This window comes from Mandrillus leucophaeus, unplaced genomic scaffold (genome assembly GCF_000951045.1).
Source record: "Mandrillus leucophaeus isolate KB7577 unplaced genomic scaffold, Mleu.le_1.0 Scaffold231, whole genome shotgun sequence".
Classification (NCBI taxonomy): Eukaryota; Metazoa; Chordata; class Mammalia; order Primates; family Cercopithecidae; genus Mandrillus; species Mandrillus leucophaeus.
In genome coordinates, this window is record NW_012102377.1 from 2,070,525 (window position 1) to 2,142,252 (window position 71,728).

Below are 71,728 nucleotides of genomic sequence, written 5' to 3' on the forward strand. Positions count from 1 at the left end.
CGCCCGTCTCGGCCTCCCAAAGCGCTGGGATTACAGGCTTGAGCCACCGCGCCTGGCCTAAGATTCTTCTTTATATTGACTCATGAGAAATAATCATTTTGGTGGGTAGAGAGAAAAATATAGTATTTGTTTTATGAATCTGATACCTTTTTTCCCCCAGATCTTTCAGGGATGAAGAAGCTGATAACCTTTTAGCTTTGACAAAAATGTATTCATTGTATTGAGAAAAATCATATTGAGAAAATCTTTACACACAAAGAAACTGTAAGGGCATTTACAGCTTTGGAACATCACAAACAAAAATTAGGTTACCTACTTTTAAATAATGTTTTTAAACAGATTGTATCAAAATCACAAACATCAAGGATGCTGTAGCAAAATAATGAAAGGATTAGGGAACTTGTCGCAAGCCTAAGAAATACCCAGGAACCCATTTCCAAGATTTAGCTCTATCTTGCGTCTCCTATGTTTTCTCTTCCCCAAGTGGCTTCTTGCTGTAAATTTTTTTTTTTTTTAGACAGAGTCTTGCTGTGTCGGCTAGGCTGGAGTGCAGCGGCGAGATCCTGGCTCACTGCAACCTCCATCTCCTGGGCTCAAGCAATTCTCCTGCCTCAGCCTCCCAAGTAGCTGGGATTACAGGCGTGTGCCACCACGCCTGGCTAATTTTTGTATTTTTAATGGAGACGGGGTTTCACTATGTTGGCCAGGCTGGTCTTGAACTGATCGCAGGTGATCCACCTGCCTCAGCCTCCGAAAGTGCTGGGACTACAGGCGTAAGTCACCCTGCCCGGCCCTTGCTGGGACTTTTCTACTCTAGGTTACTAAAGCTGAGGAAGCACTGCTTCCAGTGGTCAAAAGAAAAGAAAGTTGCAAGATGAGGCTGGAGGAAGAGGTTGTGAGGTGGGCTGGATAATGGAGGTCCCGGTAGACTACTAAGATTTATATCTAAGTGCAAGATGCAACTGAAAACAAAAGATCACGTGATCTGATTTACCTTCTAAGACATTCACTTCTACCACTCGGTGGAGAATGGAGGGGACATGATAATTAGAGGGATGGCTACCAATTAGGCATCATAATAGGGAAGGAATATTGTATCAGGATTACTGGTTACAAGTGATAAGAAACAATGCCAGCTGATTTGAGCAGAATTTTTTTTTTTTTAAAGAACACTGGGTAGTTGAAAGCCTGCAGGGAGAGGGGAGAACCAGGCTTGGAAAACAAGCATAGAAGGAAGCTTAATAGCTAGAGTCACACCACAAAGCTCAGTGAAGTCACCGCCACTGCCAAACCCTGGACACCACAGGATGTCACACAGCTGCCACTGGTAGCAGACAAGAAACTTGACCATTCTAGCTAGAACTACCCTTCTTCATCGCTCCCCCCAATGTTGCTGCCATTTCTGAGACATCCTTATCATCCACTTAAACACATTTTCCATTGTTCCTACTTCTTGAGAGTCACTAATTACTGATTTAGTTTAGATGCACCTGATTGACCAAGCCTAGGTCCTATACACATGCATATGCTGTAGATGCAAGAGCCTGGGTGCACAAGCATTTGGGATTTTCAGCATTTGTGGTGTTAAAGTGGGCTCTGCCTCCCATCAAGACTCACTCAATGGATAACTTTCTAAAGGCAGTCTTAATGCCAGGGAGCTGAGCAGCAGAAAAAATGACACATGTTCAGTATCAGCATGGAAAGCTTGGTGTGGGGGATTATCGATTCCTTTCTATGCCCTTTGCCACTAATTTTGCTATCTCCCCAAGTAAAATTAGGGATTTCCTCATTCCTTGTTTTTTTTTTTGATAGGAGTCTGACTCTGTTGTCCAGGCTGGAGTGCAATGGTGCAATCTCGGCTCACTGCAACATCTGCCTCCTGGGTTGAAGCCATTCTTCCACTTTAGCCTCCCAAGTAGCTGGGATTACAGGCACCTGCCATCATGCCCGGCGAACTTTTGTAGAGATGGGTTTTCACCATGTTGGCCAGGCTGGTCTTGAACCCCTGACTTCAGGTGATCCGTCTGCCTTGGCCTCCCAAAGTGCTGGGATTACAGGCGTAAGCCACCACACCCAGCTGATTTCCTCATTCCTTGACTTTTGCCTTGGCCATGTAGATTTGCCTTGGGAAATTAGTAGACGTAACACAAGCATTTGAAATGAATCTGGGCGAACTTGTTTCTGCCATCACCATTAGAGGAACTCGTGGTGGCTTGCCCACTTGTCCAAAGAGGCTGAGACATGTGGAGCAGACCCACACACCTGCAGGGTGAAGATGTTTCTGTCACTGCAGCCTAGTTTAGCCAATACCCTTGCTGCCATGCAGATGAGTTGACAGCCTGGCTAAGATCAGCACAGCCAGAGGTCAGTGAGCTAAACAAATGCTTATTATTGTATGCCTAAGATTTTACAATTAGTTATTATGCAGCAACAGCTGACTAAACACACTTGAAGAATATTCCAAGGAGCTCCATAAAGGTGATAGAAAGGTTGGCAAATAAGCATACAAAAGCTTTAATTAAGGCAACAAGGAGTGTTCCAGAATATAATTTTTTTTTCTCCCACCTCAGCCCAAGTAACTGGGACTACAGGTGAGCCACTGTGCCCAGCTAATTTATTTATTTTCTAAATGCAGGGTTTCACCATGCTATCCAAGCTGGTCTTGAACTCCTGAGCTTGTAATCCACCTGCCTTGGCCTTGCAAAGTGCTAGGATTACAATGAGCCACTGCACTTGGCGATACTGTATTGGGGGAGATAAGCAAAAATGAATGTGATGTGGCCAGGCGCGGTGGCTCAGGCCTGCAATCACAGCACTTTGGGAGGCCGCGGGAGGCGAATCACCTGATATCAGGAGTTTAAGACCAGCCTGGCCAACATGGCAAAACCGTCTCTACTCAAAACACAAAAATTAGCCAGGCGTGGTGGCAGGTGTCTGTAATCCCAGCTACTCAGGAAGCTGAGGCAGGAGAATTGCTTCAACCGCTGGGAGGTGAAGGTTGCAGTGAGACATGGTGCCACTGCACTCCAGCCTAGGTGACAAGAGCTCAACTTTGTATCACAAAAAACAAACAAACAAAAAAACAGCAATGAATGGGATGAATGGAAGACAACTATGCCCTATTCACCGTTGTTACTTGCCTTGAGATGGAGTGAATAAAAGCAAACTTTAAAAGGCACAGGCAAAGTTAGAAGCATATGTCCTTTCACATGATAGTCCAGATATTTCCAAACTTGAACAAAGTGCTTTTATCGATCAACTTTGTGTTAAGACTAAGGATTCAAGGCACTTTCATACAGTTTCTGGTAGGTTAATTAGTACAGCCCTGGAAAATAATTTAGTGATGCGTATTGGTACATTCAAGAACTTTAAAAATGTTCATACACCTTACGATTCAGTTAATTCTAATTTAGGATTTAAAAATAGAGAACCTGGCCAGATGCGGTGGCTCACGCCTGTAATCCCAACATTTTACAGAGGCCAAGGTGGGAGGACTGAGATCAGCCTGGGCAACATAATGCGACCCCTCTCTCTTAAATAGCTGAACTTGGGCCAGGAGACAGTGGCTCACGCGGTCAGTAGTTTGAGATGAGCTTGGCAACACTGTGAAACCCCGTCTCTACTAAAAATACAAAAATTAGCGTGGTGGCAGGCACCTGTAATCCCAGCTACTAGGGTGGCCGAGGCAGGAGAATCGCTTGAACCCGAGACAGGTTGCAGTGAGCTGAGATCATATCACTGCACTCGAGCCTGGGTAACAAAGCACGCTTCCCTCTCAAAAAAAACAAACACAAAAAATAACTGGACCTGTAGTTCCCTACTTTGGAAACTGAAATGGGAGGATCACTTGAGCCCAGTTCAAGCCTGCAGTTCAGCTGCGATCACACTACTGTACTCCAGCCTGGGGTACACAGTGAGACCCTCTCTCAAAATCAATACAAACAGTATGTATAGTTGGTATCAACTGTATAGAAATGGTTTTCTCCAGTGAACTCTGGTACAGAAGCCAAGTCACATAGTACAATACAGGTATGGATATAAGGTCCCATAAAGGAATGACAAGAAACCAAATCCAGAATGTTAGTTTCAGTGAAAATTACTGTCCCCCCTTCACAGGAAAACTTAATATTGCAGTTATTTCCATCAAAGTGTGTTTCACATTATTGCCAGTGCTGGCAATAATGTTTAAACTTGAGTGGATATCCATGCCTTTGCTTTGTTACCAATCTATCCTGCTGCTCAAACCCTTTAACCACAAAGACGGTTAAGATATTGATCTGTTCAGAAGATACCTGTAAACTCATGCCTATTTCTCCAGATGAAGACAACGAGCAAGGTTTTTTCTTGAGGTCCTAGTCTTTGTTCTCATGTAATCCTCTGTACCTAGCTGCGCACAACCTTTGATTCCCCCTGAACAGTCTGTTGGTCAGAAGTTTTACCAATAACCTATGTAACACAAAACTTGTGTATATATTGTGTATCTGTTCTTATAATCCTTATTTTCTACATCAAAGTGGATCAGAAGTCTTCATCCTCCATCATCTTCAAATTGAGTAGGCTGAGGGAGTGGGGGTGCCGGTCTTGCTGCCTCAAGGGTGGCAGAGGCAGAAGAAAATTCCTGTAAGGAGACCCACACAGTTCAAACCCATGATGTTGGTCAACTATCATTTCTGGTTAAGTTTGAGTATTTATCTTTCTACAACATAGTTCAATAGTTGCAGGTGTCTTTGGCAAAAGACTAGTGTGTTTTTATTTCTGTGAATGTAATACCTAGTTTTTTTGGGATGGAGTATCACTCTTGTTGCCCAGGCTGGAGAGCAATGGCACAATCTCAGCCTCCCAGGTTCAAGCGATTCTCCTGCCTCACCCTCCCAAGTAGCTGAGATTACAGGCATCTGCCACCACATCAGGCTAATTTTTGTATTTCTAGTAGAGATGGGGTTTCGCCATGTTGGCCAGGCTGGTCTCGAACTCCTGACCTCAGGTGATCCACCCGCCTTGGCCTCCCAAAGTATTGGGATTACAGGCATGAGCCACTGCGCCCAGCCTGAACCTAGTATCTAGTTAACTACAGCTTGAAATTCCTGCCAGGTCCTTTCACACACTAATCGTATCTTGCTCCTTTTAATTATTAACCCTGCCAACTTCAGTTTCTAGGGGTTAACAGTGATTACCTGGTCTTGGCTGGGTGTGGGTGGCTCATGCCTGTAACCTCAGCACTTTGGGAGGCCGAGGTGGGTGGATCACCCTAGGTCAGGAGTTTGAGACCAGCCTGACCAATGTGGTGAAATCGTCTCTCTAAAAATACAAAAAATAGCCGGGCGTGGTGGTGCGTGTCTGTAATCCCAGCTACTTGGGAGGCTGAGGCAGGAGAATCACTTGAACCTGGGAGGTAGAGGTTGCAGTGAGCTGAAATCCCGCCATTGTACTCCAACCTGGGTAAAAGTGAAACTATGTCTCAAAACACACACACACACATACACACAAACCAACCAACCAAACCAAACCCCCCACACAGCAAAAAAGTGATTACCTGGTCTCTACAAACGTGGAATCCCATTTCAGTTCATCTCCTCTTGCCAGGGCAGTATAACTCTTGAAACAGTTTTCTTAACTTCATCAACTGATTACTCATGGAAAAAAAGGATTATTTTGGGTCTTGTAAGGGGCAGAATGAGTGGAATAGAACCAATCCAGTATTCTTGTCACTTTCAAGTCTTTACATTATATATAAAAGATTATATATAATCCTTTATACTGTATACAATAACCCCTTACAAAGCATTAAGTCCAATCCTACAAGAGTCAATCACATAAAAACCACTGAGATGGCATGCTGAAGGAATACCGGTGGTGTGTCCACTGCTAATAACAAACCCAGCCTAATCCATCTTTAAAATTTCCATCGAATTTACAGAAATTTTGATAATAATGCAAACCAAATCCTTTTATTTCTTCTGGGTGAAACTTCTAATTCTCAATTTCTCCTCCTGGGCCTTGCAGAATTGGAATCCTAGTCAATGGAATAAGAGGGCTAAGAGCTATTAGTTTCATCCTAAGGCATATATTCCTTATGTAGGGGCAACAGTGTAAACATTGTAGAGCTTGAGCATTCTCTAACATGTAGTTAGATTTCCATAAGGAAATGCGCAACCTAGATCCCTCACATGCGCACTTCACAATAGGGTTCTTGCTATGAAAATCTACTGCTGTTGCTGATCTGACAGGAGGCGGAGCTCAGGCAATTCATGGCCAGGAGGTTGGAAACCCCTGCTCCCAGGTCTACAAATCTTTTGACACAGCCTTGTTTACATTGTTGGGACTCTGTTTATTTCCTGAGAAGTTTCACAAGGGCCTTACAGTATGAAACTATTTAACTGAGCAATCTTCCAAATGAACTTTGCATTTGGTTTTAGTAGTCTCAGCCCTACAGCTATAAGCAATGGATTGTTTGTACTGGCATATAAAAGCCTCCAAGTCCCTTTGCCTTGAGGCAAGAACTTTAAGACTCAAATTTATCCTTTCCCATAGTTTTTTTGGTCTGATTCAACTGCTGCCTTTCATGAAACTGGTGACTAGCATTACAGCACATCAAAAGACTACCACTTTGTGTAGTGCCACTACTACTACTTTTCAGTCTGTCCCAACCTGGTAAAATTCCAAGTTTTCCTCAAGGTCTTTTGCCTGTTAACACTCTTCATGGCCATGTCAAATACTTAAAATTCTTTAAAAGCCAGAAAAATAACTCAGACTAGCCTAAAAAAGGAAACTTTTAACCAGCAGGATAAAGGACAGCTACACGACGAAAGGGCTAAAACTCAGGCTTTAAGACAGAAACTGAGGGTTATGTTGGAGATTATCAACACCCTGGACAGTAAGTTTTACAAATTAAGACCTGCCAATACTGCCTATGCTCCATTACTGGTATTTTCCATCACCCAGCTACCCAAATTTGAGGCTGAATGACATCACGATTAACAGAACTATGGACTAACATCACCTAGGTTCAGATCGTGGCATTGCCACCTAAACAGCTATTTGAACTAAGGTAAGTTACATCATTTCATTGCTAAAGATTGTATATAAAGTGCTTCTCAAAGTACCTGAAATGTACCAGTATCTAAATGCGATAAAGGTTAGCAAGGTAACAAAAGAATCTACATATAGCAACATCTCTGCAATGGTCATGAAAATTACTTAAATACAAAAGAAAACTAAGAACATGTATTTCAAGTACCCTCAGTCTAGTTATTTACTATAACTCCATCCCCAAATGGATATCCCTCTGAATTTTTCAGGAACAGAAACAGAAATTCATCTCCCCCTCCCCAAAATAGCAAAGATACATCTCAGTTCAAGGAACACACTGCCCTAACAATTAACTACAGAAGAACTCTAATAGAACAAGAACACTTCTTTGTAAACAGCTGCACCAGCATTTTTCTTTCCATTTGCGTTTATTTAAACACAGTTCTCAAAACATTTGAGTGAAATTGGGCCTCCTTTGGTAAGCAAAGGACCTGAAAATAATATTTAAAAAATGAACAGGCAAAGTCTTCAGTTCATCCATGACACAGGTGTAGTGTTCCCTTCTCTTATCATGTACTCTGAAGCACCCAGTTTTTTCATATAGTCTAAAAGCTAGAAGAACAAGAGTATATTTGTGGTGGAATGTATTGTCACTTGCTGATAACTAGTTGAAATACCATTATCCCCTTGTAACAGCTTTTTAAGAAACAGCCTTTTAAGGCATACACTGTGTAACTCTTCGTTTCTTATTTCCTGCTATACATATTACAGATTACATAAAAGCTGACAAATCCACATTTATATAAGCATTAAGCGCTGGCTGTATTTTAAGGTTTTTAGTTCTAATACTAGCAGTACAGAGTTACAGAGCATAATTTTTAACATTTAGTTGCAGTTATATAAGTATGGTATGTTTCATGGACTGGAGGAAAATGGGCATTTGTCTTTAAATTTACTACTGACAACTTAATCTGAATAGTTCTGCTAAGCATTGATATGTTAGAAAGAAAAGTAAAAATCAAACTGTTTATTGTTGCTTTTTGCCATTTGGTAGCATTTTACACAGGCTTCGATCTTCAGAATACCCTGGATTCAGCAGAAAATCCTTTTAAATGAAGTTTTGTACAATAGAAACTTCTCAGCAGTCAAAATTTAGACTGTAAAAAAATACATGCAAAACATACTTTTCTGAAAACACTTAACTTTGAACAAAGCACCGAACTACACAAATGCAGAATGAAAACAGCATTTCAACTCCACCAAAAGTAGTCATCATAAAAGGTGTAAAAGTCACCTAACTTCACTAGGCACTGTTCACTTTTTAAACAAGAGACAATAAAAAATATTGTCCACAAACAATATCCCAGCTCTAGGGCAGGTTTCAGAAAGTCTTCATGCTTTAATAGCGACCTAGGAAGAGAAGAATGAACATGCTTTAACATTAAGTGAACTAATTATCAAATATACTTTAATGCTGAGAATTTCAGAATATTCTGCCATTAAGAAATTCCTATGTACCAGACCCCTCCACCCCCAAACAGAGAAAGACTTCCATGTATTACACTAGAAATGAGATAGCAATGTTGCATAACAGAAATTGCTGGGAAGTATAACTCAATCTGAGAGCTAAAAGTAATCCATGTTTCTGTGCTGTCCAAAAATTTTTAAGGACTCTTGAAAAGCTACTAAAGTTACTATTTCAGTTAGAAACAACAGGAGTCTCTGAGCCTACTCTGGCTCAGGAGGCTCTCCAATTTTTCCTTCTTAAAAAATAATAGGATTCTAAGGGTTGTTTCCATAAACTTTCTTGAACCAAAAAACCATTCAGGGTGTGTGCAGAATCATAGGTATAGATAAAACTACCTGAAAGCAATCCATTATCTGCAAAAGGGAATAGTTACTTGGTGTATTTTGTCACCAGAGCAAGCCATACTACAACAATATAAACAATCATTAAGATAAAAACTTACGAGGTGAATATGATCGAGATCTGGAACGTGATCTGTATCCTCCACGACTATAGTAAGGAGAAGGTGACCGCCTTCTATAAACAAATGTCAAGATTGTCTAAGTCTCAATAATTAGACTAAACATATAAATTTACGACTATAAATACTGCCCTTTTATCAGTTTCCAAAAAAGGAAACGCTGCATGAACCTTCGATGTCTGTTTAAGTCTTGAGAATGAAGTACATTATCAGGCCCAAGTACCAAATAACTTTCAGGTCAAATAATCCTTGCTATATTTTAATCTGCTTATCTCTTAAATTTTGTGAAGTATGATTAAGAGAGGTAACAGAAAAATTCCTGGCTGGGTGCGTGGCTCACGCCTGTAATCCCAGCACTTTGGGAGGCCAAGGCAGGAGGATCACTTGAGGCCAGGAGTTTGACCAGCCTGGCCAACATGGTGAAAACCTGTCTCTACTACAATACAAAAAAATTAGCTATGTGTGTGTGGTGGTGCACACTTGTAATCCCAGCTACTTGGGAGGCAGAGACTGCAGTGAGCTGAAATTGCTCCACTGTACTCCAGCCTAGGCAACAGTGTTGCTCTGTCTCCAAAAATTAAAAATAAAAATGAGAGAAAATTCCCATACCATTCAATAATTCCAACAGCACCCTCATGAATACCCAAAACTAATTCCACAAGTACTTCAGGATTTAGCTTTGTGTAAAAAAAGCTGTTCATGTGCTATTAGATGCTTACAAAAAGCAAATAAAATGTAATACAAGAACACAATGACAAAAAAATGAGTTATCAGTGACTTTAACTTCACCTTAAAGTTAAAGTCACTTTAACATCACTGTACCTCATCAAGGTATAAAATGGTACCACTAAATAATAACCCATTGTAAACCCAATTAATTTTTATAAATATACAAAGATTTTACGTAGTCATTTAGTTTCCGTTAGAATATTTTCATGAGCTTCAAACAGTATGATTTTGGGTATTCCACTTATAATTTACCAAAACATTAGTAGGCAAACATCTTTATGTGAAACTTTCTACAGTTGTACAGATGCTAAGTCCTCTCCTGGCGTACCTATAAATCTGATCCCTGTCTTGAGCAGCTCTCCATCCTCCTCCTCCGCCACCTCCTCCTCTGTGAAGACAGAAAGGCAACAGGCATTCCGTTTGTAAGTTTTAAAAAATGATGTCATTCATTTAGTAAAATAAAGACTTTCATACAGCATGAATGAGATGTTTCTTGCAGGTCAAGTGATTTGCCACTCTTTTTAGAAACCTGCATAGGGTTCTCTCTGGTGGCTGAAACGAGTAGTATTAGAACACAGAACATTCCTAAGTAAATGCTCTTCAAAAAAAAAAAAAAAAAAAAAAAAAAAAAAACACACAAAAAAACAAAACCAAACAAACAGCCTAATCTCAGTCTCAACAAATCAGTACCTTTAGTACCATTCAACAGAGTGATGCTTTAAATAAAAAAGGGTTTTCATGGGTGATAAAATGCTGAACAAGAATACACTTACAGACTCACTTTCAGACAATGATTAACAACTGTTAACTTCTTAAACATTACCAAATAATCCACAAAAAAGACATCCATACCTCAATACCATTATCAATGACAACAGTGGTCAATACTAACTGTATTATTTGACTTGTCAAATTACACACTTTGACAAAGCAAGGGAGGACCAAAATGTCACGATTTTCCTTCATTCTTATCTTTGGAAGTATTCTCAAAGGTATCTTTATTTTTAAAATATGATTGACATTTCCCTACCCAAACCCCGAAATACCAAATTTTTGGCAACAATAAAAAGCGACTTACCCTTGTCATACTAAATTAATGTCGTAAAATTATTCTCTGGACTCTTTCAAGGCATCAGTTTTACCTGCCCTCTAAGTGTACGATGCATGCATTAGAGATTCCAAGAAACTGCCTGAAAAGTGGTGGCTTTCCAAAATGGCTTATGAAATTTGCTTTTACAAGACTAAGACAGAGGCTATAATTTTTTTTTTTTTTTTTTTTAAATTTTTAAGGTGGGGTCTTGCTCTGGTGGGAGGAGACTCAGATGGGAGTGTACCGGGCTCACTGCAGCTTCAATCTCCCCAGATTCCTGCCTCAATTTTTTACAGATGGGGTCTCCCCATGCTGCCCAGGTCAGTCTCAAATTCCGGGGCTCAAGCAATCCCCCCGTCTCAGCCTATAATTCTGCTTTCATTATTATTATTATTAATTTTTTTTTGGAGAGAGTCTCGCTCTGTTGCCCAGAGTGGAGTGCAGTGGTGCAATTCCAATTCACTGTAACCTGTCTCCCGGGTTCTAGCAATTCATCTGCCTCAGCCTTCCAAGTAGCTGGGACTACAGGCATGCACCACCATGCCCGGCTAATTTTTCTATTTTTAGTAGAGACAGGGTTCACCATGTTGGCCAGGCTGGACCTCAGGTTATCTGCCTGCCTTGGCCTCCCAAAGTATTGGGATTACAGGTGTGAGCCACTGTGCCCAGCCTCATTCAATGTTTAAAAAGAATACATTTTATTATTAACATTATAAGTTATCATCTAAATCCCATTTATATTCTAGAATATTTGAACAGAAATCCAATTACACATTAAATTGATTAAAAGACACAGAACCTTAAAATCTGATTTATGCTTCTGCTCTGCATTTCTAGAGTAAAAGTACTAAAGCAAAGCTTTTACCAAGGGCTAAAACTTAAGCATAGTGCTGCTCTGTACACTACTGAGATTCAGACGTTGACCTTTCTACCTCATAACTTACCTGTATGATCTGCTATAGTAGTCCCGATCATCATAGCCCCGATCATATCCTCTGTCATAATAATCCCGACGGCGAGAGCTGCCACTATAAAGAAAAAAATAGCAGGTGACCTCCCTTATCTTTCTGGACATGACTTTTTATATCTACTAGTAGGTCTTTTCTGACACATTAACTGGAAAATAAACATTATTCCTGTTAAAATTCTCACCTATATTGAACAAACATTGCCCTTTCCCCTGTTTCTACATAAACCTATTTTTAAAAATCTTTGGTTAAGGAGGCACACAGATCCTGCCAGATGTCAATTTGCATATCCCACATATTTCCAAGAGAAAAGAAAAAACAGTATCACTTTGCTCTATTTAAGAAAATTTAGGCTGGGCGCAGTGACTCACACCTATAATCCCAGCACTTTGGGAGGCCGAGGAGGGCAGATCACAAGGTCAGGAGATTGAGAACATCCTGGCTAACATGGTGAAAACCCGTCTCTACTAAAAATACAAAAAATTAGCAGGGCATGGTGACAGGTGCCTGTAGTCCCAGCTACTCGGGAGGTTGAGGCAGGAGAACCACTTGGATCCGGGAGGCGAAGGCTGCAGTGAACCGAGATTGCGCCACTGCACTCCAGCCTGGGCAACAGAGCGAGACTCCGTCTCAAAACGAAACAAAAACTAAATCAAACAACAACAACAAAAACAAAAAAGAAAATTTAAAAGTGCACTTGACTAAGGTTTACAGTTTTACCTGTAATAGTTAAACTTAAAATCAATCAACAGTCAAGTTTATGGCACAAATCTAAGTGCTGAAGACTTTCCACTAATGTGTTTCTTTGATAAGTGAACAATTACCAATTATATTTATTTTGAAAATAAACTTACTAAGTAGGTCTCCCCATGTAAATTCCTGGTGTTGGTGTATGGGGTCTTTTTGTTATAGAGAAATCAACTCTGATCCTACGCCCATCAAGTTCCATTCCATTGGCACGTTCTTTAGCCTTCAAAAGATAAATAAATTGTTATATACATCCTGAACAAAGCCACTAATTATCCCATGGCTGAGTAAGGTCCCACTGCACACCTCAGTTAGGTGCATTAAGTTATCTTAATGTTAGCCAAAACATAAGGTCTACAACTTACAATGTGTTGTTCCCTCCACTAAATGTTCATTTGTAAAAGCTACTCATAAAAACGTGAAGCAATTATTTTACCTAACTATAATCCTGACAGTATTTCCAGCTTCAAAGCAGCACACAATTGGCAAATTACAGCCTGTAGGTCAAATCTGGCCAGCTGGCTGTCTCTGTATAACCCATAAGCTAAGAATTTAAATAACTAGGGGGAAAAAATAGTATTTCACGACAAGTGAAGAAACACACGAATTCCAAATTCCAGTGCCCCAAAATAATCTTTTATTGGAATAGGGCCCCACTCATTTATCTGGCTGCTGTTGGGTTAAAACAGCAGAGTTAAATAGTTGTGACTGAGATCCTATGATTCATGAAACCTGAACATATTATTTAACCCTTGAAGTTTTCTTAGCCCTTCTCTGGAAGCCAAAAGCTAAGACTGAAGCAAAGTCTTAAGTACATACAGTTCCTTTTCCCAGAGTCCGCATTAACAGCATACATTTAAAAAATAAAAATAACCCATTTCGAACACATTAAAGTTTATTCATAATTTGAGGAAACATCCTTTTACCTAAATAGAATTAAAATTTCTAATTCCAATACTATGCTATCTTCCAGTTCAGATGTTCAAGCTACTGTTTATGCCCCAGACAGTTTCTGGCACTAGAAATTAAGATAAAATTTATGCTATTTTCTGAGAGCTGTGACCCTATTGCAAAAATTTAATTAGGAAATGGGTGAACTCAAGCGAATCCTACTTACACCTTTGGCATCTCAATTTTTCCTAAAATGAAGCTGTGTATCTTAAGAGGTCTCTTCAAATCTTACAATTCCACAAAGTTACTCATTGTAACTAGCTGCATTCAGCTTTTAATTGTTCCATTAGTAGGTTACCCCTTTAAAAATTTATCGTTTTAAAAATTTTTAATTTCCACAAAGACCTACTTAAAGTGATTTTACCTGGAGCTCAATTCCTAATTTCAACATTGACTATCAGAGAGCTTGTCATTAAGTGTTTCTCAGTTTTTCCTCTTCTCTATACTGGGAGACGACTTGAGCTACCATCCTTTCTGTACCTGAAGTCTGAATTTCTTAAATGGGATCTAGCCTCACATATCTTGACTCCTATATTCTGCCTCAAGTCAAAATCCAAATATGACATCATTCACTTGCCAAAAAAGGAACATAACTTTACTTTTGGTTATTTTCGACTCCAGAATGTAAACTCAATGTAAACACTGACTACATATCCTGGTGGAATTGGGGTATAGTTGACCCCAGTAGGTGGCAACTAATAAAGTAGGTGGTAGGACCAACTTTCCCAAGTTATACAAAATTTTCTGTTATTGTGCAGGTATCTCAGTCTCCACAAGAGGCTGGAGAAAAAGTTCAAAGTATTACTGACTTGTCCTTGTCCCTATCCTAGCAACTGGTCACTGGTACTTGGTGTTAACAATAGAACTGGTGGTTTACAAAGGAACAGGTCGACTTTTACTTACTTCCTTGGCATCATCTACATTTTCAAAATATACAAAGGCAAATCCTCTTGAACGCCTAGACTGCTGGTCATATACAATAGACACATCGGCAATGGGACCATATTTAGAGAACACTTCTCTTAGATCTCTTTCTGTGGTATACAAGCTCAGCCCAAATACTCCAAGACAACAGTTAGGATCAGGATTTGCCTAGGGAAAAAAAAAATTTTTTTAACTTTGGAAAGTTGTCATAAAATCAAAGTTTTTAAAAAAGGGAGCTATATACTAGCCAAAATGTCACTAACAAGAAAATTACATAATAATTAGACCAAATACCACTTGGAAATTACAAAATTACAGCAAGTACTATAAGCATTTTTGGGAATGGGTAGGAAAAATGCAAAAGAAAAAATTTCAACCTTAGAATTAAATGGGGAAACAATCACTCGTGCTGGTGACAAGCAACCTGCATCTTTCCCCTTCTATGAATTTACTCTGAGAAAAATCCACATATTCGTAACATGACACACAAGGATAACTGGAACCACAGAGTCCATCAGCTAGAAAAAATTTTAATGTTGACACACTTTCCATTCAATAAAATGCTCTGAATTGATGAGCATGTATGGGTTGATTTTTCAAGAAACACAATGCACAAGTGTATGTACATAAATGAAGCCCAAGGGGGATGTGTACCAAACCATTTTACAGGTCATAAACAGCTTGCAATCATAAGAAACAAGAGTTGGCCAGGTGCAGTGGCTCATGCTTGTAATCCAAACACTTTGGGAGGCCAAGACTGGTGGACTGCTTGATGCTCAGGAGAGTTTTGAGACTAGCCTGGGCAACACAGAGACCCCACGTCTATAAAAATACAAGAAGTAACTGGGTATGATGGTGCATGCCTGTAGTCCTAGCTACTCAGGAGGCTGAGGTGAGCGGATCGCTTAAGCCTGGAAGGTAGGATGCAGTAAGCTGAAATTGCACCACTGCACTCCAGACTGGGTGACAGAGTGAGGTCCTGTCTCAAAAAACGATGACAGAGGAAAGAATAAAGAGTGAACCATATGTTGCTAACATTCCAGATGCTGTGATGAATTTACCTAAAGATTCCATTTATTTCATAAACTAACAATTTACTAGGGAAAAATTCTACTCTACTGTAAAAACATTAAGTCCCCCCGCATCCTCCTCCTAAACCACTTGGATTATACAATGAAATCACAATAAATATCTCATTTGAAGTCTTTCATGAAATGTAAAAAACACCTTAACAACACCAAAAAGAAATTAGCTTCAAATTAAATGAGAAAGTTAGGAGAGCATCTAATTGGGTTTATGCAGCCTGGAAAAAAAGAGTAACGTTAGCATACAACTATATGTTGAAATAATGTGCTAATACTATAGTACAGTATAGTAATGCACAGTGGGAAGTTTCTTTTGATGGGCTAAGGAGTTACATCATCACTGTGTCAGTATTATGCTTAAATGACAGGTAGGCCAAACGCAGACCCCTTCATGAAGATTAACTTAAAAGACAGTCTCAAAACACTAAAAAGTTCACTCAGGCACCCACTGCTAAAGCTCTATTGTCAAAATCAGCTCTAACTTTAAGAAAAAGTAAATTTAGGCAATTCACTGCTTCAAAACCAGTTTTTTGCCTTACCCGATTCCCAACATGACGCCTGCGAGTAGACATGGGAGAATGGCTGTGGCTGTGCCGTCTACGATAATCTCGACTGTAAGACCTGCTACGTGATCTTCTATGGGAGCGGGAGCGAGACCGTGACCGGGTATAATGCCTTCGGGAGCTTCTTCTGGATCTAGACCTGCAAGACAAAGACACCTCCCTAAGGTTACGATTGACAACAACTTCTTTAAGTTTATTACTCTATTCTAAAGTTAAACTCCAAAAGAGAGAACAATCCAGGAATATGCTAACATGGTTACCAACTTAATAGGATCAATACTTTTCTTCTCTATTAAGTCATTTCAACTTTGCTAGGAAGCGTTCTAAAAACCACAAGCTCTCCTCCAGTATTTCTTCCAATTAAAGACACATTACTTATCTTTTGCAAATCAAGGCATGCAGTATTTTACTAAGTTGGCTTGTGCCCATCTTTCCCCCTCAGAAAACCATTTCTCTACTTTTCTGTCTCCCATTATGCCCATCATTAACTTAATACAGTAACAAAATCACAAGTATTCCCCAGCAGTTAAAAACAAAAACAAAAAAATCGAGTGGCTCTTGACTAACTAGAGTGACTCTAAGTTGTCATCGAAACCAGGACACATTTAAGAAAAGGGGTGCTGTTAATTATGCCTGACCACAGGCATAAACTGGTATTGTCCCAGGCAAACCAGGATGTGTATATATATAGCCTACTCTTCACCAACATTAAAAAAAAAAAAAAAGCGCACCACGTATATACTTATTTAATCCAGAATTGCAATTACTGAAAGCCAATGTTCTGCAGTCTATTTGCCATACTAATAAGCAATTTACTTACATTCAGTAAATCCTCACAACCACCCTGAACTGGTACTGTATTTCTAATTTGCCTTTTATAAAGAAGCTAATGCTGAAAGGTTATATAATCTGCCCAAACCAACAAAAATAGAGAACCCTGACTCCAAAAGCCCAGGCTCTTAACCGCTTTTAGTCTTGCCTCCCAGAACTTAAGTTCACTTCTAGTGCCAATATTTAATAGGCCAACAAATAATCTAACCTTCTCTAACTTCCTGGTTTACAAAACACGCACCAATTTCAGAGCTAAGAGTAACGAGGAAATCTCAAGACAGTCTTTCTTACCTAGATTCAGATCTGGACCTGGACTTTGATCTGGAACGCCTGGAATCTTCCTTGGAGCGAGACCTTGCAGGGGTATGCCTTGCAGATTTCCCCGATCCGTGAGCACTTCCACTTCTGGAAGCAGAACGGGATTCCTACACGTAGATGTTAAAAGTTTAATTTGCACACTTTCTGGGCAACTTTAAAAACAAATAAGCTGCTGTGAGATAAATGGCGAGGGACAGCAATCCCCTTCCAAGATAAGAAAATATAGGTAAGGGCAGGAACTGAGTATACCTGGTGTTAATAGTTTCATTGCTCCAAATGACATAAGTCAATTAACTTGTCCTTTCTTCCACCTTTTTGGAGCAGGGATAAGAATTATTTGACCCCACTTCCTTCAGAAAGGGGTGCCAAAGTCAAGCAGTTAAGGGAACTGTCCAAGGACTGTGTTTCAGAATGTTACTCCATAAAGACTAGGGTGAGACGGAACCTTATTAACTATGACACCTATACTTTATACCTATTTCAATCAAGTTGCAATCAATAAAACAAACCCTATAAAATTTATATAATTTACTTAAAAAAATAGACCTTGACCTTTCAAGTTATTATTTATAATTCAGTGATAAAAGAGATAAAGATGATGATCTCAGTTTCAAATCCTAGAGAAAGGTAGAAACCTAGTGGAAAGCAAAGGCTAGCGTGAAAGACACTAAACCCTGTAAAACCCTATTGCATCTAACCATGGTGGGAGGCCCCCTAAAAAACTGAAAGCAACCAGATGGAGCTATAACAGAACAGCGAACTACACACAAATAAGAGTAGAGAAGATATCAGAGATCCTTCACAGTTTCTCCAGCTAAATGGAGATGAGCCAGGGCAAACTTATGGGAAAACAGGAATTAACCTAACTTACCTAGTTAACTTAAGCACACATTAAAACCAGGGCAGCTAAATCAGGAGCTCCTAATCTAGGGCCCAGGAAGTGAAAGAGGATAGAAACTACACACAAAAGCCAAAGCTTTCCCAATCAAAATTGGGATCGGCTGGCATGTTAAGGGGTGGGGGTGGGGGATCTGTAATGAAAAATAGCAAAGGAATGGCTAACCAGGACAACTAGGTCATCAACGAGTTAAAGACACATAGTCAGAATTAATCAACAAAAGGTATATTAAGTAATGAAACGAAGGAAAAGTTCTGCCAAGGCACCAAAACAGCAGATGAGGAAGGGACAGAACCTACTTACTCCTCATCAGTCTGATAGGTAAAATTATCAAATAAGACAACCTTTATTTTAGGCTATCCAACTTAGACAAAGTAAAGCCTGGTGAGCCTTTCTACTCAAGAGAGCAGAAATAGCAAGACTCAAAAGGAAGCAGTATTACGATAAGTCACTATATGGCATGAATCAAAGGTGAAGCTTCCACATAAAATTTAATCACAGGAGATTTCCTTGTGTGAAACATCTTCAGAGTATTCTGGACATTCTTGAAAGGACAGAAGATAGAGGATTATTTTAAATTACACCTCAAAACACTTTAGAAGATAGTTTTGTGGTTTACAGCATAACGGAGAAAATTTGGATGATCCTTTGATGCTCAGGGAAAAAATGTATAATGTAACACAGAAGAGACAAATTAAGGTTTCAGGTTTAACAGAGAAGGAAAGGCTAACTCATGCAGTAAAATGAGTTCAGGTCTCTAGGCCCAGACGACTCTAGAAACGTTCAAATGACTTCAAGGCCATTATAAAACATTGGTGAGGTGACATGAAATGTGACAGCCTTTCCCCTCTACCTCCCTCCATGAGTGACTGTAAAGAGATTAAAAGAAAAATATGATACCCTTCTTTATTAGTGAGGACAGTTGCCTTTAACATCAAGAAATGGTTAAAGGATGTAGTGATGCTCTGGGGATTCCAATAAATAACAATCCCTTGGAGTTCCCTATCAAGTATTCTGAAGACTCAAAAATGAGGGTGTAGTTTTTGCTACTTTTACCACAAGCAAAAATTAATACAGGTGAGAAAATAGAAATGGGGAACCCAAAAGTTGCTAAATGCCTATTTACTCCAACACTAGAGAGATTACCTCAATGGAAGTGAAAGCAGAATATGGATGTTTCACATTAACAGTTAGAAGACTACCAATAAAGTAACTGTAGTTAACAGAAATCAGTCGGCCCAGGAATCTGAGTATAAAGGAAGAATGGGTCAAGTCAAGGTCCTCTTTAATAAGCTCCTGGCTTTATTTAACAGAAAAGCTTTTATTCTAAGCTAAGATGCTTCAGCAGTCTGTCCACTGAGGGAAGAGATACTACTCCTAACCTAAAAAATAAGACTTAATGAAGTTTTCTCCTTAAATTCCAGCAGATCACAGATATAATATTTGGGAAACCACAGTTTTCACTCAGCCTCCAAAACTAACGGACTACGCAGATACATTTTGTAAGCAATCATTTCTTAGGCCAGGAATAACGGAAATACCAGAATGCAAAGGCTTCCTTTTCTATACTGACACGTGTTTGGGACAGCACCTAAACGTCTCCACCTTTATCAGGGATATTTTCTTAAAAAAGTTAAAGCCTTCTGAAGTTATTTTGGCCATTTAACTGGCTGGGAAATACATATGCAAGGGAATAAATAAAGCTTGTCTACAAAAAATAAGACCTAAAATTAGCACCCAAATCGAAAGCATAATGTTAACTTTAAATATTAATGCAGACAGGCAAATCTGTAAAACCAGTTGGGGAAGCTCCTAAATCTAAGGATACTTCAAATTCCACTGTTAGGGCTGACACGGTCAACACATTAAAACCACACCAAGAGACAGAACTGGACACCACTGCCTCACAAAAAGGGACCATGAACCGAAAATTAGCATGAATAAAGCCAAAATTTCCCTGAAAAATGCTCAGGGAATCAATCAAGCTCTCACAGACTGGATCTCAGCCACATCCTAACACAAAACCTGCAGGGAATACATCAAGTAAAAATACAGCACACACTTAGCCTTCCAACAAAATAATCTACATCTCCCTACTCTGAGAACAGCAACCACCTTACAAAAACGTATTTGAAAGAAGGAATCACCATCCAATCCCTGTATTATTTTAAAAACTGAATATAGTTTATTAGATTTAAAACAGTGGCTCATAAACACAGGTATGCACTAAACGTCTACAGCATTTTCAAATACAAGAACTCTGAGCTGGAGTCTGTTTTTAGGTGGCCTGGAATTGGGCATCTGCATCTCTTAAAACACTGTGTTTATCATACTAGTTAAGTCTGACTTACTTGACTTAGTCAACTTCAGAAGTTACATGCTTCCTACTGATGATTTTTTTCTCTTGGCAAAGGTTACCTTCCTGAAACGCTGTCATCCCGACTTCCTTGCTTTGACTCCCCCTAGCATTAATCAGACCTCTGATTAAGGTGGTCTTTCACACACTGCCTGTTCTTAGGAACAGAAGCCGGCCTCCTCTTCATCTTCCCTATGGTCCGAGGAGGAGATACACTGGGACCCACAGATGCTTTGGTCAAGGGGGAAAACAAAAACAAATGGACACAACGGTCCACTAGCAATGTTTTCTCACCTTAAGTCTATCCAGCTTGGGTCATAACCGGATTCCAAATTGCTTTCTTTCCTTTAGTGGGCTGGGGGTTAAGAGGTATTTTCCTCTTTTGCACCCCAAGGACCTGTCAGGTTTCTTCATAAAAGAATCCATGGGCTTGGAATTAAAATGTAATATTCGTTCACATCACTTTTACCTCAGCTTCCTGCCTGCTCTTTGAGTAATTTGGAACATAAAAGTAACATTTATGTTATCATTAGTTTATCTATGGCAAGAAATTTGACAAAGGAACGCAAAACTCCTTATGAGAAAATTTTCTTCTGCTTGCAAGATACAGAAATAAACAGGCCTGAAAGCATCAGAAAATGGATTCTCTAAGAAATGCCATTTAAGTCACTTTCTCCAAGAGCATGAAGATCTGACAACTCTCAGAGAAAGTTTATTTCAGGAAGAACTGTATGAGATGATACCCTTGGCATTCTCAATTGGGTAGAAAACTGTTGGCTGGCTACTATTGGATATTATTTTGATATGTGTACTTGTCTCATCCAACTGAGAGTAACAACATTACAACAATCACTTGACCCTTCTACTCAGCTAAAATAAAACACACAGAAAAGGAAGAGACAGCTTTTTGGTTGAATTTCTCAGTAAGTGGTAGGGATGGGTAACCAGAATAAAGCTACTTTGTAACCTGTACCTCTAATATCACAGTAACTAAATGTTGATAGCAGAAAAGAAGAAATAGGAATGAAAGCATCTGCCACTACTGCAATTTGTATTAATTAGCTATCCTGTTCACTCACGTGACCCACCTCTTCTAAGGGGAAGCTACTGTATTTTATCAGTAACCCTAGTCAATCAGCTGGAATAGGCATTAAACAGAAACAGAATTTGAAAAACCATCCCTGTGTATTTAGCAAATATGCATCTTAAATTTAGGGCCCAAATGCTCATAGATTTCCACTACTGCCATATGGAAAAAACTAACACACTAATGCCAAAGGGAACTATTTTATTCAATGCTTTGTTTGGATTTTGGGGGTTTGGTTCCATAACCATCTTGGTGACATTCTTTTGAAAATCGTTTAACAGAAAATATTCTACTACACATTGCTCAGTACTGAAGGAAAGGGATCAGTGCAATCTAAGAGTCCAGGGAGGTGGCAAAGACCACTAGTTCCAACCCTGGAGGTATTCACTCATGCCCCAGGACCAGCAACATTAGATAGGTAAAAAGTTTATCTAGAGAGGACAACATGAAGCCCACTGTTACCCAAGCTGGAGAGCTCATTGCTGCCTGGTGCTTGACTACTAAATATTGTTTTTTAAAAATTGCATTTCAATCATTTGACTAAGCAGTTAAAATCAGAATTACCTAATTTAAACGTTTCCCCTGGAAGGCACTTCTTTACCCTGTATATATTTTCTTCTATTAAACAAATAATGCATGCATGTTTAGCAAAATATACAGGGACACATAAACAGACTAGTAATTACTTAGCGTAGTGCTTTCTGATTCCAGATTACTTCTTATCTTAACTTCATTTTTATTTCTTTTCTTCATTCTTCCGTTTCAAATTCTGACTTCTTTCATCTTCCCCACTTCACACAAATTGCTCAATATTCTACAAGTGGGACTTCTGGTCTGATAATTAGCATGCATTCTTTCTTTTATTTTTTCAAATTTCAGCTTCACTTATTCCTGAGCTTCAAATACTCATTTATAAAACTTGTCAAATGACGACTTCCGCATTTTCCTTCTTCAACATTAACCTTAATAGAAAAAGAACAGGATGAAGAATATTTTAAAACTCCAGGATAAAATCCAGTGCCAAAACTGAAACTAGAAAAAAAAATCCCTTTGTTGATTTGGATTAAAAAAGAAACTAGAATATGCAGCTCAAAAAACTGAAACTACATAGTTTTCTGCTGGTTCTAAAATATATGGTAATCAATCTCATTTCTCTACTCCAAATAGATTTATCATGCTTAAGTTGAATGTGAAGTGCGCCACTGAACATTTACTGTTCATTTAACATTTTAAGAACTATTACATTTCACACTTCTTATTATATTCAATAGAAAATAGGTTAAGTGTCAAAAGCACACCTCTAGTCAAAAAGTGACACATTAATACATAAGTGCAAGAAAGGAAAGCACGGACAATTCATTTGTACGATGACAAAGGCTCAGGGTTGAAGAGGTTTACAGTATTGTGACTTGTCTAGGTAGGATAAAGAAACGTATTTAGCGTCACACACTTTTGTTCTGTATTTGAGTTCTGTAGAAAGACGGTGTCAAGGAACCTGACAATTTGGAACTGAAGTGTAACCCACCCCCTGGAAAAGCTGCTCTAGTGATATTTTATAGTATGAATCACAAAAAGACAAAATCAAGTCAACCACCTACAATATGCCAGTAGCTATGAAGGAAAGCAGAACAAACTTGAATCCAACACTGGTATTTTCAAAGAGTTTTGTTGTACATTTTCCCCCTCAATGAAGAAAATATTAAGTCTTCTGGGTGTCCAAAGGAGAAATACTACTTTAAAAGGTGGCACTATTAAAATTATAGCTCACCTCAAATAATTAAAAAGATTGAATTTAGCTGATCTCTAAATGTCTGAACACGATAAACAAAATAAAATAAATACTGCCTCCATAAAACATTCTAGTTTTTCTTGTTATCCTACATTTCACCTTGATGATCTTTCATTTGTCAATTAGTTCCTCTCCTAGTTTTTCCTCCTGAAAAAAATGTAAGGCTTTGTTAAAAAAATTGCAAGTCTTTATACCTATCTGGGCATAAAGACAACCATTGTTAATCTGGCAAGTGCTGGGATGTCTTTCCTAACAAAAGGATAATTTCCAGTCTAGTTTTAAAGTCAATTATTGTTTAATCCAAAAATTTTAAAATACATTTTTATTTAAGGGAGTTACAGTAATTGGTTTTCTTTAAATATCCATCACTAAAATGCAATGGGAAATGTTTTCTGGCAGCACAAATGTAATCGTGGAATCAGAATGCCCAAGCAGGTTTCCTTAGGGCCTCCTAAAAGTTCGATACAAATAGGGCACTTAGATGCAGAAGATACAGGAATAGAGGCCATAGTTGTAGCTATCACAACTCTTTCCAATATGGATACCTTCCCGCTGTTATTTCATTGCCCCTTCCTAACATGATTCCTTCTCTTATAGTCTAAAAACAAAACCATTACTAAATTAATATAAATATTAGATTTATTTCAACTCAGCTAAGTTCGAGTGGCTACTTTATAAAACCAGAAGACCAACTATCGGGCTAATGTTATGTACATTTAGTTAAGAGATCCTAGTTAGAAATAAACAGAAACTTGTCCTATCAACACATTTTAAAAAAAAAATGTTTCTAGGGGATACAACTGGAATCCATTTAACATTAAACATGCACAAACTCATTAAGTTAAGCGACAAGGCAATATTTTAAAAATTGGGAGGGATGGGGCAAAGAAAAACTAATTAATCCTGTTATGGAAAGGTCAATGCTCATATCAATATAGTAAGGACAAAATGTCTACCAGAAGGGTGAATGGATAGGTAAAATCCTCAAAAACTGGAGAATAGTGTCTGGAAAAAACCATCACCTGAAATTAGTTGTAGGCCCGTGCTTACAAAAACTCTCTTGCAAATATAGCACAGACTCTTAAATTTACATTCATAAAACATTCAGTACTCCCCAACAAAAGTATTAAGTATCTTTTGACTTTTCAGAAGACTGCCTTTTAACCTAATTTCTAACCACAAAAATTAAAGAGAAAAAGGGGCCCCTCATCCAAACTGTCACATAACAATCTACGTTGATAACATCAATCTCAGTGTAACCTCCAAAACCCAATTCAAAGCAGAGATTTTGGGGGAATTTCAAGACTGTAATTTGCTATGGTGAGGAACTTGCTTTGGCTTGCAGTTTAAAAACAATACTAAGTGATTTCAATATCTAATTCTACATATCCCACACCCCCAAATACTAACATGGGTCAAAACACTTAAAATTCCTAAACATCAGTCACCATGCCTTGTTAACAGTCGCATATGTAAAAACACTAATCAACATAAAACATAACGCTAAGGCTCAATAAATATACACAACTGTAGCTCTGTCCTAGTCCTGGGCAAAATAACTATGAAAGCATTAATGTTTACCACCTAGATTTGAGTTTTATTGTAGAGAAAGAAGGAAAAAAGGCTGTGCAAGGCAAATCCCATTAACACTTCCCCCACCACCTAAATTCCTCTTCAACCTTTTGGCAAAACCAGTGGTACTTACCTTATAAAATCACTTGTAATGTCAGCTTGAAAATGTCACGTTCTAGTTCCAGACAATATCCACAATATTAAAGCATTCTTGTTTAAAACCAAGAAAAAAAAATATTTCAACCTGGTTTCAAGAGACTGATAAACCTAACCAAACTCACAACAATACAATTTCCTATTTGACAATTCAATCCTTTAAAGGAATTTGGTGAGATGGCTACAATTCTTTAGAAAGAAGTAGATTCAGAGATGTTTTGAAAATTAGAATTTAGAGTTCAGGAGCTAAAACCAAGGAATACAAAAAGACATCCCAAGATTAAGCAGAAGAAGAGAAAAACTGCAGAATTTGAAAGGCAGTTTGATGGGTTGGTGTCCAGATGCTGCTATTCATCTCTAATGATAAAGATAATGTGCCTATGTTGCAAACACATCGGTTCTACAAAAATTAACAGCCAGTATTCTATCAGAGTATCTGCTGGGTCAAAACATTTTCTTTAACATCTAGTGCATATATCAGTATCTCCTTAGTTTTTGGATTCCTTTAGTAAACACTCACTTATAGAAACTCGTTACAATGTTGAGGGGGTCAGAACATTACACCGAGTGCCAGACCAACATACAAATCTCACACACCCTACACGCTGTGACCACTATTGGGCTCTAAAGATTACCCTGCACTTCTAAACTTGCTATCAACTTTTTATTCAAGTTCTTGTAATTGTGACTTAACGGCTAGGAGTGCCTCTTTTTGCAAAGAAAGGGTGCTAGTCAACCCCTTTACAAAATGCAAGCAATTTGGGGGGAAGAGGCTTGAATCTGGAAATGAAAATGAGATCTTACTTTTGAAAGTGGTTTGGCCACATCAGGTTAAGTCTGCTAATTAGACCCCTATAGACAGATTTTAGTGTAAATCTATTACCTTTGAGATGGGGGAATAAATCCCACAGACCAACAAGGGATGAGGGACACACCAGTTCTTTAAATGTTATTATATCCACCCAAATGTATTCTACTAAGTGACCAAACTGAGAATAATTTATCCCACACACCCAACCTTATAGGGGAGGGACACAACAACAAACTCCTAGTCACTGGAAAAGGTGGGGCACAGAGGGGTGGTACTGTCTTGGATTAGAGACAGATAAATAAGGGAGAATCTCACTGATTTGAAGAGATTAGTGATTTACATTAAGACCCAGTCCAGAAGCCTGGAGTTGAATGACACTCATTTTTTCTGGCTCCAGAGAAGCATCATACAGGCATGTCTAAGATTAAACTGTTCCACGGAGCTTTATGGTTTTCCCAAGCTTGCTTTGGAAGCCTAGACACGTGTTTGATTCAGGTGTATTCCAACCCTTAAAGGTTCCAATTGGAACACAAACACACAAACACCAAACACAACAATATGGAAGTACTTCACAACTTTTAAGTTTAGAGATCTCGGCCAGAAAGCGAAGACTCACGTAATAAAATAATTTGAATTTTTATCACATTAAGTTAACCTCCCTCTCACAATTCAAAGACTGTGAAAAACACAATGTACTTTTACTAGTAAAAAGATAAACAATCAGAAAATTTCAAATTTTCTTGACTCGAGTCTCAAACTGGAACCCAGTTTCAATTGTTTCCTTTCCCATGTAAAATATACTAATGAACTCTTTGGGCAATTTTCCATTCTCAAGCTTTCTTCACGTGTATTCAACCGAGAGCTCCTTTAGTCAGAAGCCAGTCATTTTGTATTTCCGAAGGAGTACAAAGATACTCAGCAATTGTTCTGTCTAATAACAAAAGACTTTACGACTAGTTTTAACAGATTCAACTGCCAAAGAACAGAAGTCATGACTTTTTAACAACTTTTGAGCTCAATCCCAACTTTGTTACCCAAAAAAGCAAGAACTTAAAAAAAAAAATCTATAACACTCGTGACGTTGCAGTCAGCTTAGGGAAAAACATCAAAAACTAAAAACTATGCTCTTCCGAATATGTAAACGCAAGGCTTGATTAGCTCAAACCAAATTAAGCAGTTTGGGCTCCAAAATTACACAGGAAACTCACGCTTCATCACTGAAAGTTTCTTCCTAAAATAACGAGTCATCTAAAATCTTAATCAAAAGTTTGCTAAGACATTTAATAATCTTATTTACCTGATAAATCATATTCAGATCTTAAGGTAGCTCTACCAACAAGGGGAAACTTAGGTAACAATTTTTTTTTAAAGCACAAATTATTCCCGTAACAGCCTCAAAAATCAATTTCTATGGTGCTTTTCTATTACCCTTCTAACCGATTTCTCTTAATTGTAGCAAGCCTCGTATCTTCGCACCATTCAATGCTTTCCGAATCTAATACCCAGAGCCTCACAGACCAGCTACGTATGCTGCTTAAATCCTAGAACTGTCTTGTTCCTGCAATTCAATCAACCCTCACTAAACACCTTTAAAACGTGGAAACTTAAGGGACGGAAAAGTGTACCCAACACACGCTGTGGTTCTAAGTATTAGAACGCCTCAAAACAAAGGAAATAACGGCGCCGTAAATTGTTGCCCGCCAATTTCTCCTTCACAATCCCGTGGAAAAGCGATGTCCACAAAATAATCTTAGCGATTTTGTGGTCTGTCCTAACAGAATACTGATACAGACTTTTGCCTGGGAAGCCCTTTATCAGAGAAAAGCGCTTCATTTAGGCCAAACACAAAGCCCTCACGCAATCCCCTCCACCTAACGGGCCCAAACTTAGTCGGCCTCAGATTAGTTTTCATCTTAAGAGGCCCCAAGGACATCCCAGATTCCGTCCTTTCCGTGGAGGCAAAGATGGTCCTTCGTTAACCTAAACACCGGCCCAAAGACCCCAAAGAACGTCGTCCGTCTCATTCCACCCCACCATGCGACCTTATGAAGCGCGGCCCGCGGCGGGTCGAGCCCGCGTTGCCGCGCGGCTCCTCCGCCATTTTGTGCCTCTGGCAGCGCGCCCAGCCCGCCAGCCCAAGATGGCTGCGGCGGACCTTCGCAGGAGAGCAACGCCGAAATAAGATATCGTTCCCCTCCCCCAACACCGCGGGGACGCAGCGGCCATTTTCATCTTCCCCCGCTTATAACGGGAAAAACGGCCGTCTCGGGCAGAAGCCACATAAACCCGCCGGTGGCCTCCCTCCTTCACGACCAAAGGCACTAAGGCACTATCCACAAGGGCTTTTTTTGGTTAAAAGCTGTCTCCCTTGCCTGCCCTCCCGGCTTCAGACTTCGGAGCCTAAAACGCCTCTGCCTCCTGACCCAAGGCTGATGGGCCTAGAAAAAGATGCAAGGAACTAGGACCACACAGCCGCCCCCTACAGCAGCTCTACGTACCCGCTCGCCGTAGTTCTGCTCGCCGCTGTCGCTCATGACTCCTGGCTGCTGTCGCCGGTCGATGTGCTTCAATCGAAGCTGCCAACCTCTTGCACCTTCTTTAAGGAGGCTCCGCCGCAGCCCCGCACGACGCGCCGGTCGCCCAGCAGCTCAGAGCCGAACCGCTCCGCACCGCCTCCGCACGGGCTCTAACTCTACCGGATGTGACGCGTCCCTCCTTAGCCAGGCTCCTCCCCTCCCAGAAACGCGCGCTTTCTTGGCCTCGCCCCTCCTCGCTCTGCCTTTCCTCTCCAGCAGTAGCGCGTCCCGCACAGGAAGTGACGTGACCCCGCCCCTCGCAGGGCCCCACCCCCGTTCCCGGGCCTCTATGAGGCGGGAAAGCTGGCGTGTCAGTTGGCCGCTGTGGTGGGCGCCACGGGGCCACGGTGATGTCACCAGTCACTTCTGAATCCCTTCTAGAACTTTCCAGGGAACCTGTCGACATTGCAGGGAGGGAGGAGATGCTGTTTTCCCCAATCTCAATACCTTTCTCCGCCTTATTAGTTTCTCGTTTTGTGTCTTTTCTTTGTTAGAGAAGTGAATGTTCGTACACTGGGTTCTTCATTTTGTCTTACTTGTAGATATTTCCTTCCTGCATACGTCTTCGTTTAAAAAAGGTCAGATCGGCCGGGCGTGGTGGCTCACGCCTGTAATCCCAGCACTTTGAGAGGCCTAGGTGGGCGGATCACAAGGTCAGGAGTGCCAGACCAGCCTGGCCAATATGGGGAAACCCCGTCTCTACTAAAGATACAAAAAAAATTAGCCAGGAGTGGCGGCGCATGACTGTAATCCCAGCCACTTGGGAGGCTGAGGCAGGAGAATCGCTTGAACCCGGGAGGCGGAGGTTGCAGTGAACCGAAATCGCGCCACTGCACTGCAGCCTGGGCGACAGAGCGAGACTCCAGTTAAAAAAATAAATAAAAATTTAAAAAGGTAAGATCTTGATACACAGGAATCAGACACAATATCTATTCTGAAGTTAGGAAATAATATGCTAGAACCGTTAAACACAATTACAAACTGTAAGTGCTAGAGGCATGTACAACTACAGGGGTGTCACAAGGAGGGAACATTAATTCTGCCATTATGTAAGAGAATATGTTGGATTATAGTGAGAAGAGCCAAAGCCCAAGTTGGATACTTTTTTTTTTGAGACGGAGTCTCGCTTTGTCGCTCAGACTGGAGTGCAACGGCACGATCTCGGCTCACCGCAACATCCGCCTCCCGGGTTCAAGTGATTCTCCTGCCTCAACCTCTGGAGCAGCTGGAATAACAGGCACCCGCCACCACACCAGGCTAATTTCTTGTATTTTTTATAGAGACGGAGTTTCACCATATTGGCCAGGCTAGTCTCAAACTCCTGGACTCAAGCCATCCTCCCACCTCGGCCTCGCAAAATGTTGGGATTTACAGGCGTGAGCCACTGCCCCCAACCCCCAAGTCGGATACTTAATTCCTCTACACTTCAGTCTCCTCATCCATTGAAAAGGTAGTACCTGGCTGATGAGGCACTTTGATACTGGTAAAGGGCCATTTTATTTTATTATTTATTTATTTATTTATTTATTTATTTATTTTTGAGACAGTCTCGCTCTATCGCCCAGGCTAGAGTGCCCTGGCTCATTGCAATCTCCGCCTGCCTCCCAATCTCAAGTGATCCTCCTGCCTCAACCCCATATCCCCAACTCCTGTTTTTTTTTCTGTTTTTTTGTTTTTTGTTTTTTTTAAAACAGCTTTATTGAGCTATAACTCACCTAGTATGCAATTCCCTTATTTAAAGTGTACAATTCAAATGGCTTTTATTCACAGAATTGTGCAACCATCACCACAATTTTAGAACAGTCTTGTCACATTAAGAAAAGAAACACTCATTAATAATCATTTTGCATCCCTCCTCCTCTCCACTCCTCACAACCCTCCCAGTCTTAGGCAATCACAAATCTTTCTTTCTCAATAGATTAACCTATTCAGGATATTTTATATGAATGGAATCATATAATACGTATCTTTTGTAACTGGCTTCCTTAGCATACCTTTTCACGGTTCAACCATGTTGCAGAATGTACTACTATTTCATTCTTTTTCATTGTGAAGTTATATTCAATTGTATGGATATATCACATTTTATTTATCCATCATTTAATAGACATTTGGATGGTTTCCATTTTTTAACTTATGAATAATCCTGCTGTAAACATTCATGTGCAAATTTTTGTACGAGCACATGTTTTTAATTCTCTTAGGTATATACCTAGGAATGGAATTGCTGAATTGTATAGTAACCCTACGGTTAATCTGGGGGGAAACTGCCAAACTGTTTTCCACGGTGGCTGCATTCATTTTACATTTCACACTGCCACCAGCAGTGTATGTGGCTTCTAATTTCTCCACATCCTCACCAATACTTGTTATATTGCATTAAAAAAAAATATAACCACTCTAGTGGGTGTAAAGTGGTATCTCAGTGTGGTTTTGATTTGCATTTCCCTAGCGATAATGATAATGCTTTCATGTGTTTATTGGTGATTTGTAGATCTTTGGAGAAACGAATATTCTGATGATTTGCCCATTTTTAATTGAGTTATTTATCTTTTTATTATTGAGTTATAAGGGCTTGCAATTTGGCTCTTGGTTGGTGTAAAATAGTCACCGGGAACAGAATTAGTATTTGAGGTACCTGAGACCCAGAGATTTGGTGATGACTCAAGTGTTAAGTGACTAAATAACTTTTTTTTTGTTGAGACGGAGTCTCGCTCTGTGGCCCAGGCTGGAGTGCGGCGGCGCCATCTCGGCTCACTGCAAGCTCCGCCTCCCGGATTCACGCCATTCTCCTGCCTGAGCCTCCCGAGTAGCTGGAACTACAGGCGCCCGCCACCGCACACGGCTAATTTTTTGTATTTTTAGTAGCGACGGGGTTTCACGGTGGTCTCGATCTCCTGACCTCGTGATCCGCCCGCCTCCGCCTCCCAAAGTGCTGGGATTACAGGCGCGAACCGCCGCTCCGCTAACTAAGTAACTTTTGAATGAGCTGTGCCCTTTTCCTGAGTGAGAACACCTGTAATCCCAACACACACCTAAACCTGGACTTCTACTCAGATCTCTGGCCTTATCTTGCTTTTTGGTTTAGATTAGATCTCTTGTTTATACATTCTTGTGGCACCCCTTGACATTCATATTACAACTATCATTAAACAATAATAATTATATAATTATTCTATTTTCATTATTATTTCTTTGCGTTTTTTTTTTTTTTTTTTTTTTTTGAGATGGATTCTCTCTCTGGTGCCCAGGCTGGAGTGCAGTGATGCTATCTTGGCTCACTGCAAACTCTGCCTCCTGGGTTCAAGCAATTCTCCTGCCTCAGCCCCCTGAGTAGCTGGGACTACAGGCGCCCGCCACCACGCCCGGCTAATTTTTGTGTTTTTAGTAGAGACAGGGTTTCACCGTGTTAGCCAGGATGGTCTTGATCTCCTGACCTCATGATCCATCCGCCTCAGCCTCTGCACTCCAGCCTGGGCCACAGAGCGAGACTCCGTCTCAACGACAAAAAAAGTTATTTAGTCACTTAACACTTGAGTCATCACCAAATCTCTGGGTCTCAGGTACCTGAAATACTAATTCTGTTCCGGACGACTATTTTACACCAACCAAGAGCCAAATTGCAAGCCCTTATAACTCAATAATAAAATCCCAAAGTGTTAGGATTACAGGCGTGAGCCACTGCGCTCAGCCCTATTTTCATTATTGCTGTGATTATGGCTTTTATGTCTGTCTTCCCCACTAGATAGTAAGTTCCTTAAGGGTAGGGCCGGTGCCTGTTTTGACCACTGCCTTATACGTGGTTTGCCTGGCACACAGTAAGCCTTTAGTAGTACTTGTTGAGTGATTAAAATAAAGCAACGTATGAATTTAGAATTGATTGGGTAGGCATCAGGGTGCCTTTAGAAGTCCCTGAGCAGGAGACTAACTTGCTAAAAGTAGGCAAGATTGTCCCAGCAAAGGTAGGGAGGTCAGGCTGGAGGTCTTGTGTCATTCATGTCTGTGTCTCCAGCATCTAGCACAGGGCCATGCTGTTGAATGAGTGGCCATGTAGGATATGCATCCAGTATTGTAAATATGAGGCAGTGAGGATTAGATTCCCAAGGCAGCAAGAATGAGGGCTAAGGAGGGAGTAAAGAGACTGTGAAAGGGTGGGCTTGACTGGCCAATGTGATAGGAATATGGGGAAAGGGATAGTCAGAAATGACTGTAAAATCTTTGAGCCCTAGGCTGGGTGAGGTGGCTCACATCTGTAATCCCAGCACTTTGGGAGGCTGAGGCAGGTGGATCACCTGAGGTCAGGAGTTCGAGACCAGCCTGGCCAACATGGTGAAACCCCGTCTCTACTAAAAATACAAAAATTAGCTGGGCGTGGTGGCGGGCACCTGTAATCCCAGCTACTCAGGAGGCTGAGGCAGGATAATCGCTTGAACTTGGGTGGTGGAGGTTGCAGTGAGCCGAGATCACACCACTGCACTCCAGCCTAGGTGACAGAGTGAGACTCCATCTCAAAGAACAAAAACAACAACCAAAATTTCTAGTCCTGGTAGGGGAGATATATACAGGAGAAAATAATGCACCCAATTGGGAATGCTGTCTAACAGACTTACTCCTGTAGCTCAGAGCCAAGCCAGAGGCTGCACTCAAATTTGTTGTTGTCTCCCTCCAGAGTCATAGACTCTCTCCTCCAACATCTCTTGTTTAATTTTCAGCTTCTGCCCTGGAATTAACTAGTGCATTCTGTCTTTAGTGGGGTTTTGTTGTCGTTGTTTTGTTTTGCCTTCTCTCCTTTAGTCATTCAACATACTGGATAACAGGCAAGGAGCAAGATGACCATGTATGCCTAGCTAAGGAGTTCAGATTTTATTTAATGGGCAGTAGAGAAGTATTGAGGGGTGTTGAAAAGGTGAATTATACTTTCAATTTCAAGTTCAAGAAAAGTGGTAGCAGTGTGGTGCATGGGCTTGAGGAGGATTTGGGCAGGGAAGATTGGAGACTGGGAGCAGGTGAGGAGCCAGGCTTCTGTTCTGAGCTGTGCCAGGTGTACCTAGCAAGGGTCAATAAGAACTGAGAGCCAGGCATTGTGCTCTGTACACCCAAAGGAAGGGCCTCCTTTTTCACATTCGCATATCATTCTTTGGGCCAGTGGCAGCCAGGCCGGGAGCCCAGTTCCTGGACTCTTTCAACAGTCCAGACAAGGAATAAAAAGAGCAAGCAAGTGAGTGAACCTGACCTAAGGCAGTGGCCAATGAGGTTAGAGAGGATGGAGATGATTTGCTACGCGAGTTGCTCCCAATTCATACTTTTTGCCTGCTCTGTGAAAACAGATCTGGAATCTTTCAATATTTTTCTTTGCCAGATGGCACAGAAGCTTTGTCAGAATTGGACAGGCATTACAGGAGGAAAGATTTTACTTTCTGATTCCTGTGTGTGTGCCACAGGCTCCTGCAGCACATGAGGCTTCCCCAGGGACCAGCTCCTGCAGGGCATAGCTCTTTCCAGCACTGAGCTTCTGTAGTATGCTGACAGTGTCTCTAGTTTCCCGGCTCCTGAAGTGGCTGGCAGCCAGTAGCACCTAGTAGCCAGCAGCTGCCTCTAGAGCACCCGTTCCCACTTCTGGCCAGGTTTCGTAACAGCATTTGCAGCTTCTTCAGTGTCTGGCTCTTGCAGTGTGTAGCTCCCAGAAGCAACCAGCAGAGGGCAGCCTCTCCTAGAGCCACATCAGGTAGTTGTAGGTGAGATGCCCCCCATAAACAACTGTCCCTGGCACCTTAAAGGTTTTTGGAAAATCCCAGGGGTGGGTTTTCATCAAGTTCTGCCAATGTGGTGTCACAGAAACTTTTCTGTGTTCCAGAGAGCCATTACTGTGCCCTCTCCAAAGTCTGAATCTCAGCTCTTGAGGGAAAAGGAGGTTCTTCTTGGGCACTCTATCTCAGACCTAGAGCTAGGGCTCCTCCTTATATCTGCTATTCCCGTATTCTTAACAGCTCTGTTTACTTCTTACTAGTTAATCCCTCATTACCCCTATCCTCACTCACCTTAGTAATTACATATATGTAGCTTCTCCTATTCAAATTACTGTGTATTTGATCTCTCCTGATTGGAGATATCAGAATTCAGAATGGACAGACTCAGAATTTTTGCCAGGAGTGGTCTCTCAAAATACTACTGAGATGTGGAGGTGAAGGAGAGAGGGAAGCTAGAGTAACTTCTCATCATTTTACCCCTCCTCATTTTTCTTCCTAGTTAATTGTATCAATGGCACCATCTCCAAATGGAGACATCAAGTGAGTACTGGTTACAGCAGCCTGGGGCTCAGGGGATAGCTGGGTGGAACATACAGAATTGAAATTACTAGTATGGAGATAGTCAAAGAAACCTTACTTTAAGTAAGTGAGATCTTCAAGGGAGGGGCGTAGGAGTGCTCTCAGAGAACTAATGGCACTGCATCTCTGTATATAAAGTGACTGAACACCCACTCACTACATGGAAAGTCTCAAATAACTTTGAGACTTAATTAAGGCAGGTCTTCATGAACCAGCTTAGGACTGAGTGGAGATTAAGAACAACATTGAGTTACTATGCTGACTATGGCTACATATTGTAGATAATTGAGTTGAAACAACCAATCACTTTCAATGTTCTGAACACTAAAAAGGTGGATCACCTAAGGTCAGGAGTTCGAGACCAGCCTGGCTAACATTGTGAAACCCTGCCTTTACTAAAAAATACAAAAATTAGCTGGACGTGGTGGTGGATGTCTGTAATCCCAGCTACTCGGGAGGCCGAGGCATGAGAATCGCTTGAACCCGGGAGGCAGAGGTTGCAGTGAGCAGAGATGGCAGAGATGGCAGAGATGGCGCCATTGCACTTCACCCTCAGCGACAAGAGCGAAACTGTCTCAAAAAAAAAAAAAAAAAAAAAGAGGGAAGAATTAAATAAAAGACTTTCTCCAGATACTTAAGAGAAATCTGGGAAAGAGAGGAAGAGAATAAAAACTAGAATACCCAAATAACAAAATTTAGAGCTCAAACGTTAAACATGTGAAGAAAATATTTTGTCTTAGAATTACTATTATGTTACTAATATAGGGTAGGGATAAAAATTCAGACAACAAGAAATGTGCAAACTGAAAAATGCAAATCCTATTTTCTATCTTCTCTTTCCCAGTCTCGTTCCTCAGAGGTCACCCTAGTTAAAAAATGTAGTGTGTAACCTTCTAGACCTTAAATAGATAAATTTGAAAATTTTCTTTTTACAAACAAATTGAATCATGCTATACATATTTTTAATTTTTTTATTTTTATTTATTTAGTTTTGAGTCAGAGTCTCACTCTGTTGCTCAGGCTGTTGTCTCAAACTCCCGACTTCAGGTGACCCACCCGCCTCAGCCTCCCAAAGTGCTGGGAATGCAGGCATGAGCCACCATGCCTGGCTCATATTTTTAAATTTTAACATGGTATTCTGTAACTTGCTTTTTTCACTTAGTAATCTAAAATATACTAAATATTGTTCCACGTCAGTACACATAGATTTATCTCATATTTTAAAACAGCTGTACAGTATTCCGTTGCAAATATATGCCATAACCTATCTTACCATTCCCTATTTATGGAGACCTGGAGGGTGAGAAGCCAGCCATTTAAAGAGCAGAGAAAACTGTGTTCTTGGGAAGGGATTAGCAAAGTCACAAAGGCACTGGGGTGAGGATGTTTGTCGGGTTCCAGGAACAGAGAGACCAAACCGTGGGATCCCAGTGGGTCCATCTGAGGACCAGAGAGAGACTGTGGTGCAGAGAGCAGGGCTTGGACTTCCTGGGGTTGTTTCCCGCCTCCACAGTAGCTATCTGAGAGACCCTGGGCAAGTGTAACCTCTATGCCTCTGTGGCTTCATCTGTAAAATAGGAATGATAATAATACCTACTTCCTAGGCTTGTTGTCAGGATCCAAAGAATTACTATACATAAAGCCCTTAGAACAATGTCTAACCCATAATAAGTCAGCAGTGATTATGCAGCATGGAAAGGATGTCAGATGTTATTTAAGTGCAGTGGGGGCTGGGGACGGTGGTTCCAGCACTTTGGGAGGCCAAGGCAGGTGGATGGATCACTTGAGGTCAGGAGTTCGAGACCAGCCTGGCCAACAAGGTGAAACCCCATCTCCACTAAAAAAAATACAAAAATTAGCCAGGCGTGGTGGCAGGCACCTGTAATCCCAGCTACTTGGAGAGCTGAGGCAGGAGAATCTCTTGAACCTGGGAGGCAGGGGTTGCAGTTAGCCAAGATCATGCCACTGTACTCCAGCATGGGCAATGGAGTGACACTTTGCCTCAAAAATAAATAAATAAATAAATAAATAAATAAATAAATAAAATGCAACGGGAAGCTATTGAAATGTTTTAATCAGGGGACTGCCTTGACTCAGTTTTTTATTTTTATAAGATTACATTCCCCATTGGATGGAAAATGGGTTGGAAGGAGTTAAAAGCTAGGAGACCAGTTGTGAAGCTATTGCATTTGTCCAGGTAAGAGACCATTGCAACACAGTAATAGCAAAGGAGATAGAGACAAAAGGGCAGTGGTAAATCTATTTTGGGGCCAGAATTGAGTGGACTTGTAATAGGGTAAGGGGATGGAGATGTCAAGAACTCAAGAGGGGCTATGGTGCCCCAGACAGAGATGGGGAAGCTCTGGGGAAGCTTGAGGAAGAAGGAGTTTGGGCAGGGCTAAAGGGACAAGAGTTTCATTTTGAATTAAGTTTGAGATGCTTTGAAACATCAGAGTGGAAGTTGTCAAGTAGGCAGTTGAATATACAAATATAAAATTGGATATTATTATACATTTGGAAGTTATAAATCATATTTGCTTTCATCCATGAATTTTTATTTAACATGGAGTAATTAAGTGACTAATTATACACTGAACACTGAATTTTTTTTGTTGGTAATGGAATGTTGTAATTGGCTTTTTTGTCCTGATTATGAAAGTGATGTTATATCTTGCATGTATAATACTGGCTGCATAATATTCTACCATATGGCTGTACATAATTTATTTAATCATTTTCTTTGTTTTTTTCTAGTTTTTCAACGTTTTAAATAACAAAATTGAATATTTTTATATATACATTTATATCTGAGTTTTAAACTTTTTTGCTTAAGATAGATTCCTAAAAGAAGAATACTTAGAGAAAATACTTTGTCAACAAGTATGATCTTTTTTAGGACTTTTGAAACATATTGTCAACTTACTTTCCAGAAAAGTTGCATTAATTTACACTCCTAGTAGCAATGACTGTTCACTACACCATTGCCATGATAACTAAAAACTTTTTTAATAGGTGAAAAATGGCATCTTGTAGTTTTAATTTGCATTTCTTTTACAAGTGACATGGATTATCACTGCTAATCTCTTACTGCTTTTACCATGAAATGATGGCTGTGGTTCTCCCTGCCTGCTGTGCTCTCTCCACCCACACTATCTCCTTCATCTGGTTATTTTCTACCCATTCTTCATCTTTCATCTCCAGTGACACCCCTCAGTATTCACTGCCCTCCTCTTGCCTCCAATAATATGTCTGATTTTTTTGACAGATGTTCTCATAGACTCGTGTTCTTCTCCTGAGCCACTTATTTCTACTTGAAATTACGTTTACTAATGGAATTGTTCAATTAATGCTTATTCCCCCAAAACTGTAAGCTTCAGGAAGGTAAGAATCTTTTGCTCATCGTTGAATTTCCATTCAATAAATGGTTGTGGAATGAATGAATGCATGAAAAAAATGAATAGGAAGTAGGAAGGGAAAGGTACTATGATTGGCTAACCTGGGTCGTGTGTCTACCCCTCTTCCTTGGAGGCAGGTCTATTACTGGAAGAAAGAGTGACATAAATATAGTTAGTAGGAAATCATTGTGAGCTGAGCAGCTATTTCAATTTGTGTCAGTCACAAGAAGTTTTACATTTTTCTGTACTCAGACCTACAAATATTCTTTGTTAAAAGTTTATTACATTTAAGCTTAGAATGTCTTTTCTCACTCTGAGATGACATGTATCCTTACATTTTCCTCTAGGTTTTAAAAAGTGATTTCTTTTAAATGTTTGACAGCAGTTGTGAAGTTCTCACTTTGAAAACACTGGAGAAATGACAGAAAACAAGGTTCAGTGAAGGAACGAATTTTCTGAACTGAACAGAAGAGAAAGAGGATGACAAATTTGATATGAGAGATCGTCTTTTACTGATTTTCTATGGGCAAATGGCATGTCTTAATGTTAATATTGTCCTCACCAGAACTTTTTTGCTTAAGATAGATTCCTTAAGCGACTTTTTTTCTAAGATAGAATATTTATGGGGCCAACACCATTAAAAGAAGACCCAAAGAGTGGACTGAGTTTTTAAAAAAATGTAACAAAGGCCGGGCACAGTGGTTCATGCCTGTAATCCCAGCACTTTGAGTGACCAGAGATGGAGGATCACTTGAGCCCAGGAGTTCAAGACCAGCCTGGACAACAGAGGGAAACCCCATCTCTACATTAAAAAAAAAGAAAGGCCAGGCGCAGCGGCTGTAATCCCAGTACTTTGGGAGGCCAAGGCAGGCAGACTGCCTGAGGTCAGGAGTTTGAGACCAGCCTGACCAACATGGTGAAACCCTATCTCTACTAAAATTACAAAAATTAGCTGGGCGCGGTGGCACACGCCTGTAATCCCAGTTACACGGGAGGCTGAGGCAGGAGAATTGCTTAAACTCGGGAGACGGAGGTTACAGTGAGCCAAGATCGTGTCACTGCACTCTAGCCTGGCTGACAGAGTGAGACTCTGTCTCAAAAAAAAAAAAAGTAACACAAATATTCACAGACAACAGCAGTATGACAAGGTGAAAGGTCACATGACCAGTTATAAAAAAAACTGACCAGTCAGTTTCGATGCTGACTAGTTAAAACCCTGCCTCCCATACCCAGTCAGCCCCAACCCTTCCTGATTAGTCTAGGGAGTCCCTCGGGAGGTGCTTGCTTTCTCCTTTTGGCATTTCTCTACTACTCCCTGCCAGGACCCTGGGAATTGGGGACTCTAATTCAGACTGCGTGGCTTACTTCTAAGTGTCTTAACGGAGACTCTGCTGATATAGTTCTTCTATTTGATACCTTCTCTATTAAGCCTTTTTTGTTGTTGTTGTTTTTAAGGTACTTTTGTTGTAGCACCTCTCTATTAAGTCTTAAACTGTTTACCAGTGTACTAGGAACTTTGGTATAAGATATAGATCGTATTATTTTTCTCCATATAGATATCACCAGTTTTCCCAACATTGGGTATGAAATAACTTGTCCTTGTCTCCTCTGTGATGCTACTTTTATTGCATATTTCCATATATGCACATGTCTATTTCTAAGCTATCTACTCTGTTCCATTTGTCTACTTGACTGTGCCTGCAACAACATTGCTTAAAACATTTTATTACTAAGGCTTTATGGGTGTGTCATTAAAACTGGTAAGACAAGACTCCCTTTGCAATCATCTTTTTGATGTGTCAGCTTGGTTAGTTGTTCAATGAAAATGAATCTAGGTGTTGCCAGGAAGGTATTTTGTAGATGTGATTAAAATCCATTACTCTGTTAACTTGTAAGTGAGAGAAATTATCCCAGATAAACTGGGTGTGCCTAATTCCATCAGTTTAAAGGTCTAAAGAGCAGAGGTGGGGCTTCCCTAAGAAAGAAAAAATTAATCCTATGGAATACAGAGTCCTGTCCCTGAGAATCCCAGCCTGCCTTTCCTGACATCCTGCTGTGTGGATTTCAGACTTGTTGGGGGCAACACACATAAATCCTGTGAGCCAATCTCTTGAAATAATTCTCTTAATATATATCTCCCATATAGGGAGGATTCTGTTTTTCTGTCTTAACCCTGATATACTTTCTTTATAATTTTTTTTAAAAAGATTGACTTAGTTATTTATGAAACTTTATTCTTTTAAATAAATTGTAGAGATGTTTATTGAGTTCCTCAAAAAAATGTAAAATTTTGATTTTCTTTCTTTTTTATTGATATATAATAGTTGTACATATTTTTGGGATCATATGATATTTTGATAACTTCATACAATGTATAATGATCAAATTAGTGCAATTGGGATAGCCATCACCTCGAGCACTTATCTTTCCTTTGTGCTGGGAACATTTCACATCTCTTCTAGCTATTTTGAAATATACAATAAATTATTATCAACTATAATTTTCCTACTGTACTATATTGAATGCTAGAACTTACTCCTTTTATCTAACTATATATATTTTTATCCCTTAACCAACTTGTCTTCAGCCTGCTCATCTCTACCTCACCTGTAATAACCAGCACTCTCTCTCTACCTTCATGAGAATAACTTTTTTTTTTTCTTGAACATGGTCTCACTCTTTCACCTAGACTGGAGTTCAGTGGCGTGATCTCAGCTCACTGCAACCTCTGTCTCCCAGGTGCAAGCGATTCCCCTGCCTCAGCCTCCTGAATAGCTGGGATTACAGGCATGCACCACTACCACCCAGCTAATTTTTGTATTTTTAGTGGAGATGAGGTTTCACCATATTGACCAGGCTGGTCTCAAACTTCTGACCTCAAATGATCCACCTGCTTCAGCCTTCAAAGTGCTGGGATTACAGACGTGAGCCACTGTGCCCAGCTGTGATCAACTTTTTTAGCTACTGTATATGAGTAAGAACATGCAATATTTGTCTTGCTATGCCTGGCTTATTTCACTTAATATAAGGACTGGATCTCCAGTTCCATTCATGTTGCTGCAAATGACATGATTTTATTATTCTTTATGACTGAATAGTATTCCATTGTGTATATATACCACATTAAAAAAAAGTCTATTCATCCACTGATGGATGCATAGGTTGTGGCCCTCTTGGATCTTGTCTTCACTTAGAATTGTGATTTTTTTTTTTTTTTTTTTGAGACAAGGTCTTGCACTGTTGCCCAGGCTGAGTACAGTGTATGATCATGGCTCATTGCAACCTCAACCTCCCAGGCTCAAGCGTTTCTCCCACCTAGCCTCCAAAGTAGGTGGTGACACAGGCAGGAGACAAGGAAATACTGGGTAGAAGAGGGCGGCTCCCTGGCAAAGGCCCTACTCTCAAGCCTGAATACCTGCAGCCCTAAATGAGCACAGGTATTTCTGTTTTCGTGCCTCAAAATTTGCCTTTTAGCCTGCCAGGCCCCCTATCCTGCCCCAACAGAAACCCCAAACCTCAGGCTCCAGAGGAAACCAGCAGACCAGCAATGGTGGAACAACACGGCAGAGAAAGGGAGAAGAGGAGGGACATCTGGATGCCGAGGGGAGTTTGGCCAGGGGCAGTTGGAGAAGAGGCCAGCTGCTGGGCAGCCCAACTCCAGGGAAGATCACTTTCCCCCTCCATCCCCGCTTTCAGCTCCCCACTCAACTTGATGAGAGCCACCTCCACCACTCAATTAAACCTTGCACTCAGCTGGTGCAGTGACTCATGCCTGTAATCTCAGCACTTTGGGAGGCCGAGGTGGGCAGATCACCTGAGATCAGGAGTTTGAGACCAGGCTGGCCAACATGGTGAAACCCTGTCTCTACTAAAAATACAAAAATCAGCCAGGCTTGGTGGCAGGCACCTGTAATCTCAGCTACTTGGGAGGCTGAGGCAGGAGAATCACTTGAACCCGGGTAGCAGAGGTTGCAGTGAGCGGAGATCACGCCACTGCACTCCAGCCTGAGTGACAGAGTGAGGTGGACCTCAAACAAACACACACACAAACAAACAAAACCTTGCACTCATCCTTGGAGCCTGTGTGTGATTCGATTCTTCTGGAGCACTGGGCAAGAACTCGGGATATGGAAGGCTGTTACACTGGCCCTCTGCCCTTGTGATAAGACCTGATTAACATTCAAGCCGTCTGCAGATAGCAAAGCTGAAAGAACTTGGTAACTTGGGAGTTGCAGGCACCCACCCCTAGACACTACTGCAGGGCTGAGAGCCCAAAGCACTTGCCCTGGCCTCCGTACCTGTCTGTTTGCATGCTCCCCCTAGGGATTTGAGCATGATGGAACAGGCGAGTTGCACCCCTGTCGCACGTCCTTCAAGGGGAAATCAGGGAACTATCCCTCTTCCCTGGGACTATAGGTGCATGCCACCACACCTGGCTAATTTTTCTGTATTTTTTTTGTAGAGATAGGATTTCATCATATTTCCCAGGCTGGTCTCGAACTCCTGGGCTCAAGCAGTCTGCCCGCCTCAGCCTCCCAAAGTGCTGGGGTTACAGGTGAGAGCCGCCACGCCTGGCCTTATTTCTCTTTATAAGTGAATTGTTGTTTTTTGAGCACTACCATTTTAGGCGGGAGGTGGGAGAAGATACAGTGTGAGAGGCTGGCTGGGGCAGGAAACTGGGCTGAGAGTGAAAAAAATGTGTTGAGAAATAACAACAGTTAATTTCTTTTGAATGTGCCACATAGATTAAGTGGTTTAATTTTATTTAATCCTCACTACAACTATATGAGATAAATACCATTATTACACCCATTTTATATAGATGAGGACATTGAAGCTGGGAGGAATAGTAAAACTTGCCTAAGGTCACAGTCTGTAGGTGGCAGAACTTGGTGTTAAACATTAAACCCAGGACTGTCATGCTCAGAAGCTTTAATCTTTATGATATACAGCCTTCCAGTTCAGAGTAGACTGGGCTGAGCTAATTATACTTGGAAGTAAGAGATAACGTAGGCAAAATATTATACAGCTGAATGTTAGGAGTCGAGAATCCTGCTCATTTTCTTTATTGGATAGACCCCAAAGCAGACTTCTTTCATCAAAGGGACCCTAAATAAACACCTTGACCTCAGTTCAACAAACTGGAAAAAAAAAAAAGGGCATCATTGATGATGCTCTGTGAGCACAGTGTTTTTTAATGGTTTGTAAGTTTAGTGGGTTTGTCCTGGTAGAGATTAGCCTAGGTAAAAAGCCGCAGCTTCTTGCTCCCAGTGTAAATGTTTATAGACCGGTGCTTGTTCATTTTAGCTTTTCTTGTTGAGTCACTTGTACTTCTCATTTTTCCTTAAAGATTATTTCAGAAATAAACTTCTTACTGAAGTTGAAGATACATATAGAAAATTACATACATCTTAACTGTAAAGCTGGATAAGTTTTTACAAAATGAATGCACACATGCAGTCAATACCCATATTAAGAAATCTGAATTTCCCATTAAGTGTCTTTTAGTCACTTTCCATAAAAGTATCCATTATTCTGATGTCTACAGCATGGATTAGTTTTTCCTTTGGTTGAGTTTTATAGAAATTGAATCATGTGCTAGATACTCCTTTACTTTTTTTTTGCTCAACATTATATTTGTGAGATTCTTCCAGGTTGTTGCTGTTGCTAAAGTTAATTTATTCTTTTTGCTGTATAGTATGTCATTGTATGACTATGCCACACTTTACCCTTCTACTCCTTAGAATTGGCCATTGGGGTTGCTTCCAACTTTTGGCTACCATAAGTAGTGTGGTTATGTCCTTGTAGACTTTTGATTTTTTTTTCACTCAACTTTTAAGATGTGCAGCTCATCATTTCATGCTGTAATCAAGGTGTGACAACAATAATATCATGTCATGCCACCCAGTTCTTTGGCTCCACCACCAATGTATTGCATAAAACCACTCAATTAGTCTTAGGTAATATGTGTGCATGTACATGTGCGTGTGTGTGTGTGCAGGTATAGATTTTTTTTTCTTTTACATCCTTGACTCACATTATATATGAAGTTCCCTATACTGCTCATGAAGCAGCTTCATTGTCTGGGGTAAATATCCAGGGTTTGTTGTCTCGCACCAAGAAGATTAAAGACATGGACACACGCAAGGAGTGAGTTTAGGAGCAGAGGTTTAATAGGCAAAAGAAAGAGAAAGGAGAGCAGTTTTCTCTCTCTTACCAGACAGAGGGGCATCTGAAAGGGAAAAGCTGGCCTGTGGTGGACCACAGCAGATTTTACAGGTAGGCTTGAAGAGGCAATGTCTGATTTATGTAGGGCCCATGGATTGGTTTGACCAGGTGTGACATTTACATAGTGTGTATTGAGAAATAATAACAGTTAATTTCTTTTGAATGTGCCATATAGATTAAGTGGCTTAATTTTATTTAATCCTCACTGCAACTATCTAACTGGATGTGGAGAAAGGGAAAGTAAGGAAGAGGAAGGGCTAAAAAAATGACTCTGCCAACTGGATGGGGAATGGTGAGCAGGAGCAGGGGTCACAGGGAGTGACTTCAGAGTTGGACCGGTTGGAATTGAAACGACAGCTTCGGAGGTGTAAGGTGACGGAACAGGTGAGTTACACCCTAATCTTATTATGCAAATGGGCTTTCCATTTGGCCAGTGCCATCTTGTCTGCTCCTTACTGTACGCATGGCTGGCAAAGAGAAGGGAAGATGGAGCCGCCATTGTGATCATGCCTAGTCCCAGGTAGCCTTTTCCTATTGGCACGACTGGTGGCATTCACCTGTGCAAGCTTCCAGCTTGCTTGTCTATGTCTGCAGCTTGATTTTACAGGCTGCTCTTTGTTAGAGAAGAAAATGATATTGGGGCTGCTTTTCATTAAAAGGAAAACATTACTGAGGACTTCCTTCCCCTCACTATCTGCCTAAATAATTTCTTTTTAACTCCTATATCATTGATTCCATATGACTTTGCATTGTGAGCATTTCTTACATTATAATGGTTGATATTTAGCTTATCTGCAGTTCTTGTCAATACAAATAATGCTGTGGATAAACTACCTTGGATGTCAATCTTTGTCTCTTGCGCCTCTACTATGAATGGGACTGAAAATTCCCCGTATGGTTAGTGTAGGATTGTGTGTAGTTTAGGGTAGCAGAGGCACTATATATCTTGTGACATATCTCACTCTATTCCATTAGTATCTTCATCTTGGAAATGAGAGCATACAGTTTCCCACTTACCTGGGTCCTCTGGATGTAGCTTGTCCAGGCCAGCGACTACATCTTTGCCTTCAAGAAATGAACACTTGCGTACGACCAACTCTTTTAATCTCGACAACTCCAGAATTTTCCTCTCAGTTTTGTTGTGGTTTACAATTGTGTAGGAGGGAAGTTAGAATTGCTTCCTCTTGGGAGAATAATCAGGCAGGGGCAGGAGATGTAAATGAAAGAGTAGAGGGACAGGCAAAGGGCAGAGGGGCTGCGGATCCATGATTTGCCCATGTTTGGGTCTGTATTCATTTCTGTATTCATTTCTGTTTGGCAGCAAGGCCCAGGTATCACTTAGGTAACCACTATTTTCAGTGTCTATCCATACGGTATTATATTCCATTCATATGCCATTCTATTTCAACTGCTATTTTCAATTCCATTCATATGCTATTATGAATGTATAATTGGTGGAGTTAGGTTCCTGAGAAAGCTGAAGGGCATGGAGGCAGAGTTCATAAACATGTTCATATCTTTCCTATTGAAATAATTCCAAGGCCAGGCCTGGTGGCTCACATTTGTAATCCCAGCACTTTGGGAGGCTGAGGCAGGAGGATCACTTGAGCTCAGAAGTTCGAGACCAGCCTGGGCAACATGGCAAAACCCTGTCTCTACAAAAGATACAAAAATTAGCCGGGCATGGTGGTACATGCCTGTAGCCCTAGCTACTCGGGAGGTTGAGGTGGGAGAATCACGTGAACCCAGGGGGCAGGGTTGCAGTGAGCCGAGATCACGCCACTGCACTCCGACCTGGGCAATAGAGCAAGATGCTGTCTCAAAAAAAAAAAAAAAAATTCACTTCATCTTGTAACCACAGTTCACTTGTCCTTCCTTCATGGCAGGGCTCTTCAAAGCAGGCAGCTGTACTTGTGTTCTTCACTTCCTCATCTCCCAAGATGTAGTTTCAATTCCAGCCAGTCCAACTCTGAAGTCATTCCCCATGACCCCTGCTGCTCCTCACCTTTCCCCATTCAGTTGGCAGAGTCATTATTTTAGCTGTTCCTCTTCCTTACTTCCCCTTTCTCCACATCCAGTCAATCATGAAGACCTTCTCAGTTTACCTCTTAAATTTATTTCACTTTACTCTCATTGTCACCACCTATAATGGTTTGCTATGGCTGCCATAACAAAGTATCACCAAGTGAGTGGATTAAATAACAGAAGCGTATTGTTCCATTGTCTCTTCTTGGCTAGAAGTGGAGGTGTTGGTGGGGTTGGTTCCTTCTGGGGGCTATGAAGGAAGGCTCTGCTCCAGCCCTCTCTCCTTGGCTGGTAGACAGCTAGCTTCATGATCATAGGTGTTCTCCTTGTATGTTTACATTGCCTTTCCCCTGTACCTGTCTGTGTCTCAATTTCCCCTTTTACCAAGGATACCAGTCATATTGGACTGGGACCCACCCTAATTATCTCATTTTACCTTGATTACCTTTGTAAAGATCCTGTCTCCAGGCTGGGCATGGTGGCTCACATCAGTAATCCCAGCACTTCGGGAGGCCCAGGCGGGTGGATCACTTGAGGTCAGGAGTTCAAGACCAGCCTGGCCAACATGGTTAAACCTTGTCTCTATTAAAAATGCAAAAAATTAGCCAGGTTTGGTGTCACACATCTGTAGTTCCAGCTACTCAGGAGCCTGAAGCAGGAGAATCACTTGAACCTGGGAGGCAGAGGTTGCAGTGAGCCGAGATCGCACCACTGCACTCCAGCCTGGGCAACAGAGCAAGACTCCGTCTCCAAAATAAATATATAAATAAATAAATAAACCCTATCTCCAAATGAGGTCACATTCTGAGGTGCTGGGGATGAGGACTTCAACATGGATTTTGGTGGTGGAGGGAGGACACAATACAACTCGTAACACTGCCTCTGTTTAACCCTTTAGTACTTCTCACCTATGTCGTTTCTTCGGGATAAGCTTAGGACTGTCCCTGCTTCCAGCATTGTCTTATTTCAACCCAGCCACTACTCTGCTGCCAGAAGATCTCATAATACTGCTGTGGCTGTTGGGATAAGCCAAGCTCCTCACCATGCCTAGCATGCTGTTTGTGTTCTGGGCCTTTGCTCTCCTTCCGTCTTACTTCCTGCTGCTCACATAGCATTGCTGCAGCCATCATGACCCTGTGGGATCATTGCCCTGCCTTTGGGCTTGGCTATGTGAAGTTTTTCCTGCCTGCGATGGTTTCTCTCCCTACACTCCCTGATTGAATGACTCATGTTGGGTCTTCAGGCCAATTGCAGCATTATCTCCTCTGAGAAAACCTTCCCTAATTCTGGTCCCTTTGCCATTCCCCTGTACTACAGTTTTATTTATTTATGAGCTTAGCCCCCTTACAAGATCCACATCACCAGGACATCTAGTTCAATGCCTTGTATACCAAAGGCACTCAAGACACATTTGTTGAACAAATGAATACATGAGTGAATAAGTCTTCATTTAGAAAATTGCAGTGTCAGGCCGGATGCAGTGGCTCATGTCTATAATCCCAGCACTCTGGGAGGCCAAGTCAGGCGGATTACCTGAGGTCAGGAGTTCGAGACCAGCCTGACCAACATGGTGAAACCCTGCTTCTACTGAAAATACCAAATTAGCTGGGCGTGATGGTGCACGCCTGTAATCCCAGTTCCTTGGGAGGCTGAGGCAGGAGAATTGCTTGAACCTGGGAGGCAGAGGTTGCGGTGAGCTGAGATTGTGCCATTGCACTCCAGCCTGGGCAACAGGAGTGAAACTCCATTTCAAAAAAGAAAGAAAGGAAGGAAGGAAGGAAAGAAGGAAGGAAGGAAAAAAGGAAAACAGCAGTGTTAGCTGAGTGCCGTGGTTCATGCCTGTAATCCCAGCACTTTGGGAGGCCGAGGTGGGCGGACCACCTGAGGTTGGGAGTTTGAGACCAGCCTGGCCAACATGGTGAAACCCTGTCTCTACTAAAAATACAAAAAAAAAAAAAAAATTAGCCAGGCATGGTGGCACGTGCCTGTAATCCCAGCTACTTGGAAGGCTGAGGCAGGAGAATCCTTTGAACCCAGGGGGCGGAGATTGCGGTGAGCTGTGACTGTGACATTGCACTCCAGCCTGGGCAACAAGAACAAAACTCCATCTCAAAAGAAAAAAAAAAAAGAAAATTGAAAATTGCAGTGTCACAGTGAGTAAGCAGGCTAGTGGTAACAGGAACAAGGAGAGGCACAATAAAAGGTGTGGTAATTGGAGTGGGTTTATAATTCTCACCTGAGGAGAAACACGGCATTTCGGCTGGTGTTGCTGCTCCAGGGAAAGTTCTTCTACTCCACCGACTCTCTCTTTTCCTGGTAACATGGCCAGCAAGAAAGTAATTACAGTGTTTGGAGCAACAGGTAAAAAGTCTTTAATTTTTAGGCCCTGATGACTTTGCTCACTCTCTTGTGTTCCTGTTTGTAATTTCAGAGCCTGCAAGAGTGGGCTGAACAAAGAGCCGTTTGGAAGAAAATTTTTAAAGTATCCTATTGCTTTAGTTCTTGATGTGGTAAAGGGGTGGCATGATTTGATTTGTAACTTGATCTCAGCAGGACAAGGACACTGACGTTGTCTCCCTTTCCCAATCATGGGGCTAACTTGTTGGTGTAAGTTTCGTTTCAACATAAGCTGTACTCTGAAGTCTTCTCTCCACTCACTTCCTAATAAGCAAAAGGTACAAGTGTGAGAGGCCTGTGGGTTTGTAGTGAATATCCAGCGCCTGACCAATCTTCCAGGGGGTCTGCAAGGATGGAGTGTGTGGGGAGTTTACCTTCCTGGCTCCCTTACAGTTTGTTCCTCAACAGTCAGGGCCATCTTTGCACAATGTAAATCAAATCAGGTTATTCTCCTTCAATCTATTCTCATTTCAGCCTCCCAAGGATCCATGTGAAACTGTCAGATCATGTCAGGTCTCTGCTCAAAACCCTCTAAAAACTCCCAGCCCCATGGCACTCCCAGTAAAGTGCAAAGTCCTGCTAATGCCCTGCAACAGGGCCTTGGAAATGCCTTGTCAGACCTCTCTTCCTGCCACTCTTCCCTCACTTTGCTTCATTACCCTGGCTTTCTTGCTGTTCCTCCAAAACACCCCCACAATACAAGGCTCTGGCCTTTGTATTGGCTGCTTCTTCAACCTAGAATGATCTCCGTCTGTTACTATCTTATCTTGAATTGTAGTTCCCGTAATCCCCACATGTCATAGGAGTCACCAGGTGGAGATAAATGAATATTGGGGGTGGTTCCCCCATCCTGTTCTTATGATAGTGAAACAGGAGAGTTCCCTGGTCCCCTGCCACAGGATGTGCGATGGGGGTGTGGCTCTCTGTTCTGCCACTGCAAGCTCAAACCCTTTAAGGGAGGGGGAGCATGCATACAGGCAGGTGCATGAACTGGGGCAAGTGCTTTTGGGCTCCCGCCCTATGGCAGCATCTAAGGGTGGGTGTCTATAACTTTCAAAGCCCAAGTGTGCATGTATTACAGTGCACTCTTTTAGCCTTGCCATCCACAGGTGGTTTAAGTGTTAACCAGCTCAGTGAATCCTCTGCCTTTTTGCAAAGGAGGGGGCTAGTGTGACAGTTTTCTGTATCCCAATCTCTCATCCAGCATCCCAGAAGAATCGGTCACACATGGACTTGAAGGATGAATGCAGGGGTTTTATTGAGTGGTGAAAGTGGCTCTCAGTGGGATGGATGGGGAGCTAGATAGGGGATGGAGTAGGAATATGATCTTCCCCTGGAGTTTGGCCAATTCTCCGAACATCCCCAGCCAAACTCCTCCTGACATTCCTTCTCTTCTCTCCTCTGCTGCACTATTCTGTTGTCTGTCTCCTTGTCTCCTAGTCTGCTTCTGGAGCCTGGGGTTTGGGGCTTATATGGGTACAGGATGGGGGCATGGCAGGCCAAAAGGCAACTTTTGGGGTGCAAAAACAGGAATGCTTATTTCTCACTTAGGGCAGCAGGTATCCAGGTTTGAGGGTGGGGCCTTTGCCAGGAACTGCCCTCTTCTAACCAGTATTTCCCTGTCTCCTGTTCGTATCAATAGTGAGTTAGTTCTCACGAGATCTGGTGGTTTTACAAGGGTCTTCCCCATTCACTGGGCACTCGTTCTTTCTGCTGCCACCCTGTGAAGTGGTGTTTCCTGCCATGATTGTAAGTTTCCTGAGACCTCCCTAGCCATGTGAAACTGTGAGTCAATTAAACCTCTTTTCTTTATAAATTACCCAGTGTTGGGTATTTCTTCACAGCAGCGTGAGAAAGGGCTAATACAGTTACCCACTGCTTTCTTCCTCATGTCATTCAGGTCTCTGGTTAGATGTTACCTTTTCCATGAGGACTTTCCAGACCTCTATATTTGAAATTGCAACTCTGCTTCCACCCTGCCCATATCTGGCTCCCTTCCTTTCTTGATTTCTTCTATTTCTGCCTGTCTTTCCACACTAGAATATAAGCTCTATGAGAACAGGAATTTGTCTGGAGGAAGTCAAGGGCTAAAACAGGAAGCAGAGCGAAATAAATTATCAAAAATCAAAAGTCAAGTATGATATTAAAAGGAGAAGAAGAGGCGATGGGGTCAGGGATGACTCTATTAAGCGTTAGGGTGATGGTAAAGATGTTGGCTTTTCCTGAAAGAGAAAAGTGATCAAAGGGTTTGGTTTTTTCAGTGTGTTTGTGTTTAGCTACAGGGTCTCACTGTGTTGTCTGGGTTGGAGTATAGTGACTCTCACAGGAGCCATCGTAGTACACAGCCTCAAACTCCTGGGCTCAAGTGATCTTCCCGCCTCAGCCTCCCAAGTAGCTGGGATGGCAGGATTGCAACAGCATGCAGGCATTAAAGGATTTTGAGCAGAGGAATGACATGACTTTGGTGTTAAAAGGATCATTTTAGCTTATGCTTTGTGAAGGGACTATAGAGGGTAAGAACTGAAGCAGGGAGACCTGTTAGGAGGCGGTTGCCATAAAATAGGCAAGATGATAGTAGCTTAGACCAGGGTGGTAGCAATGAGGTTGTGGAGAGTGGTTAGATTCTGTGGAGGTTTTAAAAGCAGAGTTGGCAGGATTTGGTTTTGGAGCAGACATCAGGGTTATGAAGGGAAGAGTTGAAAATGACTCTGAAGTTTTATGGCTTGAGTAACTGGAAGAATGAAGTTGAGATTCACTGAAATATGGGAGACAGTGGGGAGGAGGAGAAGGTCAGGAGCTCCTTAAACTTGAATTGGTCTCATTAAACTTGAATTCCCAACTAGGCATCCAGAGACTGGGGAGGCAGTTGGATAAGATTTTTGGGAGTGGCCAGTCACTCTATTAATTCTGTCTCCTAAATCTCTCTCAGATTTTTTCCATTCTCCCTCTTAGAAGCTTTTTCCACACTCATTTGCCTTCTCTCCATGTTCTGCCTTTAAACAGAATCATCTTTCAAATCTGATTAATTTTTCAAACCTTGTAGCCAACTACTACCACCTTGTATCACATTCCCGTTCTCCTTCATTACTGCCCAAGATGTAAGCCCCTCTAGTTTTTAGTCTCAACCCTATATTTCTCCATGCATCCTTTCCCTGACCCCACATCTCAGACTCCCTTGCCTCCAAAACCTTCTCATGGTACCCTTCTGTTCCAACATCAACATCTTGCTAAATGCCCCCTCAGCCTCTTTGAATAAATGGTCAATTGACCTTTCTCTCTCAATCCTTCCTGCTCATCATCACCACATCCAGTTAATCACCAAAAATCCTGTTGATATCATCTTGTCAAGGAAAATAGTGAAAGACTTTGAAATGGGAAAAAAAGACTGGGTGTCCTTGCCCAAGGCACCATTATCAGTTTTGTGAGCCTTTCCTTGTTTTTAAGATATTTATAACTCTATAAATTGTAGCAAATAGATAATAACGCAACAGATTCTTAACCATAGAAATGCAAATGAAGGCCAGATGCAGTGGCTCCCGCCTGTAATCCTAGCACTTTGGGAGGCCGAGGTGGGCTGATCATGAGGTCAGTAGTTCTAGACCAGCCTGGCCAATGTGGTAAAACCCCGTCTCTACTGAAAATACAAAAATTAGCAAGGCATGGTGGCGCATGCCTGTAGTCCCAGCTACTTGGGAGGCTAAGGCAGGATAATTGCTTGAACCCAGGAGGTGGGAGTTACAGTGAGCCGAGACTGTGCCATTGCACTCCAGCCTGGGCAACAGAGCAAGACTCTGTCTCAAAAAAAAAAAAAAGAAATGCAAATGAATTGTGTCTGGTGGACCACAATCGATCATTGCCTAGAGGATATTGACTGGTTTTGTCCCTAATTGTACATTCGTTTTAGCATTTTGGCATTCTTGATTGCCTACATATATGTGTGTTCTTTGAATTTTTCGTATAACATTGTACTAGTTCCCTCATTAATTAATGAGTTAAATAGAATTTTGACACTTTCATTTTATGTGTGTATAAATTATTATTTACTCTTTAAAAATGTATCCTTTAATATTCTGAGTATCTCTTAAATTTGCCTTATTCCCTCCACCTGAATAACCCCTTCTAGCACAGGTCATCATCAACCTTTACCTAGATTATTTTAAAGCCCACTAATTGTACCCTTGTCTGTGGTCTCTCTATCCTATTCCACACTCTCTATTAACCAGAGCGCTTTCCCAGCATGTAATTCTGAACATACTGCTTAACTTCGTAAAATCTTCTGTTCCCAGAACAAAGTGCAGCCCTGTAGACCTATTTTACTTCTCTAGCCTCATGTGTGACATTGACCTGCAGTTCTCAGTCAGACTGATTTCAGTTCTCTGAATTCACTGCCTTCTCTCTCGCCTCTGGAATAAAGCACTTGCAATCCGCTTTGCATGCAACACACTCCACATGCCTCTCCTAATTCTTGCCTGTTCTTTAGGGCTCACTTCTGTTACCACTTCCTTCAGGAAACCTCCCTCTAGTCTGGGTTAGATGCTCCATTTAAGTCCTCCTCTGGAGCCTGTATTCTCTCAATCCCTTTCCCCCTCCCCTAATAGCACATATTACATGATATTATAATTGCTCTTTAATGATCTCCCCTGCTAGTCTGTAAGCTCTGTGCAGGCAGGTGCCACGTTCAGGTTTGAATCCTGAAATCCTTACCTAAGCAGCTATAGGATCTGGGGTAAATCCTTGAACTCCTTAGGCCATAATCCAACCTATTAATAATGTCTTTCATAAATTTTATCGTATATCCAACATGTTCAAACCTGCTATTGTTTACCACTACATCCCCAGGGCATAGCACAGCATGTAAGAGTCATTCACAAACATGGTCCCAGGACAATAATAGAAACTTTCCTATAAAAATCCTTTTCAAGGACCATGACCCACCCCACCTACTCCAGCACCCCCCAACCCCCTGCCAAAAGCACAAATTATACTCAAATAGAAGGTACTTCAGTTTGTTTAGGTTTTTATTTTATAAAGTCAGAGTAAAATATTCAACTCACCTGCTTTTTAATTGTGAATGATTCCATATAATGGCCATCCTAGGAGGGATGAAAAAAGGTTTTGTTTTATTTTCTCTAATTTATGAAGAAAAAAAGGTTTATTTGATTAATGATTCTAGTGGCTGGGAAGTTCAAGATTGTGCATCTGCATCTGATGAGGGCCTCAGGCTGCTTCCACCCATGATAGAAGGTAAAGGGGAGCTGGCATGTGCAGAGATCACATGGAGAGAGAGAGGAAGCAAGAGGAGAAGGGTGGAGGTGCCAGGCTCATTTTAACAACCAGCTCTCAGGAACTAATAGATGAGAACTCACCCCTGAGGGAGGGCATTAATCTGTTCATGAGGGATCTGCTCCCATGACCCAAACACCTCCAATTAGGCTCCAATATTGGGAATCACATTTCAACATGAGGTTTGCAGGGGACAAATATCCAAACCAGCACCCAGTGTTCTGCAATTTCACAGTGATGTGCATAAAGTGGGAATTCATTTGTCAATGTATTGGGCACTTAGTGACCTCTCAATTTGGAAGCTCAGTTAATATCCTTGGACTCAGAGAAATTACTATTTTCTTAGATAATTTCAATACCTCCATCTGTTTTCTCATTCTGTAATTCCCCTGGCTTGATCTTCTAATTATTTTCCTCCTTCTTGCTTGCTCTCTTTCTCTTGTCTCTTCTTCTCCTCTTTTTGGGCTGATATAGCATCTGGAATGCAAAACCTTTTCTAATCTCAGAGGATATTAATTCAGAGTCTTGCTCTGTCACCCAGGCTGGAGCACAATGGCGAGATCTTGGCTTACTGCAACCTCTGCCTCCCGGGTTCAAATGCTTCTCCTGCCTCAGCCTCCCAAGTAGCTGGGATTGTAGGCACTCGCCATCACACCTGGCTAATTTTTGTATTTTTAGTAGAGATGGGGTTTTACTATGTTGGCAAGACTGGTCTCAAACTCTGACATCAAGTGATCAGCCAGTCTCGACCTCCCAAAGTGCTGGGATTACAGGATTAAGCCATTGTGCCCGGCTCCAGAGGATATTAATTCTTTTTAATTTTTTTTATTCAGTTCTCTGGACTGTTTCTGTTTCCATCAGTTTGTTTATTTTGGGTTTGCCTTTCATGTTGGAGGCTTTCCTCAAACGTGTGATGAACTTTGACTGTTCATATTTACTAGTAGACAATTTACTATGAAATTTACTATGAAACCCTGTGTGCAAAGACAGAGCTCACTGAATAACCCCTGACCCTCCTATAGGGTTATCAGTGGTGTATTAACTGGGGTCCCACAAGAAACAGGTGCCACACTCCTTCAGAGAAGCTGAGAACAATTTAAAAACAGTGGACAAGGAAGACAGCAATAAGGAAAAAGTAAGCAACAAGAGGAAGGAGAAAAGGGCAAGAGAGATGACCAGAACTTGGGGACAGTAGCGATGTGAAAGGGGTCATCTCTCTTGCCCTTGGGTCTCTGGCTGATGTCTCTCATTGCCTAGACCCAACCTGAGGGCACGAGAGGGACTCCATGAGGATCAACTGTTGAGTGCACTAAGTAGAACAGAGAAAGTAAATATGGAGGTGGAAGCACAAAAAAGTATCCAGGACAGGTATCCAGCCAATGTGATGGAGGAACCCAAATGTTAGTAACCCAACATAGCACCTGGCCTATATCACAGGATATTCCATAAGTATTTGCAGGGTGAATAAATCAGGCAAGTAATGATCATATCATAATCGGTCTCGAATGTGGTAAAAAATGTTTACAAGTTTTTAAATTTCTAAAAAAATATTAACCAGAGCCAGGTACAGTGGCTCATGCCTGTAATCCCAGCACTTTGGGAGGCCGAGGTGGGTGGATCACCTGAGGTCAGGAGTTCGAGACCAGCCTGACCAACATGGTGAAACCTCGCTTCTACTAAAAATACAAAATTAGCTGGGCGCATGCCTGTAATCCCAGCTACTCGGCAGACTGAGGCAGGAGAATCGCTTAAACCCAGGAGGCAGAGGTTACAGTGAGCTGAGATTGCACCATTGTACTCCAGCCTAGGCAACATGAACAAAACTCCGTCTAAAAAAAAAAATATATATATATATATATAAAAAATATGTGTGTGTGTGTATATATATATATATATAGAGAGAGAGAGAGAGAGAGAGAGAGCGCGAGAGAGAGAGAGCACAGGAACTTCTTTTGATGAATTGTCTGAATAACCCCAACATAAGATCTACAACCAGGTAAAAGTAGAATAATTGCCCTTGTTGAATCTGGAGAACCTATGGGCATCCCTAATTTTGACACTCTGCTCACTTGCCCTTCTTGTTGTCTCAAGCCTCTCCCACTTCTCTCTTCCTATGTCCTTTGCAAAAATGCCTCCTAAGAGGCCACAAAGAACTTAGTTTGAAAGCCGTGGGGATATGTGAAGTGCCATGTAGCACCCCCTGAAGTAGGTACTACAGCAGCTCTACTCTGAATCATGGGATTTCTGGCCTTCTTTCAGTGAACATTCTTCTTGATCCTTCCTGTGTTTCTTCTTCCCTTGACCCTGCAGGAGCTCAAGGTGGCTCTGTGGCCAGGGCAATTTTGGAGAGCAAAAAATTTGCAGTGAGAGCAGTGACCAGGGATGTAACTCGACCAAATGCCCTGGAGCTCCAGCGCCTTGGAGCTGAGGTGGTAAAAGGTGACCTGAATGATAAAGCATCCGTGGACAGTGCCTTAAAAGGTGCCTATGGGGCCTTCTTGGTGACCAACTTCTGGGACGCTCTCAACAAAGATAAGGAAGTGTTTCAGGTAGAAACCAAATTGTTTCTTTTTTCCTTTGAGTCCTTTCCTCTTACCCTCCCTAGCAGCTTCTTTCCTTCCTAGAAGGGGACAGGCCTTCAATCTGGGCAAATATATATCTTACATCCCCTTTGGCATTTATAAAAAACATGTACTTTAAGTACTTGTTAAAGGTATCTTTGTAAAATTAATGTTATGTAGCATCTGTCTAGGTCTCAAGACCTTGAATATTCCAGAGTGACCGTTTAATGAAGCTAGTCATTGGATTATCTACTTCTCACCATTTGTTTGTACATGGCATGGGGGGTGGTAGCAAGGGTACCCCCGAATTTGAAGCTAGTCTGAGAGTGAAATGGAAAGAATAAAGATGTAATTTACACTTCATTTACACTTCAGATAGATAATTTGGGGATGGGAACATAGAAAAAGAAATAAACGAGCAAACAAACCCACAGTGAATTAAATTCAGGGAAAATGAAAGTTTGTAGAAAAAGTAAACGTAGGCTGGGCGCAGTGGCTCACGCCTGTAATCCCAGTACTTTTGGAGGCCAAGGCGGATGGATCACCTGAGGTTGGGAGTTTGAGACCAGCCTGAACAACATGGTGAAACCCTGTCTCTACTAAAAATACAAAATTAGCCAGGCGTGGTGGTGCATGCCTGTAATCCCAGCTAATTGGGAGGCTGAGGCAGGAGAATCGGTTGAACCTGGGAGTTGGAGGTTGCAGTGAGCCAAGATTGGACTATTTCTCTCCAGTGTGGGCAACAAGAGTGAAACTCCGTCTCAAAAAAAAAAAAAAGAAAAAAGAAAAAAAAAGAAAAAGAAAAAGAAGAAATGAATGTAACCATAGAATATCACATAACTCAGCTTTAGCTGTGTGTAAGCACTAAATATTGATCTAGCCAAAAACAATGATTGGGAGAATGAAAAAAGGGAATTGTGTATATGTGTGGTGGTGGTGGTGGTGGTGGACAACGTGAGTGAGTAAGAGAGGAGACAGAGCGAGTGAGTGAGGGAGAATAATTAAATCCTCATCTTTCATAGTAGGAATTTAGTAGATATTTCAAATTGAAAAAATCGAGAATTAGTGGTATAAACATTTACAAAAATAAACAGCTAAATGAAATTGAAGTGTTACTTCTGGAGAACAGTAATCAGCATGGGGCACAGGGAACTTATTTTATTTTATTTGTTTTATTTTATTTTTTTAGAGACAGGGTCTCACTATGTTACCCATGCCGGTCCTGAACTCCTGGGCTCAAGTAATCCTCTCATCTCAGCCTCTTGGGATTTTCTTTTTCACTGTAAGATCCGCTCCCTCCCAACCCATGACAGTACTATTTGAAATTTTAAACTATGTATGTGTATACATTTGAGAAAAAATGAAGATTACATTTAAAAAAATATAATGGATGGTATTAGCCACTTGAAGAAATGGTACAATTCAAAAAATCGAGAGCAGGATCAAACTGTTCCAGGAATGTCTCTTGAATTAATGATACCATTCACAGCCTGTGTTTTAGTGATAAACTCTGGAAGGGCTTATTTTAGGAGACTTGAATTCTACTTCTGATATTCACTTACTAGAAACGTAGGGGTACAAGTCACCTCTCTGCTTCACTGGTTAGCCTCTGCTAACCCAGATTAATTATGTCTTCTCTGCCTGCTGCATGCGGTTTTGTCAGGAAAAGTAAGAAAGAAAACGCAAAAAGGAAGGAAAAAAAGAAGAGAGAGATGAAAGTGCTTTGGAAAATTTGGACCTAAAAACACACAAAAAAGAGAATATATATACTTATGTGTTTGTGTGTGTGTATATACGCCTCCATTATGCCCTCAATATCCAAATGGTGTGTAGATATAGTCCATTACTAGACACAATTATAGAAAATAAATAAATGCGATTGCGGTTGATCACAAAGACACTGAGCCCAGAGAAAAAGGCCATCTCTTCCTGGCCAGTTGCCACCAGGTTGCTTCTTAGCTTCAGACAGGTATCTGGGGTACCTTTCTCCTCTGCCCCCTCCCTAATTTCTTATTCTACTACTCCCCCACCTCCGGTGTTCTGCTGACAGCCCCCATGGGAGCAGGCTGAGGAGTTGGGGGTTTTGGAGTGGAGCCTCTGCTCAGCAATGCTGGTGTGGTGGCCTCTCATAAGGTAAGTTGAATATATTTTGAGGCTGGTAGAGCTTCCTCTCCATAGGGATGAGGGTAATAAGAAAAGGAGCGGGTGGGCCTGGCGCCGTGGCTCAGGCCTGTAATCTCAACAGTTTTGGAGTCCGAGGTAGGCAGATGACTTGAGATCAGGAGTTTGAGACCAGCCTGGCCGTATGGTGAAACCCCATCTCTATTAAAAAATACAAAAAACTAGCTGGGCGTGGTGGTGCCCACTTGTAATCCCAGCTACTCGGGAGGCTGAGCCAGGAGAATCACTTGAATCCAGGGGGCGGAAGTTGCAGTGAGTGGAAATCATGAGACTCTGTCTAAAAAAAAAAAGCAGGGGGCAGGGAGGGAGAGGGGAGTGGAGGAGATTCTGCTCTGAATATCTGTCCGAATGCAAATACAAATACAGCGGCCTATATGAGGATTTACTTTTGACCCTCAGGGGAAGCTGGTGGCAGACACTGCCAAGCATCTGGGTCTGAAGCACGTGGTTTACAGCGGCCTGGAGAACGTCAAGCGGCTGACGGATGGCAAGCTGCAGGTGCCGCACTTTGACAGCAAGGGCGAGGTGGAGGAGTACTTTTGGTCCACTGGCATCCCCATGACCAGTGTCCGCGTGGCGGCCTACTTTGAAAACTTTCTCACGGCATGGCGGCCCGTGAAAGCCTCTGACGGAGATTACTACACCTTGGGTAAAACGAAATGAAAGCTCACCGGGCACCTGGTTGCCCTCCTCTCCACTCACCTGCCTCCCTCTTTCCCTTCTTGCCCCTCTGCAGTGGACACCTACCATTTGAGTACCTTCTATGTGTTTAGCTCTGTGTGAAGTGCTGAGAAGGATGCCAAATTGTCCTAGGCTTCTCTAGGGCACTACACTAAATTGCTCTTCTAGGGCAGAGAACTAGATCTGGGATCAGAAGCACAAAGGGTTACATTTCCAATCTTAACATACTGAACCTCCTTAATGTAAGTACTGGAGTTAGCTATGTGACCTCCAACCTCAGTTTCCTCAGGTTATTTTTATTTTTATTTTTTGAAATGGAGTCTTGCTCTGTCACCCAGTCTGAGTGCAGCAGCATGATCTTGGCTCACTGCAACCTCCACAGCCTGGGTTCAAGCGATTCTTGTGCCTCAGCCTCCTGAGTGGCTGGGATTACACGCACCTGCCACCACACCTGGCTAATTTTTGCATTTTTAAATAGATACAGGGTTTCACCATGTTGACCAGGCTAGTCTCAAACTCCGGAACTCAAGGGATCCGGCCAACTCAGCCTCCCAAAATAATGGGATTACAGGTGTGAGCCACCATGGCTGGCAGTTTCCTCAGGTTTAATGGGAAAATTGGACAAGATGACTTTTTTTTTTTTTTTTTTGAGTCTGGGTCTCTGCTGCCCAGGCTGGAATTCTGTGGGTCTTTCGCCCATACTGGGTTTCATTGCTCACTGTGCAGCCTCGAACTTTTGGGCTCAAGCATCTTCCTACCTCAGCCTCCTGAGTAGCTAGGACTACAGGGGTATACCATCACATCTGGCCAATTCTTATTTTATTTTATTTTTGTAGAAATGGGGTCTCTCTTTGTTGCCCAGGCTGGTCTTGACCTCCTGGGCTTGAGTGATCCTCCCGCCTCTGCCTCCCAAAGTGCTGTGATTACAGGTGTGTGCTACCATGCCCAGCCTCAGGATGACTTCTAAGAGCCCTTCTAGCTCATCCATCTGACCTTCTGTGGCAACAATGGAGGAAAAGTGTTCTTCTGATCTGGGTCCCATGGTCAGAATTAGAGCTTAGAGGGACTGTGACCTGCCTGGGAGACAGGTTCCCAGGCCCTACCTGCACAGAGTCCAATTCCATAGGTCTGGGTTGACACCTGGGAGTTTTAACAAGGACTCCAGGTAATTCCAATGCTGCTGGTCCACTGGCTGGCATTCCCCCTCCCTTTGGGGACACTTTCTGTGGCCATGGTCAGAGTTGGCCTTTGTGCAGTAGATGGAATGTGGAAATACCAATGACAACAATTCAGGCTTTCTTCCTTGATTCAGAATTAACACTCATCAGAAGCTGGGAGGGGTGGCCTGTGGTCCCAGCTACTCAGGAGGCTTAGGTGACAGGATTGTTTGAAATAGAATGAGGGACGGGAGGGTAGTAGAAGGTGAGGTCAGAACTAACAGAGGGTCTGGTTGTGTAAGCTTTGTAAACAACTAGCTTTTCCTCTGAGAGACATAGAGAGCTATCAGAAGGTTCTGAGCAGACAGGGCCAGGTGCAGTGGCTCACGCCTGTAATCTTAGCACTTTGGGAGGCCGTGGCAGGCAGATCACTTGAAGCCAGGAGTTTGAGACTGGCCTGGCTAAGATGAGGAAACCCCGTCTCTACTAAAAGTACAAAATTTAGCTGGGTATGGTGGTAGGTGCTTGTAATCCCAGCTACTGGGGAGGCTGAGGCAGGAGAATTACTTGAACCTGGGAGGCAGAGGTTGCAGTGAGCTGGGATTGCACTACTGCACTCCAGCCTGGGTGACACAGCGAGACTCCATCTCAGAAAAAAAAAGAAGGTTCTGAGCAGATGTAACGTTCACCTGAGCTGAGTTTTTTACAGGGTCACTCTGATTTTTATGTTGAAGAGACTATGAAAGGGCAAGAGTTTGGCTGGGCGCAGTGGCTTACACCTGTAATCCCAGCTCTTCGGGGGACTGAGGCTGGTGGATCATGAGGTCAGGAGTTTGAGACCAGCCTCGTCAAGAAAGTGAAACCCCGTCTCTGCTAAAAATACAAAAATTCGCTGAGCATGCGTGCCTGTAATCCCAGCTACTCGGGAGGCTGAGGCAGGAGAATTGCTTGAACCCAGGAGGCGGAGGTTGCAGTGAGCTGAGATCATGCCACTGCACACTCTAGCCTGGGTGACGGAGCAAGACTCTGTCTCAAAAAAAATTTTTTTTTTCATATTTTTAGTAGAGACGGGGTTTCACCGTATTAGCAAGGATGCTCTCGATCTCCTGATCTCGTGATCTGCCCGCCTCGGTCTCCCAAAGTGCTGGGATTAAAGGCATAAGCCACTTCACCTTGGCTGTTATAGCATTTCTGACAGGCTGCCTGGACAACATGGTGAAACACTGTCTGTACTGAAAATACACAAATCAGCCTGGTATGGTAGTGGGTGCCTGTAATTCCAGCACTTTGGGAGGCCAAGGCGGGCGGATCATGAGGTCAGGAGATCGAGACCATCCTGGCTAACACGATGAAACCTTGTCTCTACTAAAAATACAAAAAATTAGCTGGGTTTGGTGGCAGGCGCCTGTAGTCCCAGCTACTCAGGAGTCTGAGGCAGGAGAATGGGGTGAACCCGGGAGGCAGAGCTTGCAGTGAGCAGAGATCGCGCCACTACACTCCAGCCTGGGCGAAAGTGCAAGACTCCGTCTCAAACAAAAACAAAAACAGAAACAAAAAAACAAAAAAAAAGAAAGGGCAAGAGTGGAAACAAGGAGACAAATTTTGCAACAACTCAAGTCACGAATGATGGTGGCTTGGACCAGGGTGGTAACATTGAAGATGATGAGAAGTGGCCAGATTTTGTACATATCGTACATATGATTTCCAAAGAAAAAAAACAGGATATGGGATGTGAGAGAAGTGTCAAGGCTGACTGCAAGATTTGTGACCTGAGAAATCAGAATGATAGAGTTGCCATTAGCTGAGGTGGGAGGCTGTAGGGAAGTTGTTGGGGAGTGTAGTTCAGTTTGGGGTCTGTTGAGTTTAAGATATCTATGGAACAGTCAAGTAAGGATTTGAGTATGTAGTGGGACACATGAGTCTGGAATTCGGCAGAAGTTTTGGCTGGAGATATGTTTAATCATATTTTACATACAGCAGATATTTAGTAAATGGTTGCTCTTGTTAATCAATATCCAGACACTGTAGTATTCTCTCTTTTTTTTTTTTTGAGATGAAGTCTTGCTCTGTTACCCAGGCTGGAGTGCAGTGGCACGATCTCGGCTCACAGCAACCTCTGCCTTCTGGGTTCAAGTAATTCTCCTGCCTCAGCCTCCGGAGTAGCTGGGATTACAAGCACGCATCATCACATCTGGCTAATTTTTGTATTTTTAGTAGAGACAGGGTTTTGCCATGTTGGCCAGGCTGGTCTCGAACTCCTGACCTTAGGTGACGTGCTCGCCTCGGCCTCCCAAAGTGCTGGGATTATGGGTGTGAGACACTGCACTCGACCTGTAATTTCTCAAACAAAACCTTGTAACTGTGTATAGATTGTGGCCACTGGGTTTTACATTGCCTTTCCACACCTTTTGTTTAAGTGATTGATTAGTTTGGGTTGGTGGGACCTACCAAGGATGTGATATAATTAACTATTTATCTTTTTCTATTTTTTTTTTTAAATTAGCTGTACCAATGGGAGATGTACCAATGGATGGTATCTCTGTTGCTGATATTGGAGCAGTGGTCTCTAACATTTTTAATTCTCCAGAGGAATTTTTAGGCAAGGCCGTGGGGCTCAGTGCAGAAGCACTAACAGTACAGCAATATGCTGATGTTTTGTCCAAGGTTTTGGGGAAGAAAGTCCGAGATGCAAAGGTGAGTTCTTAGGGGACATCCATGTGATCACAAGAGACTACCTTGGTTAACATTCCACTGACTTACAAATTTTGGTAGACTGTGGATTTAGGCAGGATTGAACTTAAACTTTCAGAAGAAATTGAGAAGGACTGTGGTTGCATAAATCTAACTTCGTTGATTGCAGCAGTAGAATCTCTCCCATACGGCTTTATTTCTTTGGCTTAGGGTTAATTGACTTGTAACAGTAAAATTACTTTTGAGTGGAAAGAACTTGGAATGTGAAGATTGAGATACAGCCTTTTCACACACACAATCCCAACTCCTCTCATAAGCCCTTGTTGCTGACCACTTCGGTCGGCCAGAACTAGCTGATGTGGAACAAGGCACTTAGCTTCATTGAGCCTCAGCTTCCTCAGTCGCAAAGTGGGGAATGATAGTATCTACTTCGGGTGTTCCTGTGAAAATTACAGAGAATATATTTAAAGGGCTTATCATAGTGTTTGGCACATAGCAGTGATGTATCGAGTCTCTGTGATGAACCCAGTGCTACTTTAAGGAATTTGCAGCAAGGTTGGAGTGAAAATGTTGATGCCCATCAAGTCACCATGATCATTATAAGACATAACTCTATAGGTGCTTAATTGTGTTGTTCAGACTATCAGTGCTATAGGTGACCAGAAAACAGTGGAAGAAGGTTTCATGGAAGACGTGGGCTTGAGTTGGTCCTTGAGGGAACACGACTGTGTATAGATAGAGGGGGCACCAAGAAGGCTGGCCTGGCTGATTCTAGAATAAACACAACAAAAAAGAGGCAGTATGGGAAGGAGGCAGATTCTGGCTCTGCTCCTATCCTTGGTAATTTACTTAACCCCTCTCCATCTCAGTTTCTTCATATGTTCCAAAAAAAGTTGTTATACCTCCTTCATGGGATCATTGTGAGGATGAAATGAGATCTGTACAGCAGGTGCTTGGCACTGGGTCTGGCACTTAGTAAGCCCTCAACAACTGATCATGCTATAAATCATGCAGGAATGGCCTCCTTGTGTGGGTGGCTGCCTTCTTGGGCTTGGGGGTAAGTTATTTTCTCCAAGGAATTGTGCCTGGCCAGAACAGACTTTTTACAGAAGAGTAAGAATTAGTGATATTGAGCATTACCAGCCATTTCCCCAAGCAGGTATTGATAAGAGGAAAGGAAAAGAAAACAGGCTGTTTTCAGGGTACAATGATAGAGTTGAGTAGTTCCAATAGAGACCTCATGGCCCACAAAGCCTACAATATTTATGTCTAGGCCTTTGAAGAAAAGTTTGTTTCCCAGCACTTTGGGAGGCCAAGGAGGGTGGATCACAAGGTCAGGAATTTGAGACTAGCCTGGCCAACATGGTGAAACCCCGTCTCTACTAAAAATACAAAAATTAGCTGGACATGGTGGTGGGCACCTGTAATCCCAGCTACTGGGGAGGCTGAGGCAGGAAAATTGTTTGAACCCAGGAGGTGGAGGTTGCAGTGAGCCAAGATTGCGCCATCGCACTCCAGCCTGGGCGACAAGGCGAGACTCCGTATCAAAAACAAAACAAAAATAAAAAATAAAAAAAGGTTTGTTGACATATGTTCTAGAACATTTCCTAGAATTAGGAATAGAAGTTTGGATCAGCAGCTCTTGTGCTTCTAGAGGGGGTATCTAGATTCCCAATTCAGCCTCGGGTACTGAAGTTGTGAGGAGGCAAAGGATTTTTTTTTTTTTTTTTTTCTGGAAAACCAGTGTAGGAGTCAATCCAGCCACAAAACCACATCTGGTTATCTCATTGAAGCCACACACACATTTCTTGGAGAGATTAAGTTACTCCTATACCCAAGAAGGCAGCCACCCACTCAAAGATGGGCTCACAAGAGGATCTGCAAGGTTCCTTGTACCTGGGTGCACACTTACTTCTCAGTGACCCTTCTCCCAGGCCATTTGCATTTGGGTCATATATTCGTTGTGTCTCGTGGGTTTGAACTCTGTAAGGAAGGAGAGAGAGAGTGTGAGTGTAGGGGATGAGTGTGTGGATTGATTCTCAGAGGATGCAGTAGACATTGTTCTGAATTGCTCAGAACCTTCCAAGCATCTATTAGTCACATACTTGGTCCCTGACTCTTCTTGGTATACAAATTGCTTTATAATGCAGCTGAAGCTCCTCTGGCACCACAAGCTGTAGGGGATCAGAGGCTGGAACTTCTATAGAATGGTCTGACAATTCCGGGGAAGGGTACATCTCGCCACAAGGTGGCGCTCCAACCCTCACGGTCTGACTTCCTCCCAACTCCTCAAGGGGGTGTGAAATGTCTGATTGAAACTGTCTAACCCCCAAAGGAAGATGGTTTTCTCAGAAAGTGAGACACAACAGAACAGGCCTCTTTCCTTCAAAAATCTGCAGTAAAAGAATTCCTTATTTTACTGAAGCATAGTTGATATCAAAGTTATGGACAAAAGAGCGACTCAAGGAGACAGACATGGAAGAATCTTCCATGCTTCTCACACAGACTTCTATTTCCAAACTCACTTCAAATTGTCAGTGTTTTTCTGATTTCAAAAATAGCAAATACTTATTGAAGAAAACTCAGACAATTATGAAAAAGAAAATACAAATCACACATAGTTCAATCTCTTAGAGATAGCTACTGTTAAGATTTGACAGATTTTCTTGTCTTTTTCCAGTATACGTATGTATATATAGGTATTATATATACATACGTATATTATATTTATTATACGTATTATATATACATACATATATTATATTTATTATGTGTATTATATATACATACGTATATTATAGCGTATACTTACATATTGTATTAAATATATACATATGTATATGTATATATAAGTATGTGTATATATGTATATATTTAATACAATTATTGTATGTATATTTTATACATACAGTACACATAATGTATACACAATAATGTATTAAATACAATAATTGTATTTAAATTGTATTTAAATAAATACTGGCATCTATTAGTCATATACTTGGTCCCTGACTCTTCTTGGTATACGAATTGTTTTATAATGCAGCTGAAGCTTCTCTGGTACCACAAGCTGTAGGGGATCAGAGGCTGGAACTTCTATAGAATGGTCTGACAATTCCGGGGAAGGGTACATCTGGCCACAAGATGGCCATATTATTGTATTCAATATATACATATATACACATACTTATATATACATATACATATGTATATATTTAATACAATTAAAATAACACTAAATGTACCATTTTGTTTCTGGCCTTTTCAGTTAATGATAATTTTTCTATTTTGTTAAACTTCTCCAAAAACATTAAACTGCATTATGCTCTGATAGTAGATGTGGCACAATTAATTCTACCATTTCTCTATTGTTAGCCATGTAGGTTGTTCTTAATTTTCTCATTATTATGAATGCATGTGACAATCATCACTTTACCTAAGTTGTGTCTGTCACTTTTTTAAAGGCCAAGTAAAATTGCAAAGTCAGAGTTTATCTCTGAGGGCAAAAGACAGATTATACTGGATCCAATAGAAATGATTTTAGCTAATTCAGTAGGGGGGATTATGGATCTAGTTAGTATTAGAAAGGATTCAAGGAGTGGATTTTATGGAAGGTGACAGAAGGCAGCTCAGTTGGTGTGGGATGGGCTCCATTTCTGCTTGGGCCTGGCCTTGGCAAAGGCTGGGGCAATTGGAGGTAAAATACAGACCTCTAACCAAGAAAGGGAGCAAGTATGGATGGGCCATCAGCCAGGTGAGAAGGAGAGCCTGGTGCCAGAGATGGGGGATCTTGACACCACATGGAGGTCCAGGTGGGTGGACGGTTTCAGAGGGCTGGTAGGGCAATATGAAGAGGAAGTGTAGGCAAAAGCACTGCGAGGTGCTATTCACATGAAGGCTGATACAGATCTATAGTACCTTATTGAAAAGGCTTGGGGCCAGAAACAATTCAGCTTTAGGAATCTTTCAGCTTTTAGATAGGTTATTGTCTACATGTATTATATAACATCACCAGCAGGGGCTGGAACAGGAACCTGTAATCAAACACATCTGTATCTCTGCAGGCAAATATTCGAATGTTTCCACTAAATGGTATAATTAAAGACCGTAAATAGCTTCACATAGTTAGATCAGGTTTGCCACTAAATTAGTTCAAAAAGGTCAGTTTGCTGCCAAATGGCTTATGAGGAAAAAAAAAAAAAAAAAGCTTTAGAGTCTCTTGGATTTTGGAATTAGGCTAAAGAATTGTGGACCTGGCTAGGTGCTGTGGCTCACACCTGTAATCCCAGCACTTTGGGAGGCAGAGGCAGGTGGATCACCTGAGGTCAGGAGTTTGAGACCAGGCTGGCCAACATGGCAAAACCCCCATCTCTACTAAAAATACATAAAATTAGTCAGGTGCGGTGGTGGGTGCCTATAATCCCAGCTACTCAGGAGGCTGAGGCAGGAGAATTACTTGAACTCGGAGGGCAGAGGTTGCAGTGAGCCAAGATTGCGCCACTGCACTCCAGCCTGGGCGACAGAGCGAGACTCCGTCTCAACAACAACAACAACAACAACAACAACAACAAAAAAAAGAATTATGGAACTCTATCATCATTAAGGTGAATAATGTCATTTCAAACTATTTTAAGTATGGGCTATAACATTTTCTGTCTTTTTATTTGTTCTTAAAAAGATTACCCCAGAAGTTTTCGAGAAGCTGGGATTCCCTGCGGCGAAGGAAATAGCTGATATGTGTCGTTTCTATCAAATGAAGCCGGACCGAGATGTCAAGCTCACCCACAGACTAAATCCCAAAGTCAAAAGCTTCAGCCAGTTTATCTCAGAGAACCAGGGAGCCTTCAAGGGCATGTAGAAAATCAGCTGTTCAGATAGGCCTCTGAACCACACAGCCTCTTTCCTCTCTGATCTTTTTCCTCTTTACAGCACAACATTTATGTTGACAGAACATGCTGGAATGCAATTGTTTGCAACACTGAAGGATTTCCTGCAGTCCCCTCTTCAGTAGTAAGCACTGTGTTGGTGATAGGACACAGTAATCTGATTCACATTTAACTTGCTAGTTAGTGATAAGGGTGGTACACCTGTTTGGTAAAATGAGCAGCCTCGGAACTTGGAGCTTCTCCCCTAACACTAATGGGAGGGCAGATTTTACTGGGATTTCTCCTGGGTGAGTGATTTCAAGCCCTAGCGCTGAAATTCCCCTAGGCAGCTCCAGTTTTCTCAACTGCATTACAAAATTCCCAGTGAACTTTTAAGTAGTTTTAATTTTAAAAAATGAACATCTTTGTAGAGAATTTTCTGGGGAACATGGTGTTCAATGAACAAGCACAAGCTCTGGAAATGCTAAAATTCAGTTTTGCTTCACGATTGGAAGTTTATTTTCTGATTCATTCATGAAGTCATCTATTGAGCCACCATTCAGTTATTTGTCTATTAATTCCTTGATCCTTCATTTATCCATTCTGCAAACTTTTCTTGAGCACTAGCACGGGTGGCACATTTGTGGACTTCACTTCATTCCTATGTGTTTTCTTCTCAGAGTGATCCACTCTCAGAAAGGCTCCTTTCCAGTTTGTGGTTGGGTTGGAGTCAGGTCAGGGCCAGAGGGCCCATCTCCCCATTTAGCTCTAGGCAAAATCCAGGGGATCTGCAGTGGGGAGTGGGGACAGGAAGCTGGAGGGAAGGCCTGTGAAGGGTAGGGATGTGGAAAGAGGAGGTGACAGAAGGACCCCATAGGACCTTCCTATATCTCTGGCTTAGCATTTTTTACATCATATTGTAATCGTCTTATTTGCTAGTTTTCTTTCTTTCTGTGAGTGACTTACGCTCATCTTATCCCAGTGCCTGGTACATAATAAGTGATCAATAAATGTTGATTGACTAAATGAGTAAATAATCAATTCTATTATTACAAGAAAAGAGTGGCCAGGCACAGTGGCTGATACGTATAATCCCAGGACTTTGGAGAGGCTGAGGTGGATGGATTGCCTGAGTCCAGGAGTTTAAGACTAGCCTGGGCAACATGGTGAGACCCTGTCTCTGGAAAAAAAAAAAATTAGCCAGGCCATGGTGTTGTGCTCCTTTGGTCCCAGCTACTCGGAGGCTGAGGTTGCAGGATCACCTGAGCCTGGAGGTTGAGGCTGCAGTGAGCCGTGATCATGCCACTGCACTCCAGCCTGGGTGACAGAGTAAGAACCTGTCTCTAAATAAGTAAGTAAATAAACAGGTGCATTGCTTGTGTGTATTGGGGGTGTGGTTCTTACTCCGCCAAAAGAACTAGCAACTGCTACTTTTTAAGGGCAAGAGATTGGCCTCTTCTGGGAATGGAGGATCCCCCACTATCCAACGTGTGATGATGGAAGCCCCTGAGCAAGGACAGAGATGGTGGAGCCTGTGTGAGAGCCCTTGGCCTGGAATCTCACTCAGGAGAGGGAGACTTGGTGGTGGCAAAAGACAGCCTTTTCTGTTTTAGAGCTCCAAGCGATACGTGTTGAATAAATGATGTTGAAATTGTTGCAGACAAATTTTGATTCTTGGGGGGCAATCACAATTGAAGTGCATTTGAGGACCAACCCCTCTCCTTTTCAAAATACCAAGCCCCCAGCAATCAATTCAGTGCAACTTAAGTGCTCAGCCCTGGGAAATGGGCCTGGATAAATTTCTAAAAAGGGAAAAGAAAAAGAAAAACAAAACCCTAAACTAAAAATAGGTGACTTATTACTCATCTGGGTGGGCCAGATGGGAAGAATGACTGCTGTTCCCTAAATAAACCTCAGGGTCCCCCATGTGGAGTGTGACTACAGGCCTAAGGGTCCCCTGGACTTTTTGTGTGTTTGCTGGGATGGCAGGTTGCTTCTTGTGGACCAGGATAGCTGGGCATGGTGACTCACACCTGCAATCCCAGGACTTTGGGAGGCCAAGGTGGGAGGATTGTTTGAGGCCAGAAATTTGAGACCAGACTGGGCAACATAGCCAGACCCTATTTCTAAAAAAAAAAAAAACCAAACTCAGCCAGGCATAGTAGTGTATGCCTGTAGCCCCAGCTACTTGGGAAGATGAGGCAGGGGAATCGCTTGAGCCCAGAAGTTTGAGGCTTCAGTGACCTGTGATCATGCCACTGCATTCCAGACAGAGTGAGACCTTCCTTCTCTCTTTTTTTTTTTTTTTTTTGAGACAGGGTCTAACACTGTCACCCAGGCTGGAGTGCAGTGGTGCAGTCACAGCTCACTATAGCCTAAAACTTCTGAGCTCAAGCGATCCTCCTGCCTCCACCTCCTGAGTAGCTGGGACTACAGGCACACAGTACCATGCCTGGCTAATTCTTTTTGTATTTTTGTAGGGACAGGGTCTAGCTATGTTGCCCAGCCTGGTCTCAAACTTCTGGCCTCGAGCGATCTGCCTGCCTTAGTCTCCCAAAGTGTTGGGATTACAGGCATGAGCCACCATGCCCCGCCTACCCTGTCTCTTTAAAAAAAAAAAAAAAAAGGGAAGAAAGAAAAGAAGAAAAGAAGACTGAGACAGGCCAGGGCTGCATAGCCATGGATCAGTCCCAACAATTGTTTCTGGAAAGCATGAGAAGTCCTTCCAGGATTTAGAACTAGACTTTACAGTGGCTGATCTGAAATGAGACTGTGCACTTTAGGCACCTCAATCTCACATAACAAAGAAAAGAACTTCCAATTAGTCTGAGACATTTAATATTTGTTGTCATTTTAATATTTAATAATAGTGGACAAAAGATTCCACCACTATCCTCTCCCATTCCTACCCAACAGTCTCCAGGCCAAGGGAAGGAAAGGATTCCCTTTGCAGTTGTCCAGGGTAGAGACCTGGAGACCCAAGAGAGGCACAGAAGGTGGAAATGGGGCCGTGCATCTCAGTGAACAAGAGCACCCTCTGTTGTCCAAGAGTAGATTAGGGTTGGGGGTGTGGGTGATGGAATAGAAAGGATGCAGATCTCTCCCTGTGATTCCAGGAATGACCCTAGAAATCCAAGCTACAAAGTCAGATAATCCTAGATTTGATTGCCTCTGCCACTGACAAGTTGTGTGAACTTGGTCAAGTTACTTGATTTCTGAGCTTGGTCTCCCCATCCTCACTGGGGACTGCTGGAAGGACTAAAAGATTGAAAGCATGAGAGGCAGTTTGTATAGTCTTTGCCAGGTAGTAAGTGCTCAAGAAACAGCTGTAATTATTCTCTCTCTCTCTTTTTTTTTTTTTTTTTTTTTTTTGAGGCTCTTATTGCCTAGGCTGGAGTGCAATGGCGCGATCTCGGCTCACCGCAACCTCCGCCTCCCGAGTTCAAGAGATTCTCTCCTGTCTCAGCCTC

General features: G+C 41.9%; 2 protein-coding genes across 5 annotated transcripts; one reads left to right on the forward strand and one right to left on the reverse strand.

Moving 5' to 3' along the window:
* Window positions 1-7,438: 7,438 nt before the first annotated feature.
* TRA2B (transformer 2 beta homolog (Drosophila)) lies at window positions 7,439-28,702 on the reverse strand. 3 transcript variants are annotated; one of them, XM_011981887.1, is made up of 9 exons: window positions 28,391-28,702; window positions 17,197-17,330; window positions 16,051-16,213; window positions 14,406-14,594; window positions 12,659-12,774; window positions 11,781-11,864; window positions 10,075-10,134; window positions 9,000-9,073; window positions 7,439-8,439 (listed from the first exon to the last, which is right to left on the reverse strand). In XM_011981887.1, the coding sequence occupies exons 1-9, from the start codon at window positions 28,424-28,426 to the stop codon at window positions 8,429-8,431; spliced, it is 867 nt and encodes a 288-aa protein (XP_011837277.1). In that variant the 5' UTR covers window positions 28,427-28,702; the 3' UTR covers window positions 7,439-8,428. The 3 variants fall into 3 exon arrangements, 2 of the variants coding, with proteins under 2 accessions (XP_011837277.1, XP_011837278.1); XM_011981888.1 differs by lacking the exon at window positions 10,075-10,134; XR_001006289.1 differs by lacking the exon at window positions 7,439-8,439 and having other exon boundaries at window positions 9,022-9,073; window positions 11,777-11,864.
* Window positions 28,703-48,699: 19,997 nt separating this feature from the next.
* LOC105541046 (putative nmrA-like family domain-containing protein ENSP00000305954) lies at window positions 48,700-69,287 on the forward strand. Of its 2 annotated transcripts, XR_001006290.1 has the most exons (6): window positions 48,700-48,803; window positions 56,433-56,671; window positions 59,264-59,513; window positions 63,206-63,396; window positions 64,049-64,205; window positions 68,072-69,287. XR_001006290.1 is itself a non-coding variant. In XM_011981889.1 (5 exons), the coding sequence occupies exons 1-5, from the start codon at window positions 48,764-48,766 to the stop codon at window positions 68,249-68,251; spliced, it is 900 nt and encodes a 299-aa protein (XP_011837279.1). In that variant the 5' UTR covers window positions 48,700-48,763; the 3' UTR covers window positions 68,252-69,287. The 2 variants fall into 2 exon arrangements, 1 of the variants encoding a protein (XP_011837279.1); XM_011981889.1 differs by lacking the exon at window positions 64,049-64,205.
* Window positions 69,288-71,728: the final 2,441 nt, after the last annotated feature.

Coding starts and splice junctions, on each gene's coding strand:
- TRA2B (XM_011981887.1), bottom strand. CDS start 28,426: ATGAGCGACAGCGGCGAGCAGAACTACGGCGAGCGG. Junction 14,595..16,050: donor GGCGTCATGTTGGGAATCGG/GTAAGGCAAAAA, acceptor TTTTTTCCCTAG/GCAAATCCTGATCCTAACTG. Junction 12,775..14,405: donor ATGTAGATGATGCCAAGGAA/GTAAGTAAAAGT, acceptor TATCTTTTGAAG/GCTAAAGAACGTGCCAATGG.
- LOC105541046 (XM_011981889.1), top strand. CDS start 48,764: ATGGCCAGCAAGAAAGTAATTACAGTGTTTGGAGCAACAG. Junction 56,672..59,263: donor AAGATAAGGAAGTGTTTCAG/GTAGAAACCAAA, acceptor TTTGACCCTCAG/GGGAAGCTGGTGGCAGACAC. Junction 63,397..68,071: donor AGAAAGTCCGAGATGCAAAG/GTGAGTTCTTAG, acceptor GTTCTTAAAAAG/ATTACCCCAGAAGTTTTCGA.